Here is a 72,089-nt window from a genome sequence, read left to right on the forward strand (position 1 = left end):
TTCTGTTATAGTTCCTGCAGGACCAGTACATTCCATAGAGTACCTCAGAGTCCCTGGCCCTTGAACAAGTCATTCTGCTTTAGAAGATGATAACTGTTATATCTGCTAAATGACTTAAATGTAAATGTAAATGTTATACACACTACACAATTGCATTGTCATGCTGTTATAGTGGCTACAGCTTTGGGCTACATAACTGCTGGCTTGCATATCTTTATAAAAGCCAAGATTCAACATGCGAGATAAAAGGGGAATATATCATAGGATGACTACTTTGTCTATTTGTAGATTGACAAGATTGTGTAATTGTGTCGCTGTGAAAAGACAACCAACAATCTGCATCCAATAATCAGGGCAATCAACATTGTCTAAAAGGAAATGATCAGATTAATCGTAGATATACATTTAAAAAAATTGGGAAGAAACAGCACAACTAGGGAAACAGACTACATACAGGCCATATCCAGTCCTCCACTGCTTTCTACTCTGTCCTGTGTCATCTGCGTAAATAGCCAACAGGCCAATCGGCCAGACCTTCAAACATTCCGAGCCTGTCGGTTCATGACCTTTCCCTGGGGATCACCATGGAGACGCTGTTGTCAAAGCGGCTGGTGGGCTGGCTGGCCTACGCTCACGCAGCAATAACAGTGTTTGCGTCCCAAATGGCATGAGGTTCCTATTTAGTACACTACTTTTGACCAAAACCATATGGACCCTGGTCAAAAGTAGTGCACCATAAAGGGAATAGGGGGCCATTTGGGACGCACAGAATGACTCAGCTCTGGGCTCTGAAGCTTTGGCTTGACAGCCTTTTGGCAGGAAGGCTGCTTGCAGTTGATATTTAGGTTGTTGTTCAGTGTTCTTTCACAGATAAAACACGTTTTCGGACTGAAACGTCTGTTGTGCATGGCTGCTAGCTAGAACTAGGACATGCTGCATGTGAAAGATTAAATAAAGAAAAACTGTATTATCGTAATATCACATGATGCGACTATATCAAAGTGGGTTCTGGACCGTTTCTTCACTTTTATACTTTGGCTTCCAGCAATGGTTTACAATTATTTGCTTGTTTTTTTCCCTGCATGTTCCAACGTTATCAGATACTTTGGAAGGCTGTTGTGGAGGTTAAACATTGGACTCCCTTACTCCTCCTCCTCCATCTCTCCACATTCCTCCTCCCCTCCCCCTCCCTCCCCTAGCCATGTTTATTTACCTCCCCACAATGCATTGGGAGCTAGAGGACAGAGCAGCAGCAGGGTGTCCTGAGCCAAATGGATAATTGAAAATGTGTTGACATTAGACTGGTTATCAATCACTCAGGCTGAACTGAAACTACAGCTAAGACAAGTAGGGGAAATGCAGGTTTGGGGAGTAACTGATTACATGTAATTTGACTACATTTGTAATTTACGTTACCAGCTAAAATATTATAATCAGATTACAGATACTTTTTAAAGACTAGATGATTATTTATTGGATTACTTTTAAATTCAGAAAGAATGTTTGCGAAAAAATACATTGGCACCTTTTCTCAATGACATTCAATTCAGCATTGAAAAAAGGCGCAAGTTTAACCTGTCTGGGAACGGGATTCCGCTGTTCCGCGAGCAGAACCACTTGCCAACAGCCAGTGAAATTGCAGGGTGCCAAATTCAAACAACAGAAATCTCATAATTCAAATTTCTTAAACATACAAGTATTAGACACCATTTTAAAGATACATTTCTCGTTAATCCAACCACAGTGTCCGATTTCAAAAATGCTTTTCGGCAAAAGCACAACATATCATTATGTTAGGTCAGCAGCTAGTCACAGAAAGCATACAGCCATTTTCCAACCAAAGATAGGAGTCACAAAAAGCAGAAATAGAGATAAAATTAATCACTAACCTTTGATGATCTTCATCAGATGACACTCCCGGGACAACATGTTACACAATATATGCATGTTTTGTTCGATCAAGTTCATATTTATATCCAAAAACCTCAGTTTACATTTGGCTTTGCCTCCAAAACATCCCATGAATTTGCACAGAACCACATCAATTTACAGAAATACTCATAATAAACTTTGATAAAAGATACAAGTATTATGCACAGAATTATAGATATACTTCTCCTTACTGCAACCGCTTTGTCAGATTTCAAAATAGCTTTACGCAAAAAGCAAACCATGCAATAGTCTGAGTATGGCGCTCAGAGACCAAAACAAGCAAAACAGATACCCGCCATGTTGTGGTGTCAACAGAGGTCAGAAATAGCATTATAAATATTCACTTACCTTTGATGATCTTCATGGGAATGCACTCCCAGGAATCCCAGTTCCACAATAAATGTTTGTTTAGTTCAATGAAGTCCATCATTTATGTACAAATACCTCCTTGTTGTTCGCGCCTTGAGTTCACAAATCCAATTCATGACGCGCGATCACTAGGTCCAGACGAAAAGTCAAAAAGTTCTGTTACAGTCCATAGAAACATGTCAAACAAAGTATAGAATCAATCTTTAGGGTGTTTTTAACATCTTCAATAATGTTTCAACTGAAGAATTCCTTTGTCTGTAGAATTGCAGTGGAACGCAGGTCACTCTCACGTGAACGTGCGTGATCAACTCATGCCACTCTGCCAGACACCTGACTCAGAGCTCGCCTTCCCTCATTCTCCACAGTAGAAGCATCAAACAAGGTTCTAAAGACTGTTGACATCCAGTGGAAGCCTTAGGAAGTACAATATGACCCCATAGACACTGTATATTTGATAGGCAATGACTTGAAAAACTACAAACCTCAGATTTCCCACTTCCTGCTTGGATTCTTTCTCAGATTTTCGCCGGCCATATGAGTTCTGTTATACTCACAGACATCATTCAAACTTCAGAGTGTTTTCTATCCAAATATACTAATACTATGCATATCTTAGCTTCTGGGACTGAGTAGCAGGAATTTTACTCAGGCCACGCTTTTCATCCGAAAGTGAAAATGCTAGCCCAAACAGGTTAAGTTTGTTTCAACTGAGCGCGTCTGACCACAAATCAGAAACCACTACGATGACACACCAAATGTGTTTGATGGATCCGTTTTGTTTTATTCTAATCCAAAAGTAACTGAAGGTAATCAGATTACGTTACTGAGTTTGGGTAATCCAAAACTTACATCACTGATTACAATTTTGGACAGGTAATTGTAACAGATTAGATTTAGAAAGTAATCGACCCAAGCCTTGGGAAATGCATGTAGCTAACTACATACAGCATGTGTAGACTAGCTTTATGTAGAAAAAAACACTTGTTTTCTGGTTTCTTGAAAACTTATTGAAAGTTAAATAATGAATGTCTTCTTTACAATGCATGTTGAAATTGATTCACTTTTGGAAGTTATTCTTGCCATGTGAATGTTAGTTGTCTAGAAATATCTACAAGGGTCACCAGTGGAAAGTAATGTCAGATGTCTGTATTTGATTTAATTCAGTTAAAATCCCAGTGAAAGTGACTGGTTTGACATACAGTAGCCTACATCAAACTCATTTCAACTTTTGCAAAGATAATCATAGTTACAGTGCAGAAATACACTGACCCAGGTTCATGTTTGTTTTTAAAAGAGCCCAAAGTACAATGTCATCCTCTGCAGCCTGAGGGAACCTTTAAAAACAACACTGTACACTTCCTGTCTGATTGGGCCTGGTGTGTGTGTGTGTGTGTGTGTGTGTGTGTGTGTGTGTGTGTGTGTGTGTGTGTGTGTGTGTGTGTGTGTGTGTGTGTGTGTGTGTGTGTGTGTGTGTGTGTGTGTGTGTGTGTGTGTGTGTGTGTGTGTGTGTGTGTGTGTGTGAGTGTGTGAGTGAGCCTGGGCCCCAGAGGAAGCAGCAGTATTAATAGCTGTGTTCTTCACCATCAAGCTCCACCACAACAGCAGCAGCAATCAGACCTGGGTTCAAATAGTATTTGAAATCATACAAATTTGAACGTTTACTTGAGCCTGACTGGAGTGCCAGATGGTGGGTTTTGGACTTTTGGGACTGTTCGATTGGTTACATTGCACCAGAAAAACTCAATCAAGTAGAGCTAAAGTATTTAAAAGAAAACAAATTCAATTTGAACCCATGTCTAACGGCAATAACACAAGGTCCTAGTGGACTTAGCTTACTCTCATGTTAATTGTGGAACAAACAAAAAACTGTAGGGATATTTTCCTAGGCATGTTGTGGTATCATTTAGCAATATTCTGATTACCGCGTTATTTTTGATTGTGGAGTGGGTGCACTAAGGACAGGGACCCCATACAGTTTAGAAAAGTATGGCCTACTTGCCTTTAACAATAGCCTAATTGCAGAGTTATAGTATAGGCCTGTAACTTGTGCAACCCACACAATGTGCAGTGGGTCTTTAAAACCATACAGAGGACAGGAGTAGCCTACACTTCATTTGGGATCTCATGGACCAAGGAGAACCACTTCAGAGACATTTGAAAAAATGTACAATATATTTTTGTTGTTGTTATTATCACAACAGCAATCATAAGTCCTCCATTCATTGCATACATCTTGATAATGATTGAATTTCATATCTTATAAAGGGAGATTGATGATATTTCTATTTCCTGGTGAATTTGAAATGTTCTGGTCTTTGAGAGAGTCTGTCTGGCTACTAAAATATACCCTTTCACTCTATTAGAAAATATTTCTTCATTATTAAAGATACAACAAATAATAAACCACCAAATATAAAAAGCAGAGACCACCTGGTCCTCCTGAGCCACCATACAATGGTATGAGAGCCCCCAACTAGAAAAACAAGGAATCTAGGAAATAGAGATAGAAAGAGGGAGCATCTCATGTTGCTTGGCATGAAGCACTATGCAGGGCTCTGGGGTTGGAGGGGTGGGGGAGGGGCAGGGTGCGCTCTTTCTCTCTCTCTCTTGCTCTCTCTCTACACAACAATAAAGAGGAAGCAGGGGGAACACAAATAAAGACATGGCCCAATGGCTCTCTCACTGCAGCTCAAGGAAACATGGCAGGGTGAGAGAAGTGGGAGGGGAGAAAAAGAGGGAGAGGGAGAAGGGGGGTAAGGGAGGGAGAGAAGGAGGGAAGGGAGAAAAGGAGGGAGGGGGAGAAGGAAGGGTAGAGAAGGAAAGAAGGGAGGAGAAGGGAAAAAAGGAGGACGAGAAGGAGACCAGCTCACAGCAGGTGTGCACCAGCAGGCAGGCAGTCTTCTATTCTAGAACGGCTCAATGCTGCCTGCTTCCTTCCTTCAGCCCTCATGAGCACACACAGATATATGAGAGCTCAATGATTCTTCTATATGGGGCATTTCAGTGGCGATTGGTGCTGTTTAAGATGAGGGAGGAGGATTACATTTTTAAACATGGTCTTATTTTTATTACAGCATATTGGATGACTGTCATTCATATTCCATTCACCCAGTTAAATGTAACATTGGTAGGTTTAGGCTACTACACGATACAAGCGTTTTTCCTCTACCCATCATGAGGTTGCTACAACCTAGCCTACGAATGAATGTTTACAACGTAGGTTCACAGGTCGAGGGAATTTTGAGTAATCAAGGTGACAGACAGTGACACATGCAATACCGCCTTGCACACTCTTGCCTGCATCGAGCTGATCTAGGGCAGCGTTTCCCAAAGTCGGCCCTGGGGGCCTCCACTGGGTGCACGTTTTGGTTTTTACCCTAACACTTCACAGCTGATTCAAATAATCAGCTCACCATCAAGCTTTGATGATTTGAATCAGATGTGTTATGCTAGGGCAAAAACCAAAACGTACACCCACAAGGTGCCCCAGGACCGACTTTGGGAAACTCTGATCTAGGGTGTAATCATGAGTCAAACAGTTGCAAACAAGAGTTTTTATTGTACAAATTCAGGTATGTTTTTCCCCGTTTCGTTCCATTTGCTTCCGTTTAAGAAACGTTTTGCAACAGAATCGGCACAATGAATACACCCCTGATCAAACACAATTCACTTTCATGCACAAACAATTCCTTCTCGCATCTATCTATGCACTCTACTCCTCTCACCTTTTCCCTTTACTTGGGTACTTCAGTGCTCAACACATCAGCTGTCTATGAACAGGCAAAAAAAAAACATTTTCAAGCCAAAGCTATCTTGACTGCTTACTGCTACACAAAGCCTACAACGTTGTCACGTCATAGTTAACATAGCTACTAGCAAGGGAGCAACTTTTGTTTTAGAAGTGGGGGAGAAGTTTAAAAAAGATATACTCTTTTTTTTATTCAGTAGGATAAACACTCCAAACAGCCTAACCATCGTCTCGGAGGTGTCCGCATGGTCCTAAGGCACACTGCTGCCCAGTTTTGTATCACATTCCAATGATAAAACTAGGGGGGACAAAAATGCTATTTCAGAATGTGGGGTGGACATGTCCCCCCATTGAAAGTTGCCCCCCTGGCTACGAGACCTAAAGCATTAGTAAACCCACTACAATCATGCAGCACAGTGGAATCAGCAGCAATCAGTTTAGCAGTTACACTTGCATGCCACAGTGGCAATACATTTATAAAAACCAAAAGATTACATTGACTTGGAAGAGTTCCCGTGTTGGATAGCCATAGTCAGCTGGCTAACATACACTAGCATTCCTCTCTGTTTGAGCCAGGTGTTTGCGTAGGTTAAACCAACTAGCTGCATTTGACACTAGCTAAGTAAGTGAAAGTAAAAAACAATATACTAAGAAATAGAGCTAGCACTCTCTCTCTCGCTCTTGCTTCTCCTTAATTTAGGAATAAATGAATTTGTTCAAATCAATCAATCAATCAATCAAATGTATTTATAAAGCACTTTTTACATCAGCCAATGTCATAAAGTGGTATGCAGAAACCCAGCCTAAAACTCCAAACTGTTCAACTATTGTCTTTCTCTCTCTTTGAATCAACTACTCACCACATTTTATACACTGCAGTGCTATCTAGCTGTAGCTTATGCTTTCAGTACTAGATTCAAATCAAAATCAAATCAAACTTTATTTGCCACATGCGCCGAATACAACAATTGTAAACTTTACCATGAAATGCTTACTTACAAGCCCTTAACAGTGCAGTTCAAGAAGAAGAAAATATTTAACATGTAGGCTAAAATAAAAAGTAATAATAAAAAGTAACACAACAAGAATATGAATAACGAGGCTATATACAGGGGGCACCGGTACCGAGTCAGTGTGCAGGGGTACAGGCTAGTTGAGGTAATCTGTACATGAAGGGGGGGTCAATGTAAATTGATGGCGATTTTTATGAATTGTTCAACAGTCTAATGGCTTGGGGGTAAAAGATGTTGAAGAGCCTTTTGGTCCGAGACTTGGCGCTCCGGTACTGCTTGCTGTGTGGTTGCAGAGAAAACAGTCTATAACTTGGGTGACTGGAGTCTCTGACAATTTTATGGGCTTTCCTCTGACACTGCCTATTATATAGGTCCTGGATGGCAGGAAGCTTGGCCCCAGTGATGTACTGGGCTGTTCGCACTACCCTCTGTAGCGCCTTATGGTCAGATGCCGAGCAGTTGCCATACCAGGCGGTGATGCAACCGGTCAGGATGCTCTCGATGGTGCTGCTGTAGAACCTTTTGAAGATCTGGGGACCCATGTCTCCTGAGGGGGAAAAGGTTTTTCCCTCTTCACGAATGTCTTGGTATGTTTGGACCATGATAGTTCGTTAGTGATGTGGACACCAAGGTACTTGAAACGCTGGACCCGCTCCACTACAGCCTCGTCGATGTTATTGGAGGTCTGTTCGGCCTGCCTTTTCCTGTAGTCCTTGATCCGCTCCTTCGTCTTGCTCACATTGAGGGAGAGATTGTTTCTCTGACCTCCTCCCTATAGGGCGTCTCATCGTTGTCAGTGATCAGGCCTACCACTGTTGTGTCGTCAGCAAACTTAATGATGGTGTTGGAGTCATGATTGGCCACGCAGTCATGGGTGAACAGGGAGTCCAGCAGGGGACTAAGTACACACCCATGTGGAGCCCCAATGTTAAGGATCAGCGAGGCAGACGTGTTGTTGCCTACTCTTACCACCTGGGGGCGGCCCCTTCAGGAAGTCCAGGATCCAGTTGTAGAGGGAGGTGTTTAGTCCTTAGCTTAGTGATGAGCTTTGTGGGCACTATGATGTTGAACGCTGAGCTTTAGCCAATGAACAGCATTCTCACATAGGTGTTCCTTTAGTCCAGTTGAGAAAGGGCAGCGTGGAGTGTGGTTGAGATTGATTGCGTCATCTGTGGATCTGTTGGGGCGGTATGCGAATTGGAGTGGGTCTAGAGTTTCCGGGAGGATGCTGTTGATGTGAGCCATGACCAGCCTTTCAAAGCACTTCATGGCTACCGACGTGAGTGCCAGGGGGTGGTGATCATTTAGACAGGTTACCTTCACTTCCTTGGGCACAGGGACTATGGTGGTCTGCTTGAAACATGTAGGTATTACAGACTCGGTCAGGGAGAGGTTGAAAATGTCAGTGAAGACACTTGACAATTGGTCCGCGCATGCTTTGAGTACACGTCCTGGTAATCTGTCTGGCCCAGCAGCTTTGTGAATATTGACCTGTTTAAAGGATTTGTTCACATCGGCTACCGAGAGCGTTATCACACAGTCATCCAGAACAGCTGGTGCTCTCGTGCATGCTTCAGTGTTGCTTGCCTCAAAGCGAGCATAAAGGGCATTTAGCTCGTCTGGTAGGCTCGCATCACTGGGCAACTCACGTCTGGGTTTCCCTTTGTAGTCCGTAATAGTTTTCAAGCCACATCTGACGAGCGTCAGAGCCGGTGAAGTAGGATTCAATCGTAATCTTGTATTGAGGCTTTGCTTGTTTGATGGTTCGTTTAAGGCGATAGCAGGATTTCTTATCAGCGTCCAGATTAGTCACCCGCTCCTTGAAAGTGGCAGCTTTAGCCTTTAGCTCAATGCGGAAGTTGCCTGTAATCTATGGCTTCTTGGTGGGATTTGTATGTACAGTCACTGTGGGGACGACATCATCGATGCACTTATTGATAAAGCCGATGACTGAGGTGGTGTATTCCTCAATGGCATTGGATGAATCCCGGAACATATTCCAGTCTGTGCTAACAAAACAGTCCTGTAGTGCAGCATCCGCATCATCTGACCACTTCTGTAATTGAGCGAATCACTGGTACTTCCTGCTTTAGTTTTTTCTTGTAAGCAGGAATCAGGAGGATATAATTATGGTCAGATTTGCCAAATGGTGGGCGGGGGAGAGCTTTGTACGCATCTCTGTGTGTGGAGTAAAGGTGGTCTAGGATTTTTTCCCCCCCCTGGTTGCACATGTGATATGAGGACACGTAAATATTTGGTAAAACTGATTTACGTTTGCCTGCATTAAAGTCCCCCGCCACTAGGAGCGCCGCCTCTGTGTGAGCATTTTCTTCTTTGCTTATGGCCTTATAGAGTTGGTTTTGAGCGGTTGTAGTGCCAGGTTCGCTTTGTAGTGGTAAATAGACGGCTACGAATAATACAGATGAGAACTCTCTTGGTAGATAGTGTGGTCGACAGCTTATCATAAGGTAATCTACCTCAGTCAAGCAATACCTCGAGACTTCTTTAATATTAGACATCGCGCACCAGCTGTTATTGACAAAAAGACCCCCACCCCCACCCCTCATCTTACCAGAAGAGAGGTTCTGTTCTGCTGGTGAATGGAAAATCCCGCCAGCTCTATATTGTCCGTTTCTTCGTTCAGCCACGTCTCTGTGAAACAATAAGCTGTTACTGTTTTTAATGTCCCATTGGTAGGATAATCTTAATAATAGGTCATCAATTTTATTTTCCAACGATTGCACGTTAGCAAGGAGAATGGAAGGCATTGGGAGTTTACTCGCTCGCCTGCAGATTCTCAGAAGGATCCCCGATCTGCATTCACTTTTCCGGCGTCTTTTCATCACGCAAAAGGTGTGGATCTGGTCCGGTTCCAGTGAAAGCAGGATATCCTTCTCGTCAGACTCTTTAAAGGAAAAAGTCCAGGGTGATTAATTGCTTTTCTGATGTCCAAAAGTTATTTTCGATCATAGGAGACGGTTGCAGCAACATTATATTCACAATAAGTTAAAAAATAAGTTACACAAAAACGTGTTTTTTAATTGCACAATTGGTTGGGAGAATGTAAAATGTCAGCCATGTTCTTCGGCGTCATCTTTTCATTCTCTGAACCTTTGATTGGATGGACAACATGTCAATTCATGCTGCAAAAGCACTGATAGGTTGGAGGACTCCCTCCGGAAGTGGTCATAACCATGAGCCTTTGAGGTCTTGTATTGAAGCCAATGTACCCAGAGGACAGAAGCTAGCTGTCCTCCGGCTACACTATGGTGGTACCCTACAGAGTCCTGCTGAGGCTACTGTAGACCTTCATTGCAAAACATTGTGTTTTAATCAATATATTTAGTATAGTCTAATCTAAAAATTAGAACTTTTTAAATGTTTCACTATTTTTATTTTTCATGAAATTCACTGAGGAGGATGGTCCTCCTCTGAGGACTGGTGCATTTCTCTGTCTTTATATGTCTATATCATTTTCGTGGACACTCAAGCTACTGTATGTATGTTGCTTGACACTGATAGGAAATCACATGGGACTAAGCAATTCTGTTGACTCTTGTTGCAGAGGTGCTGTGCTGTTCTCACCCTGCCTGCTCCTCTCATCCTCTCTCTCCCTCCCTCCAACCTCCATGTACTTTCACTCTATCTTACATGGCATGAACAGGGCTATACTCCATACATGTGCCACTGCCACCCCTGGTACGAGCTCAGCAAAAGGGACACAAAAAGACCATAGAGACTCAAATTTGAATTGATGTTCAACAACTCAGACTCGCATCACATGTGGCAAGTACTACAGACTATCACAAACTACAAAGGCAAATCAAGCTGTGTGGTGCCCACTGAATTCTCCCTCCCAGACGAGCTTAACACATTCTATGCTCGCTTTGAGGCAGACAATACCGAGCCATCCAGGAAGACTCTTGCCGTTTCGAGATGACTAGGTGCTTTTGCGCTCAGAGGCTGACAGGAAAACTCACAAAAGAGGGAATACTCACAAAGCCTCCAGCCCAGATAGCATCCCTGGCCGTGTCCTCAGAGTGTGTGCTGACTAGCTGGCAGACGTCTTCTCAAACATATTTAACCTGTCCCTGTCCCATGCTGTAGTCAAATCAAATCAAATCAAATGTTATTTGTCACATACACATGGTTAGCAGATGTTAATGTGAGGGTAGCGAAATGCTTGTGCTTCTAGTTCCGACAATGCAGTAATAACCAACGAGTAATCTAACCTAACAATTCCACAACAACTACCTTATACACACAAGTGTAAAGGGATAAAGAATATGTACATAAAGATATATGAATGAGTGATGGTACAGAACGGCATAGGCAAGATGCAGTAGATGGTATCAAGTACAGTATATACATATGAGATGAATAATGTAGGGTATGTAAACATTATATTACGTGGCATTGTTTAAAGTGGCTAGTGATACATTTTTTACATACATTTTCCATTATTAAAGTGGCTGGAGTTGAGTCAGTATGTTGGCAGCAGCCACTCAATGTTAGTGGTGGCTGTTTAACAGTCTGATGTCCTTGAGATAGAAGCTGTTTTTCAGTTTCTCGGTCCCTGCTTTGATGCACCTGTACTGACCTCGCCTTCTGGATGATAGCGGGGTGAACAGACAGTGGCTCGGGTGGTTGTTGTCCTTGATGATCTTTAAGGCCTTCCTGTGAAATTGGGTGGTGTAGGTGTCCTGGAGGGCAGAGAGTTTGCCCCTGGTGATGTGTTGTGCAGACCTCACTACCCTCTGGAGAGCCTTACGGTTGTGGGCGGAGCAGTAGCCGTACCAGAAATGTCTGCTCTCTCCACTACTGTCCCATTGATGTGGATAGGGGGGTGCTCCCTCTGCTGTTTCCTGAAGTCCACGATCATCTCCTTTGTTTTGTTGACATTGAGTGTGAGGTTATTTTCCCGACACCACACTCCGAGGGCCCTCACCTCCTCCCTGTAGGTCGTCTCGTCGTTGTTGGTAATCAAGCCTACCACTGTTGTGTCGTCCGCAAACTTGATGATTGAGTTGGAGCCGTGCATGGCCACGCAGTCGTGGGTGAACAGCGAGTACAGGAGAGGGCTCAGAACGCACCCTTGTGGGGCCCCAGTGTTGAGGATCAGCGGGGTGGAGATGTTGTTACCTACCCTCACCACCTGGGGGCGGCCCGTCAGGAAGTCCAATACTCAGTTGCACAGGGCGGGGTCGAGACCCAGGGTCTCGAGCTTGATGACGAGTTTGGAGGGTACTATGGTGTTAAATGCTGAGCTGTAGTCGATGAACAGCATTCTCACATAGGTCTTCCTCTGGTCGAGATGGGTTAGGGCCGTGTGCAGTGTGGTTGCGATTGCGTCATCTGTGGACCTATTGGGACGGTAAGCAAATTGGAGTAGGTCTAGGGTGTCAGGTAGGGTGGAGGTGATATGGTCCTTGACTAGTCTCTCAAAGCACTTCATGATGACGGAAGTGAGTGCTACGGGGCGGTAGTCGTTTAGCTCAGTTACCTTAGCTTTCTTGGGAACAGGAACAATGGTGGCCCTCTTGAAGCATGTGGGAACAGCAGACAGGGATAAGGATTGATTGAATGAATATGTCCGTAAACACACCAGTCAGCTGGTCTGCACATGCTCTGAGGACGCGGCTGGGGATGCCGTCTGGGCCTGCAGCCTTGCGAGGGTTAACACGTTTAAATGTTTTACTCACGTCGGCTGCAGTGAAGGAGAGTACGCAGGTTTTGGTAGCGTGTCAGTGGCACTGTATTTTCAGTGGCCGTGTCAGTGGCACTGTATTGTCCTCAAAGCGAGCAAAGAAGTTGTTTAGTCTGTCTGAGAGCAAGACATTGTGGTCCGCGACGGGGCTGGTTTACTTTTTGTAATCTGTGGTTGACTGTAGACCCTGCCACATACCTCTTGTGTTTGAGCCGTTGAATTGCAACTCTACTTGTCTCTATACTGACGCTTAGCTTGTTTGATTGCCTTGCGGAGAGAAAAGCTACACTGTTTGTATTCGTTCATGTTTCCGGTCACCTTGCCCTAGTTAAAAGTAGTGGTTCGCACTTTCAGTTTCACGCGAATGCTGCCATCAATCCATGGTTTCTGGTTTGGGAATGTTTTAATAGTTGCTGTGGGTACGACATCACCAATGCACTTGCTAATGAACCCGCTCAGCGAATCAGCGTATTCGTCAATGTTGTTGTTGGACGCAATGCGGAACATATCCCAATCCACGTGATCGAAGCAATCTTGAAGCGTGAAATCAGATTGGTCGGACCAGCGTTGAACAGACCTGAGAGCGGAGCTTCCTGTTTTAGTCTCTGTCTGTAGGCTGGGAGCAACAAAATGGAGTCGTGGTCAGCTTTTCCGAAAGGAGGGCGGGGGAAGGCCTTATATGCGTCGCGGAAGTTAGAATAACAATGATCCAGGGTTTTCCAGGGTAGCACAATCGATATGCTGATAGAATTTAGGGAGTCTTATTTTCAGATTTGCCTTGTTAAAATCCCCAGCTACAATGAATGCAGCCTCAGGATATGTGGTTTCCAGTTTACATAGAGTAAAATAAAGTTAGTTCAGGGCCATCGATGTGTCTACTTGGGAGGGAATATATGAGGCTGTGATTATAATCGAAGAGAATTCTCTTGGTAGATAATGCGGTCGACATTTGATTGTGAGGAATTCCAAGTCAGGTGAACAGAAGGAATTGAGTTCTTGTATGTTGTTATGATCACACCACGTCTCGTTAATCATAAGTCATATCCCCCCGCCCCTGTTCTTACCAGAAAGTTGCTTGTTTCTGTCGGCGCGATGCGTGGAGAAACCAGCTGGCTGTACCGATTCCGATAGCGTGTCTTGAGTGAGCCATGTTTCCGTGAAGCAAAGAACGCTACAGTCTCTGATGTCTCTCTGGAATGCTACCCTTGCTCGGATTTCAGTGTGCTAGTCACATTGGAGCCACTCCAATTTACCTACCACTCCAACAGATCCACGGAAGATGCCATTTTCATTGCTATTCACACGGTCATAACACATCTGGAGGAACATATTCTGTGTGAGAATGCTGTTCATTGACTACAGTTCAGCATTCAAAACTATTGTTCCCTCCAAGCCCAGAGGCCTGGGTCTGGACACAACCCTCTGCAACTGGATCCTGGACTTCCTGACTGGCAGACCACTGGCTGTAAGGATTTACAACAACACGTCCTCCGCACTGACTCTTAACACAGGGCCCCCCAAGGGGTGTGTCCTGAAGTCCTCTGCTGTACACCCTGTTCATCCACGACTGTGTGGCTTTGCATGACACCTACTCCATCATCAAATGTGTAGGCCTGATAACCAAATATGATGAGTTAGCCTATAGGGAAGAGGTAAGTGAACTGGCATTGCAAAACAAAATTCATTGTTGATTTCAGGAAGCAAAGGAGGGAACATGCCCCGATCCACATCAACAGGTCTTAAGTTCCTCGGCATCCACATCACAGAGGATTTGTCATTGACCAACAACACCACCACTCTTGTCAAGAGGTTACAACAGCGTCTCTACTTCCTACATGCTGACCACACATACATGTTATACAATCATTGCATCCACACTGCTAGTGTCAGTGTAGCCAGGCCCTAAAATAAAACTTGGATCTATTTGTGACACTTGACAAGCTGCAAGTCCTGCCTCTCCCATCTCCTCATTGGTTTTTAGGAGCAGATACCCACGTGGGTGATTGAACGATGAACTGAGGTCCACACTCGTCCAGTTGGTAGTGGTAATGCACCTTAAAGTTAGTTGCCAACTGTCATATAAACTCCAAAGAAGAAGAAGCATGAAGGAGGAGAGATTACTAGAAACAAACTCGGTTTACCAAGGACAAATTAGCTAGCAACAGCAAGCTAGCTAGCTAAATTGCCACAAATGTTTAATGCTTTTCGACCTGTCCCTAAATGAATATAGTTGGTTCAGAGCCCCGGGTCCTCCCCAAATACACTCTAATACACGTGTAAATATTGGACTATAAATTGAGCTTTCCTTTATTATACTTATGCTAAAATGTATTATTCTTTTCCACTGCCATGCCCTTTATGTTCGTATTCTTATATTTTATTGTTTCTTATTGTTGTTGCATTGTTGAGAAGGAACCTGCAATTAAGCATTTCGTTGGATGGTGTGTACCATAAAACTCTCCACTTCTCTCTTACTGTTGGTGTTATGGAGGAAGACCATGAGCAGCTGACTTGATATTGCCAACTAGCATGGTAGAGGAACTGTACAAGGATTTTCTGGACAAGGAGATGTCATTAGGCTACTATAACATATCAGTCTGACAATATTTTGAGAGAGAGGGAGGGCGCCGGAGAGCGCAAGAGAGGGAGAGTGCGGGAGAGAGACTCTGTCACTAGTACCTTCTTGACACTATGTACTGCTGAAAAGCATACAGAGTGACAACAGTCTTCCCAGTTACTGTAGTTCACAAGGCTGGACACTTTCAGGCAGCTCTCTCCAAGAGACAGAGAGAGGTTGGGGCCACTCCAGCCACCAACCTCCCAAACATGACCAGACAGCGAGCAAATAAAACGGGTGGAGTCTGGAAAAACAACATTCCATGAATGCTAACAATAGCATGGTGCTTGGACTGGACCTTATGCTCTCAGCTAAAGTCCAACCACTAGAGTTCAGATAACAGAGAGAGCCAGAGAGAGAGAGGGAGAGAGAGACAGGGAGAGGTTGTGGAGTCTACTCACAAACCAAGTATTCACAAAATGGGACAAACACCAAACTGAGACTGCATGCAGAATTATGCAAATGTATCCCCAGAGTACAATGTAAAACACGAAATAATACATGCAGACCAGAATTAGGACTATTCCAGCTAATTATCAAAATCCAGAAAATAGCAAATAAATTCTTCAACCATCTAAAAGAAAGCGATTCCCAAACCTTCCATAACAAAGCCATCACCTACAGAGAGATGAACCTGGAGAAGAGTCCCCTCAGCCAGCTGGTCCTAGGGCTCTGTTCACAAACACAAACAGACCCCACAGAGCCCCATGACATCAACAAAGTGGGACCCAACCAAATCATGAAAAAATGTAAAGATAATTACTTGACACATGAAAAAGAATCAACCAAAACACAGAGCAAACTGGAATGTTATTTTGCCTTTAACAGAGAGTACACAGTGGCAGAATACCTGACCACTGTGACTGACCCTAAACAGAGAGTACACAGTGGCAGAATACCTGACCACTGTGACTGACCCTAAACAGAGAGTACACAGTGGCAGAATACCTGACCACTGTGACTGGCCCTAAACAGAGAGTACACAGTGGCAGAATACCTGACCACTGTGACTGACCCTAAACAGAGAGTACACCGTGGCAGAATACCTGACCACTGTGACTGACCCTAAACAGAGAGTACACAGTGGCAGAATACCTGACCACTGTGACTGACCCTAAACAGAGAGTACACAGTGGCAGAATCCCTGACCACTGTGACTGACCCTAAACAGAGAGTACACAGTGGCAGAATACCTGACCACTGTGACTGACCCTAAACAGAGAGTACACAGTGGCAGAATACCTGACCACTGTGACTGACCCTAAACAGAGAGTACACAGTGGCAGAATACCTGACCACTGTGACTGACCCGAAACAGAGAGTAGACAGTGGCAGAATACCTGACCACTGTGACTGACCCAAAACAGAGAGTACACAGTGGCAGAATACCTGACCACTGTGACTGACCCTAAACAGAGAGTACACAGTGGCAGAATACCTGACCACTGTGACTGACCCTAAACAGTGAGTACACAGTGGCAGAATACCTGACCACTGTGACTGACCCTAAACAGAGAGTACACAGTGGCAGAATACCTGACCACTGTGACTGACCCTAAACAGAGAGTACACAGTGGCAGAATACCTGACCACTGTGACTGACCCTAAACAGAGAGTACACAGTGGCAGAATACCTGACCACTGTGACTGACCCTAAACAGAGAGTACACAGTGGCAGAATACCTGACCACTGTGACTGACCCAAAACAGAGAGTACACAGTGGCAGAATACCTGACCACTGTGACTGACCCAAAACAGAGAGTACACAGTGGCAGAATACCTGACCACTGTGACTGACCCAAACTTAAGGAAGTACAGACTCAGTGAGCATGGCCTTGCTCTCGAGAGAGGCCGCCATAGGCAGATCTGGCTCTCAAGAGAAGACTGGCTATGTGCCTACTGCCCACAAAATGAGGTGGAAACCAAGCTGCTCCTCCTCTCACACCCTGATCTGTTTCACTTGTCTTGTGATTGTCTCCACCCCCTCCAGGTGTCGCTTATTATTCCCGCTGTATATATCCCTGTGTTTCCTGTCTCTCTGTGTCAGTCCGTCTTGTATGTTTTTGAAGTCAACCAGCGTTTTCTCCGTACTCCTGCTTCTATTCTCCCTTGCTAGTGCTAGTCCTCCCGGTTTTTGACCCTTGCCTGTTTTCTGGACTCCGTACCCCGCCTGCCTGACCATTCTGCCTGCCCTGACCTTGAGCCTGTCTGCCACTCTGTACTTCTTGGACTCTGAACTGGTTTTGACCTTTTGCCTGTCCACGACCATTCTCTTGCCTACCACTTTTGGATTATTAATAAATATCAAGACTCAAAACATCTGCCTCCCGTGTCTGCATCTGGGTCTCGCTTTGTGCCCTTATATCTCCTAACCTCCTGCCAAATGGAGGACCATATTAGAGACACATATGTCCCTCAGATTACACAGACCCACAAAGAATTTGCAAACAAATTCAATAAATAAACCCCCATATATATTAGGTGAAATACTACAGTGTCACCACAGCAGCAAAATGTGTGACCTGTTGCCACAAGATAAGTCAAGCACAAACACCATTGTAAATGCAACCTACATTTTTCTGTTTATTTATTTTCCTTTTCTACTTCAAGTAGTTGCACATTGCTACAACACTGTATAATATAACATTTGAAATGTCTACATTCCTTTAAAACTTTTGTTTTAAGTGTAGTTTTACTGTTAATTTCTGATTGTTTTTTTTCCTGTTTATTGTCTATTTCACTTGATTTGGCAATATAACATGTGTTTCCAATGCCAATAAAGCCCATGTAATTGTATTGAGAGAGTGTATCACAGGATTAAAGTCTGCTCGTCTGCTGTGTTTTTGGCAAATCGGACCTATCAAAGACTCCAGTCACCTAAGTCATAGACTGTTCTCTCTGCTACCACACGGCAATCAGTACTGGAGCGCCAAGTCTAGGTCCAAAAGACTTCTTAACAGCTTCCACCCCCAAGCCATAAGACTGCTGAACAACTAATCAAATGACCATCAGACTATTTGCATTGACACCCCCATTTGTTTTTATACTGCTGCTACTCTCTGTTTATTATCTATGCATAGTCACTTTACCCCTACATACATATATAAATGACCTGGACTAACCTGTGCCCCTGCACATTGACTCGGTACCAGTACCCCCTGTTTATAGCCTTCTTATTGTTATTTTATTGTGTTAATTAATTTGTATTTATTTTTATTTAACTTTAGTTTATTTAGTAAATATTTTCTTAACTCTATTATCTTAACTGCATTGTAGTGCATTTTGCGTGTAACAATTTTCTACTGGGGATAATAATGGAACACTTAACTACAGGCTGATGTTGGTAGGCCAGGCCTAGTGAAGGCAGGGTGGAGGGCCATCCAATCCTAAAAGGCCACTATGCAGGGGGCTAATGACAGACAAATGGAGTCATTGAATCACAACCACCACTGACCAGGAGACACAGGAATCTACTGAGAGGGGATGGTGGCCATTCCCCTCACTTACTCACTCACACACACATGCATGGAAACACACACACATTTAGTAAAACAACATTATGCCCCAATCCCTGTTTAATTAACTAGGCAAGTCAGTTAAGAAGACATTCTTATTTACAATGACGGGCTCGGAACAGTGGGTTAACTGCCTTGTTCAGGGGCAGAACGACAGATTTTTCCCTTGTCAGCTCAGAGATTTGATCTAGCAACCTTTCAGTTACTGGCCCAACGCTCTAACCACTAGACTACCTGCTGTTACCTGGTGCAGCAGGTGGGTTGCACCTCCCCCAGGTGGGATGGGACGGAGAGGAGTGTGTGTATTTGTGCATATGTTTGTGAAGGGGATTTGTCCTGTGGAGGTGATAGGGGGAAGGGGTTAGTGTGGTGTGTTAACATCTAAACAGCACAGCTGTAAAAACTATGCATATCATCTACTTGAGAGAGAGAGAGACTTAGCTCTGGCATCTTCCCCAATATTTGGAACCAAGGACTGATCACCCCAATCCACAAAAGTGGAGACAAATTTGACCCCAATAACTACCGTGAAATATGTGTCAACAGTAACCTTGGGAAAATCCTCTGCATTATTATTAACAGCAGACTCGTACATTTCCTCAATGAAAACAATGTACAGAGCAAATGTCAAATGGGCTTTTTACCAAATTACCGTACAACAGACCATGTATTCACCCTGCACACCCTAATTGACAACCAAACAAAACAAAACAAAGGCAAAGTCTTCTCATGCTTTGTTGATTTCAAAAAAGCCTTCGACTCAATCTGGCATGAGGGTCTGCTATACAAACTGATGGAAAGTGGCGTTGGGGGTAAAACATATGACATTATAAAATCCATGTACACAAACAACAAGTGTGCGGTTAAAATTGGCAGAAAACACACACATTTCTTCACACAGGGTCGTGGGGTTAGACATGGATGCAGCTTCAGCCCCACCCTCTTCAACATATATATCAACGAATTGGCGCGGGCACTAGAAAAGTCTGCAGCACCCGACCTCCCCCTGCTAGAATCCGAAGTCAAATGTCTGCTGTTTGCTGATGATCTGGTGCTTCTGTCACCAACCAAGGAGGGCCTACAGCAGCACCTAGATCTTATGCACAGATTCTGTCAGACCTGGGTCCTGACAGTAAATCTCAGTAAGACCAAAATAATGGTGTTCCAAAAAAGGTCCAGTCACCAGGACCACAAATACAAATTCCATCTAGACACTGTTGCCCTAGAGCACACAAAAAACTATACATACCTTGGCCTAAACATCAGCGCCACAGGTAACTTCCACAAAGCTGTGAACGATCTGAGAGACAAGGCAAGAAGGGCATTCTATGCCATCAAAAGAAACATAAATTTCAACATACCAATTAGGATTTGGCTAAAAATACTTGAATCAGTCATAGAGCCCATTGCCATTTATGGTTGTGAGGTCTGGGGTCCGCTCACCAACCAAGACTTCACAAAATGGGACAAACACCAAATTGAGACTCTGCATGCAGAATTCTGCAAAAATATCCTCTGTGTACAACGTAGAACACCAAATAATGCATGCAGAGCAGAATTAGGCCGATACCCACTAATTATCAAAATCCAGAAAAGAGACGTTAAATTCTACAACCACCTAAAAGGAAGCGATTCACAAACCTTCCATAACAAAGCCATCACCTACAGAGAGATGAACCTGGAGAAGAGTCCCCTAAGCAAACTGGTCCTGGGGCTCTGTTCACAAACACAAACACACCCTACAGAGCCCCAGGACAACAGCATAATTAGACCCAACCAAATCATGAGAAAACAAAAAGATAATTACTTAACACATTGGAAAGAATTAACAAAAAAACAGAGCAAACTAGAATGCTATCTGGCCCTACACAGAGAGTAAGTACACAGCGGCAGAATACCTGACCACTGTGACTGACCCAAAATTAAGGAAAGCTTTGACTATGTACAGACTCAGTGAGCATAGCCTTGCTATTGAGAAAGGCCGCCGTAGGCAGACATGGCTCTCAAGAGAAAGGCTATGTGCTCACTGCCCACAAAATGAGGTGGAAACTGAGCTGCACTTCCTAACCTCCTGCCCAATGTATGACCATATTAGAGAGACATATTTCCCCCAGATTACACAGATCCACAAAGAATTCGAAAACAAATCCAATTTTGAAAAACTCCCATATCTACTGGGTGAAATTCCACTGTGTGCCATCACAGCAGCAAGATTTGTGACCTGTTGCCACGAGAAAAGGGCAACCAGTGAAGAACAAACACCATTGTAAATACAACCCATATTTATGCTTATTTATTTTATCTTGTGTCCTTTAACTATTTGTACATAGTATATATATATATACATATATATAATATGACATTTGTAATGTCTTTACTGTTTTGAAACTTCTGTATGTGTAATGTTTACTGTTAATTTTTGTTGTTTTTCACTTTATATATTCACTTTGTATGTTGTCTACCTCACTTGCTTTGGCAATGTTAACACATGTTTCCCATGCCAATAAAGCCCTTGAATTGAATTGAATTGAGAGAGAGAGAGAGAGAGAGAGAGAGAGAGAGAGAGAGAGAGAGAGAGAGAGAGAGAGAGAGAGAGAGAGAGAGAGAGAGAGAACATTCACACCACTAGTCACAGCTTCCCATAACTAGCTGTGACTATACTCTCTGGCTGACTGCTGGCTCCTCATTTCCTACATAGTGCTCAACTTGGATCCTAATAAATCAAATCAAACTAAGATGCCATGTATTCTGCCACTACATGGATAAAAGCACACATTTTATTTCAATGACCTTTTTTAACAAGTATTTTTCCTTTCTGCCTCTCTCTTTGCATAAGGGCAAGTCTACGGCTGCTTTTCTTCCCAAATAGCACCCTATTCCATATGGGCCCTGGTCAAAAGTAGTGCAATATGTAGAGAATAGGGTGCCACTTGGGACACTACCGTAGCGTAGCGTAGGAGCAGTAGCCTGAGTAGTCTATTGTGATTGGCCTTGCATGTGGTACTTTGGGTGTGCAAGCAATAATTGCTTTGGCTAAAACGACATTAATCGTGTTTTGACGACATATAATGCCATTGAAAAGCTCATTGGAATATGAATACAAAAGAAGATTATGTGAACAGGGGGATGTGTGGGCCCGGATAGACAGAGGTGGGGGGGGATAGGGAAGAGCATGTGTCTGTGGCATAGAGATGACTAGAATGCAGTGAGTAATGTGAAATCTGGAGAATATGGTGAGAGAAGAATATATAGAGAACGACAGAGAGAGAGGGTGGAGGGAGAGAGAGAGAAAGGGAGAGAGAGAGAGGGAAGGTGATAGAGATAGGAAGGGGACAGAGAGGGAAGGCAAGGGAGATAGGGGGAGGGATAGAGACAAGAGGATGAAGAGAGAGGGAAGGCAAGAGAGATAGGGAGGGGAGAGGGTGGGAAGGTGAGGGACATAGGGGGAGGGATAGAGACAAGAGGAAGAAGAGAGAGGGAAGGCAAGAGAGATAGGGAGGGGAGAGGGTGGGAAGGCAAGGGAGATAGGTGGGAGGGATAGAGACAAGAGGAAGAAGAGAGAGGGAAGGCAAGAGAGATAGGGAGGGAAGAGGGTGGGAAGACGAGGGAGATAGGGTGGGGGGTGATATAATGAGTACAGTGCCTTATCTGTACTTAAAAGTAATTCCTCTTTTTGTTCTAGCAGAGTAATATAAACATATTCTATACATCCTTGTTTTTGCATGTAGATAATCTATCATTAACTCCATCTCAGATAAGAAACACATTTATGGGTCATTTCTTAAATGGTCACTTCTTAGCTGCAATTCACCTATAGGCATTGCGAGAATCCTTAATTTTAAAAGTATATAGAAAATATGTTACAATCTGATGTATTCGAAATAGACATGAGAAAGACTTTCACAATTTTCACAAGTCATATTATAAACCTAAAATAACGTGAATTGTCTGAATGTAAGATTTTGAGCTTCTTGATATTTCAGTCTCTTTGCTCTGATTGGATCCACTAGAATCCTCAGAAGACAAGACAAGGCCAAATGAATAAGAGTTTAAATGTACCAGGTTATTACGCCATGCAGCCCAGGCAGGTTCGAGCAGTACATGCTGATCCACACTTGACTTGACACCATTCAGCCAATCAACAGGGAACTGGAGGACAAACGTTTCTCCCCTCAACACCTGTGAAAAGACACTAAACTCAGGCCAAAGGCCCCCAATTTGTAGGTCCTATTATAAAACGCACATTGAACTTAAGCCAATACAACACTGGGGTCAATGCATGATCAAAAACAAACAAGGTTTCATTCAAAAAGCCTGCCTCCAACTCCGTATTTGGACATAGCTTAGCAAATCAAATCAAATGTCATTTTTCACATGCTACGTAACACATGCATTTGGATTTGATTCAGCATATCAAGTGCAGCTATATTAGTAGATTGACAGTGTAACAGGCCCTATGTCAGTGCAAGACCTTGCAGATCCGGCCAAAGACCGCAGGGTGTCTGACTGAGTCGGGGGATGGGGTGGGGCATTCATTTGCATTGTAAATAATGACAATGTCAGTTTAGAAGAGGGCACTCCCTTTAAATCTACTGAGCTAGTTATGTTGCACCCAAACAGACAGATCAGAGTAGACCATCCTCCTTAGTGTCGTCTCCTCAACCCCGGAACAGAACAGAGCACAATGGCCTAGCTGCTGAATAGACAGAGAGGCTGGGAGTCTGGCCGACTCTGGGGCCCAAGAATAGGACACATTCTTCAGCACAAAAGGGTGTGTGTGTGTGTGTGCGTGTGTGTGTGTGTTTCAACATCAGTGGATGCCATGTCTCTGCAGAGAGGTCTTGACTCTTTGGACTCTCCACTGTGATATAAGAGAAGTAAGTTATGATGAGGGGACTACGAGCATCAATCGCTCTGTGAACAGAGGGAGAGAGAGAGAGAGAGAGAGAGGGTGAAGGAGACCGAGAGGAGAGAATGAGCACCCAGCCATTGTGCCTGTAAATTAGACAGTCACTCTCTACTTCTATGGTTTCTGTTCAACCATCGTCTTCGATGGTTTTTGTTTCTGTTCAACCATGGTGTGCTGAGCTGAATGAGGTGTCATGTCATTAGCACCAGTTTCATGCCAGCAGGCTCTCTCTCTCTGGGGGGGGTTGCTGTTCACATGCATATGTATCACCAGGCCCTGTCTCTCTGCAACAACACATTTGCATAGAACGCACCAGAGCCTACCGTTGTCTGTCTCTAATAGCCAGCTCTGATTGATTCTGTGACTGTAATCTGAAATGAATAGTGAAATGAATCAGTAATTTGTCATTCATATTGTATTTCGAAAACATACTGTAGGCCTCAATGAAACCGGACTCTAATTTGTAACATAGAGAATGTTGTAAAACATGAAATACTTGTCTAGTATATAGGCTATTTGTTGATGAAAGTATTATGCATATGATAATGATTATTGTTGACATACATACCAGTGTCATGTAGCCTCCCCGAGGAGGCTACAAAATATATGAGGCCACATCAAATGCGTGTTATACAAAGGAGTCGTAGGCTACCTAACGCCAACATTTAAGAACATGTCAGGAGCAGTTCATGAATTGTCCAACGTGCGCTAAATCTGTACTAGGGTCACAAACCGAGCCAATCGGAACAAAGGATACAGAGACGACAGTAGCTCCACCTCTCCCTCTTTCCTTCTCGGCTGGTTGGTTTATACATGTATATAATCCCGGAGCTGACCCAGAAAAGTAACTCTGGTGACGGATTCTCGCTCGCCCCACAGTGCACTAGAGAGCACCGATCGTTTTAATTCGATGAAATACATGTATTTGGCGCATCGCCTTTGGAAGTAAAGACGGAGATCCAATAGCAGAAAGAGAACGAGAGAACTTCAGAGCAGGGCCATTTAGCTGGTAAGTGTTGTCTTGTGAGGGGGGCATTCGTTGCAGAGAGAGAGACTGTCCTATTACTGAGGGGAAGGTAGGAGAACCATTGTTCGTTTTATTTACGGTTTCTTACATGACCGATTGTTCATATGCCGGCTATAGTGCATAGTGATACTGTATGATAAATTACTAAACGATTGAACTGTATATATTGCCAGACCGAGTTTATTTAAACCGGATTATTATTTTTGTTGTAATGTGGTATCAAAAGTATTTACTGTTCAATGAAATCTGGCCCCTATGCAAATACCTAGAATACACGGGTAAACTGAAGCGTAAAAATTTAGATATAGTGTGTAATAATTCAGCTACAAAAACATATCTTGATCATTCTTTGTTGCTCCCCTTTTAGCCTTTTGCAAAATGTGACATAGACGGAATGACTGTTAAAATGCCTAAACGTTCACGCTTGCATAGCCCAAACACAATTGTATGGATTTTGTTCCGCTGTTGACCATACATACATACATAGCCTGTTGACCATTCTCTCTAAATGATTGTCGGTTTAGAAACAATGTTGCATCGGATCGTAGTTTTTATTTATTTGTATAGATAAAGCACAAAGAGGTTTGAACGGAAACCCGAGCGCCAGGGGCACTGGAGTTCATTTCTGGGGGAAAGAGAAGAAAGAAACACGACATGCTTTGTTTTCAAGCAGACAGTGAAAAGACAGAGCCACACTCCTATGGTATCCAATGGATCAACCATCATATTGTGTTTATGCGGTGATAGAGACATGTACGTTATTAAGAATGTCATTAATAGTTTTACCTTGCGTAATTGTGGGTGGGGAAATTATGCGTTGTTGTGCCATTTTAACTGTTACAGAGATGGCACAAATACAGATTCCGTTTTGAATTAATAAATCGTAGGGTGTTTGTCTTTAATTTTTATTTCCATTGTATTGTTCCTATAAGCACAGATCGTAATGACCATCTTGTCCATTTATCACTGCTTGTGCCTAACGAAATGTTTGTAAACGTTGGTTTCCTTTCGCGCGGATGCTCTCGCTATGCTATCATTGTGCATGTAGTACCTTATTTATTACTATGTATCTACCGATTAAAATTCGACATGCGCTCTTCTGCGTCCGTTCAACGACAAAGGTATGACTGGTATTTCCGATCGTGTAATAGGCTACATACTGGCAGCGGATACAGGCATTAGGCTATGCGTAATGTTGCTGTGGTCGAAATGATGGTTAAACAATCGAAAGTGTAAATGGCCCCCAAACGTCATCTGAATAGATTACTGACTCAACACTGTTTGAATCACTCATAGTACACTGTCTATCTCTATGGAGATGTTAAAAGTCATGGCATGAGGTGGTGGGAATTTTATGTTCTCCGGGAGCTGTGTCTCTCAGATTGATCTGATGAACTAGGCAGACACCTAGTCAGTTGTACAACTGAATGCATTCAACCGAAATGTGTCTTCCACATTTAACCCAACCCCTCTGAATCAGAAAGATCCAGGGTTGCCTTAATTGAGGTCATCAGTGCCCCGGGAGCAGTTGTTGTTGGGGGTTAACTGCTTTGTTCATGGGAAGAATGGAAGATTTTTCCACCTTGTTGGCTCACGGATTCGAACCATCAACCTTTCAGTTACTGCCCCAGTGCTCTTAACCGTTGTATGTTTATCAATGCTTCCCAAACCTCTCTTTGAAAAACGCCAATCAATCCTCTTTTCATCTATTCGACTACTAGCACGCCTGATTATTTCGCAACTTAAAGGCTCTGGACTGAAGCACCGCTAACAACAACATTGCTCCTCCTCCTCCGCAGGGTGACAGTAAAGGTTTCCTTGTAAATGTTCTTATACAGAGTCATCATCATAACTAACATAAACATTGTCCTTCCTTCTGCAGGGTGATAGAGAAACCATGGCAGACCACATGATGATGCCCATGTCCCACGGCCCTGCGACGGCCCTCCATGGCTACAGGATGGGGGGAATGGGTGGCCCTCCACAGCACGCCGTGCCGCAACCCGGCCTCCGCACCCTTCCCAACGGCCAGGTCATGCACTACGGCCGGGTGCCGCAGACCTCCATGGAGGCCGCCATGAGGCAGCGGCCCGGTCTGGGGATGGTGGGGCCGCCTGGGATGAGCGGTCAGGTGAATGGCCAGGTCAACGGAGCACAGATGGGAGGACACCATCACCAGATGAACCAGATGATGTATAACCAACAGCATCAACAACAACAGCCACATCAACAACAGCAGCACCACCACATGCAGCAGCAGCACCCCCAGTCTCAACCCCAGCACCCCCAGCAACAGTACCACCCCAGTGGGCTCACCTCCCAGCAGCTCATGGCCTCCATGCACCTCCAGAAACTCAACACCCAGTACCACGGACATCCACTGGGGCCGGTCCAGGGCCATCACCTGGCCAACGGGGCCCAGTACAGAGTAGGGCCAGGCCAGCTGGCCAGCATGCAGCACATGGGTCAGGGTGGGCCAGGTATGGTGCTGGGACATAATATGGACATAGACCTGATAGATGAGGAGGTTCTGACAGCGCTGGTGTTGGAGCTGGGTCTGGACCGGGTTCAGGAGCTCCCAGAACTGTTCCTGTGTCAGAACGAGTTTGACTTCATCCCTGACTTTGTTAATATGAAACAGCAGCCGAGCACTGTGAGCTGCTGAGAGATACACAACAGTCAGACGAAGAAAGACGCTGTAAAAACAGGCCGGCGCCCAGAGAAAGACTGAACCACAGACTAGACTAGCCACAGTAGCACACACAAGAGGAGACACGCAGACTATTGTTTCAGTTCTCTCTGTGTGAGTTTAGGCTATCTATCTGTGACCATGTATAGTAGATCTACAGAACACACTGACCTACCTGTGAATAGTAGGCCTACCTGTTGGTTTAAGATGAATTGTAAGGACAGAAAGAGAGGAGAGGAAACGAAAGCTTCCTCTGCATCAGGCTGACCAGCATCAGTGTCGGTGAGAGCTGAGCTCAGTCAGCCCGGCCACAGGGTGGCGCTCACTCTGGCGCAGTGGCCTCTGTCGATTCTGTACTGCCTTCCGTCCTGCCTCTGGGCTGCCACCCATGCCCTAGTGTCAACATGTGTGCTGAGGCCTGAGGGATGAATGTAGACTCATTCAGCAGGACAGGAAGACGAGACAGACAAGCTGAGACAATACAAAGACTAGCTTCACCTGAGACTACTAGATTTGATCTATGGCTTTTAGAAATGTATTTATTTATGAATTTACCCAACCAAGTAGCTAGCGGACATTTGACAAATTGAGTTGGTCGTCTGATTATGAATTGGGTTATTGGGGGGGAAAGAGTTGTTCAAAACTTTATTGTGTGTATGTTGAAGGCTGGTTCTTCAAAACAGGCTTGGAGGATTCCTTCCTCATTACCTTACCATTTCCTTTAGTAAGAGCCTGAGAGAGAATGGGCCAATGGGGTTAGATTTTCTTGGGTGGTGGGGGTTTATTAGTCTCTGATTGGTTAGGAATTAACTGTGTTACCCTGGCAATCTGGTTCCTCTCCCTGACATAATCTGATCACATAATCAGAACAACATTATAATTATCATTAAAACGTATATTTCCTTGAATCTTAAATGTCCGCAGTTTCTCTATTTCCTACTGCTGAATTAAATCTGATCAAATCACTGGCGAAGTAGTGCTGCACATACAGAGTAGCATCTCTATAGCAAGAGAACAGAGAACACACCCTGCATGTCTTAAAATATTCATCTGAACACTGAGGGCCAGCGTCTACCTTCAAACAGTTAGATGCTCTCGTTCAGTAGAGTCTCAATGACTACTTTACACTGTACTTCTACTGGTGGACCTTGCGGCAAGGGAATACACTGAGTAGTATTTATGGAAGAACACACATAACATAACAGCGGGCTATTTACTCTACATCCGGTATCTGTGAGTGTGGCACAGAAGGTAAGGCAGGGGGAAACCAGAAGCTCTCTCAGTCGCAGGTCATTCTGAGTCATAGAACTCACTTTAGACTTTGAACAGCACTGGCAGTTAAAAGACGTAAACACAACGTGTTGTATTGTGAGAAGTACAGTAACCTAGTGCTCTATCTGGGGTGAATCCTAACTTCCACCAAATTTGTACTTAGTCGTGCATGGATATCAATGGGTGACCAAGTGAACATTTGACTTTAGTAGGAGTTAGGATTTGCCCTTTTGTGAACATCTTGAGTGTGTAAGCCTGCCAGGTAATTCTTGAGAGTAGTGACTGGGTTTGGTCCTCTAACCTAACCTTGGCCAATGTGCTGACTGGGTATGTAGGCTAGGACAGTGGAGGCTGCTTCAACTGCCTTGAACTGTGGACAGCGTTCATTAGTCCATTCTGTGGACACAGCATAGTGCTAGGCACTACTCCAGCAGTACTTGGTTGGTTTAATCATTGTTTAAAGCTGCCTCTCTTTACCTGTGGAATTGATTTCATTACCAAAGGTCCAAACCCAACAGTGCAGAGCAACACACACACAGACATGCACACATACACGCCCGCACACATGCACGCCCTCACACACAGGTTGGTTGCTGTTTCCATAGATTAGCTTACTCAACTGGTTCTTTCCTGATTAGATTTAAATCACTCGTTCACACACGCTTGTCTTAATTGAGGTCATCCAGCATCACAGCCCCAATAACTTGGTAATTAGAAAACTTGGCACTCAAAGGTAGTGTGCACTATATTAGGGAACAGGGTGCCGTTTTGGAAGTACCCTTGGTAATTAGAAAACGTTCTATTTCTGTGGTGGTGCAGTGTTTTCCCCCAATGCCCACTGTGCATAATGAGGTTTTGGCAAGGTTACTGCTTTGCTCCAGTGACTAGTACGAGAACTTCCTGTCCTGTTCTGTTGAGCTATTTGTGGAGATGTCAGAACAGAGAGGTTGGAGGAGCAGTGAGGTTGAAGAGAGGATTGGGGGAAGGGGAAAGCTTCCCTCTGTAATGCATTGTGGTAATCTGTTCCAATACCAGAGCTACACTCACTGGTGTCTCAGCTCTTTTTCTAGCCTGGAATCTAAAGGGAATATCGCTCTATTTCACTATAGCTTCACTTCACTGTACTTCACTTCACTATTAGCACAAAGTGCAAATATTCAGTTTGGATTCCAGGCTACTCTTAACCCTGTCTCACCCCCGGAGACCTGCCATTTTGCAGAGCTCTGAGCCCAAACATACAATGGACAACAGAAAGTACACTCATCATTGCAAAGGCCGAAACCCCAACCATATCGGGTCATTTCTTGTGGTCGGGTTATCTGTTACCAGTCTATTTATGTATAACTTGGACTTAGATCTGGGACCAGGCTATTTAGGGCAGTTTCACAACCCCTTATGAAAAAATGATCTATTACAATCTGAAAATAATATTTGTCTTTGTCTTTTAAGCCTTAGAGAGGGTGTAGCCTCTCAAAGTCATTTGATTACAGCTATATCAATAATATTTCAGACTTCTAATGTATGGTGTCTTTGTACTGTAGAATGTAGGTAAAGTTGACATAATTAAGGTACTTTTCAAAAAACATTGTCAGATGTAATTGTTGAATGGCTGATGGCTGATGTTGATGTGTTGAATGACAAGAGATGAGGGTTTATCATCCATTTTGACAATTGGGAGTGTTGATATAAATAGGTTGCATGGTAAAACCAGATTTAATGCTGGGCTAACCATTAAGTGCAGCATTCAGTCTGGATTACCCAGGCTAACAAACAGTTTCATTATATCAAGGGTTTGGGTACAGGACAGGCCTGAAGCTTTAAGACCTAGTAGATTGCATGTGAACATTGTGAAAAGAGATGTAATGTCACCACTTTTCCACACATCCGCTGAGAATGTACAGCAGAACGGAATGCATTGTGGGAAGTGAAGTCTTAAAATGGTGGATACATTTGTGAGATTGTATTGTAAAATCCTTGTTCCAAATTACACCACTTCATTTGGGGTTAACCCCCCACCTCCCAACTCCCAAAGTTTTTTTTAATGTTATTGATTCTATTTTAAGAAAATGTATTTATTTTCAACAACAATAAAATATTTATTTAAAGAACTGGCCAGAGTATGGAGAGTTTTCTAACATGTTTCTGTATCTGCATCGCTCTATGATATCCTTTGAATACCCCATGCATCCTTTGAATACCCCATGCATCCTTTGAATACCTCATGCATCCTTTGAATACCCCATGCATCCTTTGAATACCCCATGCATCCTTTGAATACCTCATGCATCCTTTGAATACCTCATGCATCCTTTGAATACCTCATGCATCCTTTGAATACCCCATGCATCCTTTGAATACCTCATGCATCCTTTGAATACCCCATGCATCCTTTGAATACCCCATGCATCCTTTGAATACCTCATGCATCCTTTGAATACCCCATACATCCTTTGAATACCCCATGCATCCTTTGAATACCCCATGCATCCTTTGAATACCCCATGCATCCTTTGAATACCTCATGCATCCTTTGAATACCTCATGCATCCTTTGAATACCCCATGCATCCTTTGAATACCTCATGCATCCTTTGAATACCCCATGCATCCTTTGAATACCCCATGCATCCTTTGAATACCTCATGCATCCTTTGAATACCTCATGCATCCTTTGAATACCTCATGCATCCTTTGAATACCCCATGCATCCTTTGAATACCTCATGCATCCTTTGAATACCTCATGCATCCTTTGAATACCTCATGCATCCTTTGAATACCCCATACATCCTTTGAATACCTCATGCATCCTTTGAATACCTCATGCATCCTTTGAATACCTCATGCATCCTTTGAATACCTCATGCATCCTTTGAATACCCCATGCATCCTTTGAATACCTCATGTGTGACTTTGTATTGAAACCTCAACTACTTCTGACAACTATACAATGAGTCTGACAATACTTCTGCTCCGGTACAGTGAGACATCTCAGTAGTGTTCATGTATGGGCTCTACAGCTGCAGTGGCGTGTATTCATGGATGCCAAGGGAAGCCGGGCTTCCCTAAATATGTGTTTTCATTATTTTACGTCAATTCTCAAGTGGCAGAATCTCACTGGAGAAATCATCCGAGCGAGGTAAACAACGACCCCCTTTCTTGGTATGTTGTAGCGCGTGTATCTGATGCTGTTTGGAACAAAAGAGTATGACATGTAGCATTTGGCCTCCCTTGATAAAAAATAATAATTAGCCAATCAGCATTGAGCTGGGCTCAACTGCTGGTTGACCTGGCGCAGCAAAATGCCCCCAATGGAGGCCAGTTTGGATTTAGCTTCACACCAATCAAATCATATCCCAAGCAAAATATCATGATTGTCAGAAAAATGTGTCTGTTTCTGGTCTGCGTGTGTTGATGTCCTGCAGTAGCTAGCTTGCAAAATTGACGATTTCCTTAGCCAATGATGGAGATGGGGATTTGGACTTTTGTTTTTGAGTTCATTCTCTGTACAGACTAATAATAATGATGGTAATTCTGATCTAGTCATAAATTAATATGTTTTGCCAGTGGCCTGAGACGATTGAAGTTCAATATGTAGCCTAGATGTAGCCTAGTACACTCAGGAAGTTAGGCTAGGAGGCATTTTAGCTAGGTAGCCTATGACAATAAAAACTATAAGGGTACTGTATGACAGAGACATAGACCGTTTTGCCAACATGAAAGAGAGGAGGATGGCATTGGTGTTCAACTAGTCTACAAGTAGGGGGAGTCAACTTAAAAAAAAAAATTGTGCACACACAGACAGAATCAGTACCATGGACAGCCACATGATATTTAGCAACATTGATTTCACTAAATCGTTTTTGGTATCTTTAAGTTTGTTTTCAGTGTATTAAACTAAGCATATACAGCCTTGTTGATTTGATGATGTTTAAGTTGAAATGGTGCTGGAATAGCGGGGGCAGTGCTCCGGTTGTCTTTATTCTGACTTACAGTAACGGCCGTGGTTCTAAATCAGTAGTTGCTTAGTAACTAACTTGCTTGGCCTAATAACACCCATGCCAATATATCCTCCAAACACTTGCTTTTCGGGCATGATCACTTAATTATACAATGGGTGGGTCTAATCCTGAATGCTGATTGGTTAAAACAATATTCAAGACGGTGTCTATTCCACAGGTTACTACCGGCTAAATCTATGACGTTAAAATGCCTATTTACTCTGTTCCATCAATCCACTGTCTCATCAGCCCAGCCAGGCAATTTATAAACTTGATTTCCACTATAAAAAGCATCTAAACACATTAGTATAAAGGATTTTGGTAGACAGACCCCCCTACGGGTCTGATCACAGTAACGCAGTGCAGTCAACCAGGACCTGATGCAGCTGCCGAAGTCGCGTCGTCGTCTGATGGGTCAGTTGCTGCTGCCGAAGTAGCGGTGGCATCGGACGGGCCTGTAGTAGCAAACACCAGCTTCTCAGGCATTATCTCATAATAACTGGACTTCACCCAACAGATTTTGCTCTCCAATTTTGGATGAAACAAACGTATGAGTAGTTTAATTTATTCCGCCACGGTGTGATTGTCATGGCCTTGAATATTACGGTGGCGTTTGAACGAACGGTTATAGAGCAAGCATTGCAATTATCACAACAGTTTTAACTGACTTGGCTTGGCTTCAGTAATTGTACCCATGCACCGCTACTGTAGAACTGTCTCAATGGATATGGATGGATAGTAAACTATCATTAGATGACAGCGTTATAATAAACAGGTTTGACAGGTAGTTGTAGTTTATGTCTAGCACCAATACAAAGCAACAGTACAAGTTGAGGCTCATACAGAGTTGCCTGATGAGACTATGTCTACAGGACTAGCCAAGGTGATAATCCACAGGCAGGACAGGGGCAGACGATATGCTAATCTGGTCATAACTGAGGTTCACCTTGACCTATAATCATATTGTATAACTACCTCTCTGGGGGCCTAGTCCACTCCTAGTGAAGGCTATTCCAAACCGCGGGCTGTCGTACTGTAGCTGTACTAAGGACTGGGTTGAAATCAGAGTCTCTTTACCTGTTTTCTGTCCCTGATCTTCATTTATTATGTTTTAATGTACAATGCCTTGACTTAACTAGTTTGAAAGCCCTTATATCAGTAATTCAAGTCAGGTGTTGAATACCTGTCTGTCTGTCTGTCTGTCTGTCTGTCTGTCTGTCTGTCTGTCTGTCTGTCTGTCTGTCTGTCTGTCTGTCTGTCCAACACACCCCTCATAAGCTCCTCCTGGGTAACCATTCCTATTGTCACTAGAACAGATGTTGACAGTTTTACTGTGATACACCACAGTCTAACTCTCTTTAAACTACCCTCAGGCTAGTGTAGTCATTCTAGGAAGGAGGACTCACTGCAGCGATGATATCTGTATGTGCTCATGTTAGGCTTTTCTCTGAAATTACCTTGTTGGCTGTTTGACACTCCCTGTCTCAGAAATGACACTCCCTCCTTTCGCTCACGTCTGTCTGTCTGTTTCTCCCTCTGTAACAAACAACACTATTGGTTATTGACTCTCCCCCTTGTCTCACCTCCCTTGCCACTCCCTACCTACTCCCTCCCATGTTTGTTTCTCCTGTGAAGTGAACTACGCTGCTAGCTGTTGACTGTTGACGCTCCCTGTCGCTCTCTCCTCATGATGAGTCACCACACACACTTCTGTATTTGGCTCACTGATTAGATAAGGCCCTGCTAAAGGTGACTGACTGGCATACTGGCTGGTTGGCTGGGGCGATCTCACAGACAGGCTGCACTGATAACAGGCTCATTCTCATACACAGTTTACTCAACCTAGATGTTCTCTCATTCAGAATGAGGCTTCAGGTCAACGTGGATCTACAGCCAGGGCCTTTAAATTCACAATGGCTTTTTATCAGGGAAACGTAACTATTAATACAGCAACATGTTGGTGCTTCTGTCACCCATGTGTCGACTCTAACGATTGTCTTCTGAATAGCTTGAAACCACACAACCTTCCCCATAATATGGCTAGTGCATCTGAAACGCCGTTACCCGCTCTACTCCTTGTGAAGCATTGAAGTATTACCAAACTGAGAGAAGTCCAATGTTAGTCCTCGCCTAACACTCTTGCTTTTTCACTCTCGCTCTCTCTCTCTATCTCTCCTATTTTCTCTCTCCTACTCTATCCTCTAACCCCCCCCCTCTCTCTCTCTATCTCTCCTATTTTCTCTCTCCTACTCTATCCTCTAACCCCCCTCTCTCTCTTTTCTTGTTCAGCCAGGAATCACCACGGTTCACCAAACACCACCAGTATTTGGACCGAAGCCATCTCTCCAGTCTCTGTGATTTCTGTATGGCTGTCTGGATGTCACCAGTACCCTGCAACGGCTCTTAAATGCGTCAGACCCCCCCCTTTCTCACCCCCCTCACCTGTTTCTCCCCCTCCAATACCTTAGCCTGACTCCCATGGACGGCATACTGTGTCCTTGAGGACTCTCTCTCTCTGATAAAGGCCACCCCTTCCTATATTCTCTTTTCTTTCTGTCTGACTTTGTATCAGTGTCTGTCTGCCTGTCTGCCTCCCTGCCTGTCTGTCTGTTTGTGTCTGTCCGACTGCCTGCCTGCCTGTCTGTGTCTGTCTGCCTGTCTGTGTGTCTGTCTGTGTCTGTCTGTCTGTCTGTCTGTCTGTCTGTCTGTCTGTCTGTCTGTCTGTCTGTCTGTCCCTGTTCATCTGTCTTTCTACCTCTGTTTGCTTTTCAATGAGGACATATGGAATTGGAAATTCAGTTCACTTACTGAATTGAACGAAGTTGATACAAACGCTACAGCGATCTACTTCGTGTGGCTGACTGTCGCTTTCATTTTCATTCTACCACCTTCCCACCACTCAACCATACCAAATGAAACAGCTTCCAGGTTGACATAACTCATTAGACATATGTAACTGACTCACTGTTGAGTCAGTGTTTTCCAGGGTTGAGGCAGCCATGCTGACTGTGTGACACTAGCCTCTGTCTGATTAGTGATATGCTGATAGGCGGGGTCTCCAGACATGATAGGTGTGGTCACCAGACATTAGTGATGTATTGGCCAATAGTTTACCTAAATAAGACAAATAATTCCTTTTTGTATATCTTGTTTTATCCTGTATATATTCTTGTTTGACCTTTTTTCATTGCTCATCAGCCAACAGCACTGATGTAAATAAGACAAAAATATATATTTTAGGACATGAGTGTGCAAGGTGGTAGCCTTAACCAACAAATACTTCCAGGGGTCAATTCCAATCCATGTCAGTCAATTTAGGAACTAAACTGGAAGATCCTTACGTGACATCTCCAAGCACTCTCTCTTTTGAGGATTTGAGTAGGGATCAAAAACCCTTTTATCGAGTTGGCATGAAGAAGTGTTTCAGTCAGAGTAGAGACAGAGTGATGTACTAGCAGTCAGTCCTTCCCTGGTGAGAGGGCCTCATTGTCTTCCAGAGAGCCTTGTTTTACACACACGCACACATCAAAGTGTGAGCGCAGGCAGGCCCCAGGCAAGCAGGCCCCAGGCAGGCAGGCTCCAGGCAGGCAGGCCCCAGGCAGGCAGGCAGGCCCCAGGCAGGCAGGCAGGCCCCAGGCAGGCAGGCCCCAGGCAGGCAGGCCCCAGGCAGGCCCCAGGCAGGCAGGCAGGCCCCAGGCAGGCCCCAGGCAGGCAGGCAGGCAGGCCCCAGGCAGGCAGGCAGGCCCCAGGCAGGCAGGCAGGCCCCAGGCAGGCAGGCCCCAGGCAGGCAGGCCCCAGGCAGGCATGCAGGCCCCAGGCAGGCCCCAGGCAGGCAGGCAGGCAGGCCCCAGGCAGGCAGGCAGGCCCCAGGCAGGCAGGCCCCAGGCAGGCAGGCAGGCCCCAGGCAGGTCCCAGGCAGGCAGGCCTGGTGGGGCTCGACTGGAGCAAGAAAGAAAGGTAGAAGAACATGAGGAAATGAAAAGAAGATGCCCGTGACAAGAATAACGGTCTAAAAATACCATTGACTGTTTTTCTCCAAGGTCACCGTGTCATTTTTATTAGATTGGAACGTAGCAGTGTGTGTGTGTTTGTGTGTATACATGCAGCAGTCACAACCATCTTTCTCATGAACGTCACTTAAGCGTCACAAACAACCGTCTGTGGCATCACACTGTCAGCATGACCCCGCTCTTCCAACAGTCATTTTGATACTCGTTCAGATAACATACTGCATCTTATACCAAATAGTTAATATCAATGATCTCTTTACAGACATGGTAACCACTGAACTACAATGAGGTGGATTTCACAAGGACAGGTTAACAAGGTAAATGAGGCTGAGGAGTCTATTGACAATAGTTGCTTATCTGTAGAGATTTAAGTGATGATGTGATCATAAGAAATGGTTGACTGAGTAGCAATGGCTGCAGACGTATCACTGAAATGCAAAACATTTCATTGTTTATCAAAATGTTGCCTAGGCTATTGTATCTATGGTAACAGGACAAAGTGAGGATCAATGGCAATGGTAGAGAACAAGGAAGGACTTAGGATGGTCAAAGCAGGCCTTCTGAATCAATGTCTACAGCACAATGATTTGCTGTCCTTGATGAATTTGCTGTGAAAGAGTGCCCATGAGATTCCTGCCTCCCATTCACACTGCACTACCAATCTCTGGGACAGGCTTCCCAAGAGACACACACATAGAATCATAATGTACACTCAATGGACTGCAGGTAGAGCACTACACACCTCCCGACCGCGCAACACTGAGTCACACCCAGCCAATGGAAGAGGGGAATTTCCTGAGCAGTTTCTCTGTGTGGTGCAAGTGGCATGCTGACTCAGCCATGCAAATTCACTCATCTGGTGAGAGGAACAGACCAACTGGGAACCTACGTATGCCTCACAATATAGACTCCCCCTCTTTCTCTCTCGTTCTCTGTTTCTCTCTCTGTCCTCTTTTTCTCTTGTATTTTCTGTTTGTGTGTGTGTGTATATGTGTGTGTGCGTATATGTGTGTGTGTGTATATGTGTGTGTGTGTATATGTGTGTGTGTGTATATGTGTGTGTGCGTGGACTTGTTGAACTATTATTGTGGGGACCTGAAGTATCCACAAAAATAGTAGACAAACAAAAATTTCACCAACTGGGGCCATTTTTATTCCCCAAGAGGTCAAATACTATTTCTAGGGGGTTTAGGGTTAAGGTTAGAATTAGTGGTTAGGTTTGTAATTATGTTAAAGGTTAGGGTTAGGGGTTAGGGAAAATAGGATTTTGAATGGGACTGAATTGTGTGTCCCCACAAGGTTTTCTGAACAAGATTGGCCACATTAGAAGTTAAGATATCTTCCTGCTTTCTGTGTGAGGATGTGGTAACAGTGTACACAACAAACACACAGCCATAGCCCAAAGGCCCACTGTATTCACACACAGAAACACACTGTAAACACCATGACCCATACTGTATCAGCTATGCCTTGTAAAGACTGATCCCTGCCAGAAGCATTCCACTTTGGTGACAACAAGCATGGTGATCTGGTGACAACACAACAACACAACATGAGACATACCCTACAGTACGTGGGTTGGAGCTGAAGCAGTTTACAGAGTAACATGACTCAACTATCCCCAAACAGACAAACATGCTGATCAGTTAACATGAACACACTCGCATGGACACACACACACTCTTTTTTTTCCTTCTTTTTTTTTAACCTTAATTTATCTAGGTAAGTCCGTTCAGAACAAATTCTTATTTACAATGACACAATGACGGCCTACATCTCCCTGTAGATGACAGCAGTAAAAACGGATGAAAAATAGTGCAGATGTTTTTAAGTAAAGCAGAAAAGGAGAGAAAGAACAGGATATGTGGCGTAAACTCTGCACCATAAAAGGAAGTAGACAGTAAGTCCTGTTAAACACAAGAGAAGATCAAATCAAACTTTATTTGTCACCTGCGCCGAATACAACAATTGTAGACTTTACCGTGAAATGCTTACTTACAAGTCCTTAACCAAAAGTGCCTTTCAAGAAGAGTTTTACCAGATTTTTTTTACCAAGTAGATTCAAATAAAAAAGTAATAATAAAAAGTAACACAATAAGAATATCAATAATGAGGCTATATACAGGGGGCTCCGGTACCGAGTCAGTGTGCAGGGGTACAGGTTAGTTGAGGAGGAATAGCAATGCAGACGCTTGTTGGCGCGCGCCAGCACTGTGGGTGCAACTTGCACAGGTTAGCTGAGGTAATAAACAGCGAGTAGCAGCAGTATACAAAAGGGAGGTGGGGGGGGGGGGGTCAATGTAAACTGTCTGGTGGCGATTTTATTAATTGTCCAGCAGTCTTGTCACGCCCTGGCCATAGAGAGGCTTTTATTTTCTATTTTGGTTAGACCAGGTGTGACTAGGGTGGGCATTATATGTTCCTTTTTCTATGTTTTTGGATTTCTTTGTTGTTTGACCGGTGTGGTTCTCAATCAGAGGCAGCCGTCTATCGTTGTCTCTGATTGAGAAACATACTTAGGTAGCTTTTTCCCACTGGGTTTTTGTGGGTAGTTAATTGTTGTCGGTGATCAGGCCTACCACTGTTGTGTTGTCAGCAAACTTAATGAAGGTGTTGGAATCATGTTTGGCCACGCAGTCATAGGTGAACAGGGAATACAGGAGGGGACTAAGTACACACCCCTGTGGGGCCCCAGTGTTAAGAATCATAGTGGCAGACGTGTTGTTGCCTACTCTTACCGCCTGGGGGCGGCCAGTCAAGAAGTCCAGGATCCAGTTGCAGAGGGAGGTGTTTAGTCTCAGAGTCCTTAGCTTAGTGATGAGCTTTGTGGGCGCTATGGTGTTGAACGCTGAGCTGTAGTCAATTAACAGCATTCTCACATAGGGAGACAAACAGGCAGGCTATAGCAGCAGTTCGAATATAAGGCAGCTACAGACAGACAGACAGACTCCTAGCAACATGTAATATAAGCAGCCTCCACGCCCATCTCCCTCTCCTCATCTTTCCTCTGTTTCACCCCCCTTCATGACTAATCCTCAGACCTTTTATCACATGAATGAGTGGACATTACCTCCAAATGACAACAGAGAGGAAGGAGTGAGGGTTTAAACTAGATAGCTCAGCCACAAAGTCAAATAAAATAAGCTTTTTGGTCTTAATTTAATGTTAGGATTAGGCATAATATGGTTAAGGTTAGGGTTAGGTTTAAAATGGTAAGAAGAGAAATGGTAGAAATAGGCTGGGTTTATGACTTTGTAGCTTTGGTAATTAGTGATGGATGGATCTCTGCTGCCACCTGGTGTATGTGTTGTAGCTCCTGCAGAACTGTAATCCCTACTGCTCATCTCATTAGTGTATCTGAGGAACTAGAAATATGTTTTAGCTTCTAGAGAGAAAACTCAACACATTAGTCAGTGAGTGAGGGGGATGGGTTCTATTTCATTGGAAGGGTGGATTACGTCTATCGACATTCAGAAGGTTGGAGGTTGAACCTGGCCATTCATTCACATCAGTCTGCAGATGTTTGATCTGCACTCTGTACATTGGCACTGAGGGCAGCATGGGGGTCCAGGGTCTTGATTGAAATGTACACACACACACCCAGGCACAGGCACATGTGAAGACACCTGCAACTCAGCCTTGGGGACTAGCTGATGCAACCACCCAACACAGCTCTGCCGCTGGTACCTTTCATGGCTCCTGATCTGGACATGTGCCGGGGAACTCCAGGCAGGATCCATCTCTGCCCATCTCTGTCCCCAAGGCACAATCAAGACCCTGGACCCCCATGCTGCCCTTTTTTGTGACTCCTGTCTTTGGCTGGAAAAATGCCTGTGTTCTTTTGACTTGGCAGTGACCTAACATAATCATATGTTGTGCTTTCGCTGTAAAGCATTTCTGAAATTGGACACGATGGGAAGATTAACAAGAAGTTTATCTTTCATTTGCTTTATTGGACTTGTTAATGTGTGAAAGTTACATATTTCTAAAAAATATTTTTGCATTTCGCGTGCTGCCTTTTCAGCGGAATGTTGTCGAGGGGTTCCGCTAGCGGAACGCTTGCCCTAGAAAGGTTCAAACACGCATGTCAAATCCCTTTGTCATCCATCAGCATGGGAAAAGGTCTCAGAATTGAAAAGAGAGAAATGGTTGTTGACTTTCAGAATTCAGTGTCACGTCTTCCACCGATGGTTGCTCCTCTTCCTGTTCGGGCAGCACTTGCCGGTCATCGTCGCTGGTCTACTAGCTGCCACCGATCCCCTTTCTTTTTTGTTTGGTTTTGTCTGTCTTGTTCTCCACCTGTGTCTAGTTTAGGTTAATTGGTGGGGTATTTAATATTGCCCTACCCTCCAGGTTCTGTGTGGGATTGTTTGTGTAGCTGTCATTTCTTTGGGTTGCGTTTGGTTCGTTCAGTTGAACAGGTGTTTTTTCTGGACTGCATCCATGGAGGAATACAGCCGTGCTACACCGTCTGAGGACGGCCATGGATCTAGTGATGGAGAGAATGGAGAGATGGGAGAGGAGCGGCCTCCCTACCCCGTCTTCAGCCACTCTCCAGCCTGCACCACCACCTTCTCCGGTGGCGTCCGGCCCTAGCAGGATTCGGCTCGTGCTCCCAAGGGAGTACGATGGGACGGCTGCCGGGTGCAAGGGGATCCTGCTCCAGCTGGAGCTTTACCTGGCGACCGTTCACCCGACTCCCTCGGGAGAGGAGAGTGTCAACGTCCTCGTCTCCTGCCTTTCGGGCAAGGCCCTGGAGTGGGCCAACGCGGTCTGGGAGGGTCCAGACTCAGCGAGGGGCCATTACCATTACCATTACGGCTGTTTCATCTGAGGCAGGAGACGAGGAGCGCACAGTATTTTGTGCTGGAGTCCCAGACCCTGACCGCCGGCGCGGGGTGGAATGACAGGGCCCTGATGGACCACTATAGGTGTAGCCTGCGAGAGGACGTCCGCAGGGAGATAACTTGTCGAGATCAACTGATCAACATGTCCATCAGGCTGGACAACTTGCTGGCTGCTCGCAGGCGTCCAGACCGGGTTCTGTTCGTTCCACCTCCCAGCACTCCCGCTCCGACACCCATGGAGTTAGGTTGTGCTGCAGCTAGGGCGACTGGAGGAGGAGCCTCCACCTGCACCAGTTGTGGTCGGAGAGGGCACACTGCTGACCGGTGCTGGAGGAGCTGGTCTGGGAGTCGAGAGGGCAGGCACTGCTCAGACACCTCAAGTGAGTCAACACCAGGCTCACCCAGAGCTCCCTGTTGGTCATAAGTATGTGTTGATTTCCTTTCCTGAGTTTTCCCCTAATTACCAGCATAAGGCACTAGTAGATTCAGGCGCAGCGGGGAGTTTTATGGACTGCGGGTTCGCGCTTAAGTTAGGGATTCCCTTGGTTCAGATGGACCAACCCTTCCCTGTGCACGCCCTAGATAGTCGACCATTAGGGTCAGGGCTGGTCAGGGAGGCCACAGTTCCGCTGGACATGGTGACACAGGGGTGTCATGAGGAGAGGATTAGTCTCTTCCTCATTGATTCTCCTGTGTTTCCAGTGGTGCTGGGGATTTCCTGGTTGGCTTATCACAATCCCAACATTTCGTGGAAACAGGGGGCTCTTAAGGGGTGGTCAGAGGAGTGCTCAGGTAGGTGTGTGGGAGTTTCCATCGGTGCGATGATGGTGGAGAGTCCGGACCAAGTCTCCACCGTGTGCATTTCCCCCGAATATGCCGATTTGGTTATCGCTTTCTGTGAAAGGAGGGCGACCCAATTACCACCTCATCGAGAGGGGATTGTGCGATAAACCTCCAGGTGAACGCCACACTTCCCAGGAGTCACGTGTATCCCCTGTCACAGGAGGTGGTGATGGAGACATATGTCACCGAATCTCTGGGACAGGGGTACATTCGGCCCTCCACGTCACCCGCCTCCTCAAGTTTATTTTTTGTGAAGAAGAAAGAGGGAGGTCTGCGTCCATGCATTGACTATAGAGGTCTAAATTCCATCACAGTGGGGTTCAGTTAACCGCTACCTCTCATCGCCACAGCGATGGAGTCATTTCACGGAGAACTCTACTTCACAAAGCTTGATCTCAGGAGGCATATAACTTGGTGCGAATCCGGGAGGGAGATGAGTGGAAGATCGCTTTTAGTACCACATCTGGCCATTATGAGTACCTCGTCATGCCGTATGGGTTGAAAAATGCTCCAGCTGTTTTCCAATCCTTTGTAGACGAGATTCTCAGGGACCTGCACGGACAGGGTGTGGTGGTTTACACCGATGACATTCTGATCTATTCCACCACACGTGCTGCGCATGTGCTGCGCAAATCTACAATTTGACGCCACCTCCATGCCAATAGGCTATTTGGAAGGGTTGCCGGAAAAATGTAGTCTGAAGTTTGCTAAACAGCATTGGCACTTGGATTGGAACCTGTGCTGTGATCAGATTACATGAAAATAGAGTTATTTGGCCACGCACACCAGTGGTAGGTTTGGCTTCGAAAGGATGGGTATGCAGAAAATAACCTCATACCTATTGTAAAATATTTTGGTGGATCTTTGATGTTATTGGGCTATTTTGCTTCTACTGGTCCTGGGGCCTTCGCCTTTTCAAGGTCAATGGTATAATTAATTTAACCAAGTACCAGGTCATTTTAGCCAAAAACCAGGTTCAAATCAAATCAAATTTATTTATATAGCCCTTCTTACATCGGCTGATATCTCAAAGTGCTGTACAGAAACCCAGCCTAAAACCCCAAACAGCAAGCAATGCAGGTGTTGAAGCACGTTGGCTTGGAAAAACACCCTATAAAGGCCAAAACCTAGGAAGAAACCTAGAGAGGAACCAGGCACTGAGGGGTGGCCAGTCCTCTTCTGGCTGTGCCGGGTGGAGATTATATTAGAACATGGCCAAGATGTTTATACATAGCCTAACTATACAACGTGGATGAGCATCCACACTGGAGGAAAGTTTATTGTTCTGCAGTAGGCCTATATCTGTCAATCAATTGAGGGCCCAAATCAGCTCATCAACTCAAACAGGGAAACACCGTGACCTAGTATCGTTTTTCACACCTTTCATTGTGTGACAATGGATAGGCTAACGGGTAGCCTACAGAATGTAGCCTATTGGAATTTAATCAAATAACAAGGGGCCTATCGCAACCATCGATGGCACTAGATTATTGCTTGTTGATGTCTCTTTAAACCATCAATATACACTAAATTCACCCGCACAGCTGATCCCAATTGCCACCATTATTGGTCACCTCATTACAGCACCCAAAAAGAAGATGTCAGGTGTTACCTTAGTCCTGCTTCAAGACACGTTCGCCCTCTGGTTGGTATTGTAATCGCATCAATTTAGTCCTTTTTGAACAGACTAATGGTGATTTATCTATACTGAACAAAAATATAAACGTGTCATGCAACAATTTCTAAGATTTTATTGGAGTTACAGTTCATATAAGGAAATCAGTCAATTGAAACAAATTCATGAGGCTCTAATCTATGGATTTCACATGACTGGGAATACAGATATGCATCTGTTGGTCACAGATACCTTTAAAAAAGGTAGGGGTGTGGATAAAGAAAACAGTCCGTATCTGGTGTGATCACCATTTGCCTCATGCAGTGGGACACAGCTCCTTCACATAGAGTTGATCAGGCTGTTGATTGTGGCCTGTGGAATGTTGTCCCACTCTTCTTTAATGGCTGTGCGAAGTTACTGGATATTGGCGGGATCTTGAACACACTGTCGTACATGTTGATCCAGAGCATCCCAAACATGCACAATGGGCGACATTTCTGGTGAGTATGCAGGCCATGGAAGAACTGGGACATTTTCAGCTTCAGGAACAATGTACAGATCCTTGTTTCATGGGGCTGTGCATTCTCATGCGGAAACACGAGGTGATGATGGCGGATGAATGGCATGACAATGGGCCTCAGGAGCTTGTCACTGTACCCACTAAAGTCGGTTACGACTCCAAACTGCAGTCAGGTCAAGACCCTGGTGAGGATGACGAGCATGCAGCTGAGCTTCCCTGAGACAGTTTCTGACAGTTTGTGCAGAAATAGTTTGGTTGTGCAAATCCACAGTTTCACCTGCAGTCAGGGTGGCTCGTCTCAGACCATCCCACAGATGAAGAAGCCGGATGTGGAGGTCCTGGGCTGGCGTGGTTACACGTGGTCTGCGGTTGTAAGGCTGGTTGGTCTTACTGCCAAATTCTCTAAAATGATGTTGGAGGCAGCTTATGGTAGAGGAAATAACATTAAATTCTCTGGCAACAGCTCTGGTGGACATTCCTGAAGTCAGCATACCAATTGCACGCTTCGTGAAAACTTAAGACAACTGTTGCATCGCGTTGTGTGACAAAATTGCACATTTTAGTGGCCTTTTATTGTCCCCAGCACAAGGTGCACCTGTGTAATGATCATTCAGTTTAATCAGCTTCTTGATATGCCACACCTGTCAGTTGGATAGATTATCTTGGCAAAGGAGAAATGCTCCTTAACAGGGATGTAAACAAATTTGTGCACAACATTTTGAGAAATAAACTTTTTGTACATATGAAAAATTTAATGAACATGAAATTTGACAAGCATTCCGTACAATAGAAATTAAGTATTTCATCGTTTACCATGACAAATATACTCTGGCAATTTACCTGACACTTTGTATGAGTGGAAACTAAAGTTGGTGTAGATTATTGATATTATTTTATTTGTTTCCTGTGTTATCCAAAACTGTCTGGCTGGTCATTTATCAATATTAAAATATTCCTGGACTAAAATATTCCTATAAATATATCAAGTCAATCGGGAGGATTGAGTTATTTGTGCCAGAAGGGCGTGGGCCGGAATCGAAACCGTGGCGACAATGTAGGCCTATATGTGCGAGGTCATGCTGAAGGCAGTGGCCCCAACCACTAGACCTCCCCAGGTCACAATTTAACTTAATTTTGACCTTACCATACACTTAAATGTCATAGCCTTGTTGAGACCAATATCTATATGGTTACTAAGCTACATAAAACAACGGTTGTTGATGTGTATGGCTGCATTTCAGATACATTTTGGTAATATGACATAGGTCTGTGCTATCTGGGAACTTTGGACTTCCCTACCCCAGTGAAGTTGAAATGGTTAAGGTCAGGGTTAAGGTTAGGGTTAAGGTTAGGGTTAAGGTTAGGGTTAGGTTAGGGTTAAGGTTAGGGTTAGGTTAGGGTTAAGGTTAGGGTTAGGTTAGGGTTAAGGTTAGGGTTAGGTTAGGGTTAAGGTTAGGGTTAGGTTAGGGTTAGGTTAGGGTTAAGGTTAGGGTTAAGGTTAGGGTTAAGGTTAGGGTTAGGGTTAAGGTTAGGGTTAGGTTAGGGTTAGGTTAGGGTTAAGGTTAGGGTTAGGTTAGGGTTAAGGTTAGGGTTAGGTCAGGGTTAAGGTTAGGGTTAGGTCAGGGTTAAGGTTAGGGTTAGGTCAGGGTTAAGGTTAGGGTTAGGTCAGGGTTAAGGTTAGGGTTAGGTTAGGGTTAAGGTTAGGGTTAGGTTAGGGTTAGGTTAGGGTTAAGGTTAGGGTTAGGTTAGGGTTAAGGTTAGGGTTAAGGTTAGGGTTAGGTTAGGGTTAAGGTTAGGGTTAGGTTAGGGTAAGGGTAGGGATGTCCCAAGGAGCCCAGATAGCAATACCTAAAGGACCTAGGCCTGGCGTTTGAGAAAGTGAGAGATACAATTATTTGGACAGCAAGCCCTGATCCCAATGACTTGACTGTCCCCGCATGGAGAGAAGGGGAACTGCTCTTTTTAAGCGACTCACAAGGCTCATTTGAAATTCCTGATGCAGCAGACAAATTCTCAGAGACAAAAGAGTGATCAAGTTAAGATCCGACATCTATAATTTACCACAAAATCAAACATTTTGCAATGGCTGTATCAGTCTCCGGGATAGCCACCTATGGTTTGAATTGAAGATGGCAGTCCATAAGCGCAGATGAAGGATATCAAGGATCTGGAAAGATTATGTGTGAAGGAATGGTCTAAGATCCCTCCCAATGGGTTATCCAATCTTGTAAAACGTTTTAGAAAAAGACTCAGTGCCATTATACTCGTAAAGGGACGATGGCGGAGTATTGAAAATGGGTACCAATCATTTTGATATCTTTCTTTTTGCAAATTACTTGTTTAACAAAAATCTCTTTCAGTGAGCAATTGTATTAGTATAAAATAATATAATTTCCCAAGTTTTTGTAGCATACAATATAGCTCAGCATTTGTTGTTTATCTTTATCAATGGTGCCAATAATGTTGGACCTGACTGTATATCCTATGACCTATGACCCTGACCTCCTCTCGTAAACTCTACGTTGCATGACTCGCTGCCCAGGTGAGCCCTCTAGAAGAGCCTCTCCTCATTGGTGATCTCGTGACCGTTGATGGCACTCTCGGACTGCGTACCTGACAGGCCCAGAGGGTTGACCTCCAGTGGGGTTACACAGGGGTCATATATCTGTTGGTGGGAGAGGAAAATATCAAATGTACACTTTCCTAATAATGTACACCTTCCCTTTTGCCCTCAGAATAGCCTCAATTCTACAAGGTGTCAAAAGTGTTCCACAGGGATGCTGGCTCATGTTGACTTCAATGCTTCTCACAGTTGTGTCAAATTGGCTGGATGTCCTCTGGGTGGTGGACCGTTCTTGATACACACGGGAAACTGTTGAGTGTGTAAAACCCTGCATCGTTGCAGTTTTTGACACAAACCCTGTTTAAAGGCACTTAAATATTTTTTCTTGCCCATTCACCCTCTGAATGGCACACATACGCAATCCATGTCTCAATTGTCTGAATTGGGCTGAGCTGCTGGAGACACTGGTGGTGGTGGTCTGACTGGAGGTGGTCTGACTGGTGGTGGTCTGACTGGTGGTGGTCTGACTGGTGGTGGTCTGACTGGTGGTGGTCTGACTGGTGGTGGTCTGACTGGAGGTGGTCTGACTGGTGGTGGTCTAACTGGTGGTGGTCTGGGTGCTGGTGGTCTGACTAGTGATGGTCTGACTGGTGGTGGTCTGGGTGGTGGTGGTCTGACTGGTGGTGGTCTGACTGGAGGTGGTGGTCTGACTGGAGGTGGTGGTCTGACTGGTGGTGGTCTGACTGGTGATGGTCTGACTGGAGTGATGGTCTGGGTGGTGGTGGTCTGACTGGAGGTGGTCTGGTGGTGGGTGGTGGTCTGGGTGGTGGTGGTCTGACTGGTGGTGATGGTCTGACTGGTGATGGTGGTGGTGGTCTGACTGGATGGTGGTGGTGACTGACTGGTGATGGTCTGAATGGTGGTGGTCTGACTGGTGGTGATGGTCTGAATGGTGGTGGTCTGACTAATGGTGGTGGTGGTGATGGTCTGACTGACTAATGGTGGTGGTCTGACGAGTGGTGATGGTCTGAATGGTGGTGGTCTCACTAGTGGTGATGGTCTGACTAGTGATGGTCTGACTGGTGGTGGTCTGACTCGTGGTGGTGGTCTGACTAGTGGTGATGGTCTGAATGGTGATGGTCTGACTAGTGGTGATGGTCTGAATGGTGGTGGTCTGACTAGTGGTGATGGTCTGAATGGTGGTGGTCTGACTGGTGGTGGTGGTCTGACGAGTGGTGATGGTCTGAATGGTGGTGGTCTCACTAGTGGTGATGGTCTGACTAGTGGTCTGACTCGTGGTGGTGGTCTGACTAGTGGTGATGGTCTGAATGGTGATGGTCTGACTAGTGGTCTGACTAGTGGTGATGGTCTGACTAGTGGTCTGACTAGTGGTCTGACTAGTGGTGATGGTCTGACTAGTGGTCTGACTAGTGGTCTGGGCTTAGACGTCGCCGTAGGTGCTGACTCAATCCCAAATTTCATCACAGTCCACGTCCTTCCCTCTTGAACTCTGGGGGCAACTAAACATCATCGTTGGAAGTGAGGGAGGAGAAAAGGAGGAGGGCAGGGTATAACTGCTTGGCTATCGTATGTCTAAGGGCAAATAAGGCTCTACAAACCAAAATAAGTGCTTTATATAGGGTGTCATTCTGGACACAACCCAAGTCATAGACAGTGTAGCCAGTCTCAGAATAACAAGTCAGAACCAGATTGTGTGTAAAGGGTAAATGAACGGGGGTCCTCTATAAATCAAGTCATAAACGATCAAAATAGAAATCAATCAAACCCATCAGCCGTGGCCAGGGAGCAGCACTGACACAGAACTAATGATGACAAAGCTGATCTATGTGTTTCACTGTGATGTGGCTGGAGATGTCCCTAGACATGGATCTTGGGTCAGCTTTGCATTTTCCACACTACTGGTTAAGGTTAGGATTGGAGGAGGGGAAGCTGACCCTAGATGTGTACCCAGAGGAAACAATTCCTCTCTGGCCCAGTTTGACTTTCTACTTTGCCTTTCCTGATGTTGTTTGCCAGTAGTGGAAGCCCTATTGTTCTACATTCCATTTGATAGTCAGGAACATTTCATTCATTGCATTTAATCATCACTCTATATTTTGGGTACTGCTGTGACCATAGAAATAGAATGAACAGAACGGGCTTGGAACCTCTAACCCTGGCAATTTGACTGGTAAACTTATGGTCACTCACAACGTATGCCTGGTATTGTGATGCAATCATTTCCATGGTAATGTAGAATGTTCTTTCATATGATGTTAACTGTTGTTGCTCATGCAATATTATGTATTTTTTTGTAATGTCACAGCATATTAATGGGTACACATTGCTTTTACTTCGCAATAGTTGCCAGTCCACCCATTATGCCATCATTGACTTGAATGGGGACGGCAGTTGTATTCATTCTATTTCTATGGCTGTATCACCCTTCGCGAACCAGAATAGAATCCGCAATATCTCTTTAATCGCAGGTCCATGGCTCTTGACAGCACCATTACCTGTCATGATAATAGTATGCACACATAATCCTCTTCGTGTATGTAGAAACAGCAGCTCAATCCATCTATAAGGATGTCATTGAATATATTCAATACATTACCAAGCCACAAGATGCCAGTGTTGTTCTAAGCAGACAGTCTGGAGTTGTGCTCTGTCTCACTCTGTCTGACTCATATCCATGTCCCGAGGCTGAGGTCAACTCACAGCAACCTGCCCCGTGACCTCAGGCATGTACCTTACTGAGGTGGAGTTTCATCTCAGGTTTCAAGTTTCAAGTTTTTAATGTCACATGCACAATTACAACGAAATGACTTTCTTGCAAACGCAAAAATGCAATAATCAATAACAATGTAACACTAGAAAAAACACATGAGAAATAAGAAAAAATATGAAGAACACAATCAGGAAGTAAGTAAGCATACAATATACAGGGTCAGTTCCAATACCATATTTACAATGTGCAGGGATACTGGAGTGATGGAGATAGGTACAGTGCATTAGGAAAGTATTCAGACCCATTTACATTTAAGTCATTTAGCAGACGCTCTTATCCAGAGCGACTTACAAATTGGTGCATTCACCTTATGACATCCAGTGGAACAGCCACTTTACAATAGTGCATCTAAATCTTTTAAGGGGAGGGGGGGGTGAGAAGGATTACTTTATCCTATCCTAGGTATTCCTTAAAGAGGTGGGGTTTCAGGTGTCTCCGGAAGGTGGTGATTGACTCCGCTGTCCTGGCGTCGTGAGGGAGTTTGTTCCACCATTGGGGGCCAGAGCAGCGAACAGTTTTGACTGGGCTGAGCGGGAACTGTACTTCCTCAGTGGTAGGGAGGTGAGCAGGCCAGAGGTGGATGAACGCAGTGCCCTTGTTTGGGTGTAGGGCCTGATCAGAGCCTGGAGGTACTGAGGTGCCGTTCCCCTCACAGCTCCGTAGGCAAGCACCATGGTCTTGTAGCGGATGCGAGCTTCAACTGGAAGCCAGTGGAGAGAGCGGAGGAGCGGGGTGACGTGAGAGAACTTGGGAAGGTTGAACACCAGACGGGCTGTGGCGTTCTGGATGAGTTGTAGGGGTTTAATGGCACAGGCAGGGAGCCCAGCCAACAGCGAGTTGCAGTAATCCAGACGGGAGATGACAAGTGCCTGGATTAGGACCTGCGCCGCTTCCTGTGTAAGGCAGGGTCGTACTCTGCGGACCCCTTGACCTTTTCCACATTTTGTTATGTTGCAGCCTTTTACTAAAATGGATTCAATATTTTTTCCCCCTCATCGATCGAAACACAATATCCCATAATGACAAAGCAAAAACAGGTTTTTAGAATTTTTAACAAATGTATTTTTAAAAAGTATTCCGACCCTTTACTCAATACTTTGTTGAAGCACCTTTGGCAGCAATAACCAAATGAGTCTTCTTGGGTATGACGCTACAAGCTTTGCTCCGTTATCTTTCCCTCCATCCGGACTCGTCTCCCAGTCCCTGCCGCTGAAAAACATTCCTACAGTATGATGCTGCCACCACCATGCTTCACCGTATGGATGGTGCCAGGTTTCCTCCAGATGTGACGCTTGGCATTCAGGCCAAAGAGTTCAATCTCGGTTTCATCAGTCAAGAGAATCTTGTTTCTCATGGTCTGAGAGTCTTTAGGTTCCTTTTGGCAAACTCCAAGCAGGCTGTCATGTGCCTGATTGGTGGAGTGCTGCAGAGGTGGTTGTCCTTCTGGAAGGTTCTCCCATCTCCACAGAGGAACTTTAGAGTTCTTTTAGAGTGACCATCGGGTTCTTGGTCACCCCCCTGACCAAGGCCCTTCTCCACCGATTGCTCAGTTTGGCCGGGCGGCCAGCTCTAGGAAGAGTTTTGGTGGTTCCAAACTTCTTCCATTTAAGAATGACGGAGGCCACTATGTTCTTGGGGACCTTCAATGCTGCAGACATTTTTTGGTACCCTTCCCCAGATCTGTACCTCGACACAATCCTGTCTCGGAACTCTATGGACAATTCCTTCAACCTCATGGCTTGGTTTTTGCTCTGACATATACTGTTAATTGTGGAACCTCATATAGACAGGTGTGTTCCTTTAGAAATCATGTCCAATCAATTGAATTTACCACAGGTTGACTCCTTCAATCAAGTTGTAGAAACATCTCAATGGAATGGTCATTGGAAACAGGATGCACCTGAACTAAATTCCAAGTCTCATAGCAAAGGGTCTGAATACTTGTGAAAATGAGGTATTTATGTTATTTATTGTTAATACATTTGCCCCCCAAAAATTAAACCTGTTTTTGCTTTGCCATTATGGGGTATTGTGTGTAGATTGATGGGGAATTGTTTTATTTCATCCATTTTAGAATAAGGCTGTAGGGTAACAATGTGGGAAAAGTAAAGGGGTCTGAATACTTTCCGAATGCACTATATGTTATGTTATGTGTTATATTATGTTTTGTGTTGTGTTATGTGTTATATTATGATTTGATTTGATTATGTTATGTTATGTGTTGTGTTATGTGTTATATTATGTTTTGTGTTGTGTTATGTGTTATATTATGATTTGATTTGATTATGTTATGTTATGTGTTATGTTATGTGTTATATTATGTTTTGTGTTGTGTTATGTGTTATATTATGATTTGATTTTATTATGTTATGTTATGTGTTATGTTATGTGTTATATTATGTTTTGATTTGATTATGTTATGTTATGTGTTATGTTATGTGTTATGTTATGTTTTGTGTTGTGTTATGTGTTATATTATGATTTGATTTGATTATGTTATGTTATGTGTTATGTTATGTGTTATATTATGTTTTGTGTTGTGTTATGTGTTATATTATGATTTGATTTGATTATGTTATGTTATGTGTTATGTTATGTGTTATATTATGTTTTGTGTTGTGTTATGTGTTATATTATGATTTGATTTGATTATGTTATGTTATGTGTTGTGTTATGTGTTATATTATGTTTTGTGTTGTGTTATGTGTTATATTATGATTTGTGTTGTGTTATGTGTTATATTATGATTTGATTTGATTATGTTATGTTATGTGTTGTGTTATGTGTTATATTATGTTTTGTGTTGTGTTATGTGTTATATTATGATTTGATTTGATTATGTTATGTTATGTGTTGTGTTATGTGTTATATTATGTTTTGTGTTGTGTTATGTGTTATATTATGATTTGATTTGATTATGTTATGTTATGTGTTATATTACGTGTTATATTACGTGTTATGTGTTATATGTTATTATGTGTTGTGTTATATGTTATATTATGTGTTATGTGTTATGTGTTATAATATGTGTTAAGTTATGTGTTATATATTATGTGTTGTGTTATGTTATATGTTATGTGTTTATAATGTGTTGTTTTATGTTATATTATGTGTTATATTATGTGTTATGTGTTGTGTTGTGTTATGTTATGTTTTATATTATGTGTTATGTGTTTATATGTTATATTATGTGTTATATTATGTGTTATGTGTTATGTTATGTTTTATATTATGTGTTATGTGTGAGTGAGCCCTAGTCAGGCTATAGTTTGCGCAGAGGCTGGGCCTAGACAGGCTATAGATGGTACTGTAGATGAAGCTGGGTCTAGTCATGTTATGGATGGTTTGTGTAGCTGAGGCTGGCCCTAGTCAGGCTAAAGATGGTACTGTAGCTGAGGCTGGCCCAAGTCAGGCTATAGTTTGCGCAGAGGCTGGGCCTAGTCAGGCTATAGATGGTACTGTAGATGAAGCTGGGTTTAGTCATGTTATGGATGGTGGTGTAGATGAGGCTGGGCCTAGTCAAATCAAATCAAATGTATTTATATAGCCCTTTGTACATCAGCTGATATCTCAAAATGCTGTACAGAAACCCGGACTAGAATCCCAAATAGCAAGCAATGCAGGTATTGGAGCCCGTTGGCTAGGAAAACCTCCCTAGAAAGGCCAAAACCTAGGAAGAAACCTAGAGAGGAACCAGGCTATGAGGGGTGGCAAGTCCTCTTCTGGCTGAGCCGGGTAAAGATTATAACAGAACATGGCCAAGATGTTCAAATGTTCATAAATGACCAGCATGGTCAACTAATAGATATGGGACAGGTAGCACATCCGGTGAATAGGTCAGGATTCCATAGCCGCAGGCAGAACAGTTGAAACTGGAGCAGCAGCACAGCCAGGTGGACTGGGGACAGCAAGGAGGCTTCATGCCAGGTAGTCATGAGGCATGGTCCAAGGGCTCAGGTCCTCCGAGAGAGAGAAAGAAAGAGAGAAAGAGAGGATTAGAGAGAGCATACTTAAATTCACACAGGACACCGGATAAGACAGGAGAAGTACTCCAGATATAAAAAACTGACCCTAGCCCCCCGACACATGAACTACTGCAGCATAAATGCTGGAGGTTGAGACAGCAGGGGTCAGGAGACACTGTGGCCCCATCCGATGATACCCCCGGACAGGGCCAAACAAGAAGGATATAACCCCACCCACTTTGCCAAAGCACAGCCCCCACACCACTAGAGGGATATCTTCAACCACCAACTTACCATCCTGAGAAAAGGTATAGTCCACAAAGATCTCCGCCACGGCACAACCCAAGAGGGGGCGCCAACCCAGACAGGAAGATCACATCAGTGACTCACCCCACTCAAGTGACGCACCCCTCCTAGGGACGGCATGAAAGAGCACCAGTAAGCCAGTGACTCAGCCCCTGTAATAGGCTCAGAGGCAGAGAATCCCAGTGGAAAGAGGGGAACCGGCCAGGCAGAGACAGCAAGGGTGGTTCGTTGCTCCAGAGCCTTTCCGTTCACATTCACAATCCTGGGCCAGACTACACTCAATAATATGACCCACTGAAGAGATGAGTCTTCAGTAAAGACTTAAAGGTTGAGACCGAGTTTGCGTCTCTTACATGGGTAGGCAGACCATTCCATAAAAATTGAGCTCTATAGGAGAAAGCCCTGCTTCCAGCTGTTTGCTTAGAAATTCTAGGGACAATTAGGAGGCCTGTGTCTTGTGACCGTAGTGTACGTGTAGGTATGTACGGCAGGACATTATGTTTTCAAATGACATCCCCAACAGGTAAAATATATAGTGAAAACAATAGTGGTCCTAAAACAGAACCTTGAGGAACACCAAAATTTACAGTTGATTTGTCAGAGGACATGCCATTCACAGAGACAAACTGATATCTTTCCGACAGATAAGATCTAAACCAGGCCAGAACTTGTCCGTGTAGACCAATATGGGTTTCCAGTCTCTCCAAAAGAATGTGGTGATAGATGGTATCAAAAGCAGCACTAAGGTCTAGGAGCACAAAGACAGATGCAGAGCCTCGGTCTGATGCCATTAAAAGGTAATTTTTACCACCTTCACAAGTGCAGTCTCAGTGCTATGATGGGGTCTAAAACCAGACTGAAGCATTTTGTATACATTGTTTGTCTTCAGGAAGGCAGTGAGTTGCTGCGCAACAGCCTTTTCTAAAAATGTTGAGAGGAATGGAAGATTCGATATAGGCCGATAGTTTTGAAAATATTTTCTGGGTCAAGGTTTGGCTTTTTCAAGAGAGGCTTTATTACTGCCACTTTTAGTGAGTTAGTGAGTACACATCCGGTGGATAGAGAGCGGTTTATTATGTTCAACATAGGAGGGCCAAGCACAGGAAGCAGCTCTTTCAGTGGTTTAGTTGGAATAGGGTCCAGTATGTAGCTGGAAGGTTTAGAGGCCATGATTATTTTCATCATTGTGTCAAGAGATATAGTACTAAAACACTTGAGTGTCTCTCTTGATCCTAGGTCCTGGCAGAGTTGTGCAGACTCAGGACAACTGAGCTTTGAAGGAATACGCAGATTTGAAGAGGAGTCCGTAATTTGCTTTCTAATAATCCTGATCTTTTCCTCAAAGAAGTTCATTAATTTATTACTGCTGAAGTGAAAGCCATCCTCACTTGGGGAATGCTGCTTTTTAGTTCGCTTTTGCGACAGTATCAAAAATAAATTTAGGTTTGTTCTTATTTTCCTCAATTAAGTTGGAAAAATAGGATGATCGAGCAGCAGTAAGGGCTCTTCAATACTGCACGGCACTGTCTTTCCAAGCTAGTCGGAAGACTTCCAGTTTGGTGTGGTGCCATTTCCGTTCCAATTTTCTGGAAGCTTACTTCAGAGCTCGGGTATTTTCTACCAGGGAGCTAGTTTCTTATGGGAAATGTTTTTAGTTTTTAGGGGTGCAACTGCATCTAGGGTATTGCGCAAGGTTAAATTGAGTTCCTCAGTTAGGTGGTTAACTGATTTTTGTCCTCTGACGTCCTTGGGTAGGCAAAGGGAGTCTGGAAGGACATCGAGGAATCTTTGTGTTGTCTGAGAATTTATAGCACAACGTTTGATGCTCCTTGGTTTGGGTCTGAGCAGAATATTTGTTGCGATTGCAAACATAATAAAATGGTGGTCCAATAGTCCAGGATTATGAGGAAAAACATTAAGATCCACAACATTTATTCCATGGGACAAAACTAGGTCCAGAGTATGACTGTGACAGTGAGTAGGTCCAGAGACATTTTGGACAAAGGCCACTGAGTCGATGATGGCTCCGAAAGCCTTTTGGAGTGGGTCTGTGGACTTTTCCATGTGAATATTAAAGTCACCAAAAATGAGAATATTAATGAGAATATTATCTGCTATGACTACAAACTCAGTGAGGAACGCTGTATATGGCCCAGGAGGCCTGTAAACAGTAGCTATAAAAAGTGATTGAGTACGCTGCATAGATTTCATGACTAGAAGCTCAAAAGACGAAAACATATATTTTTTTTGTAAATTGAAATTTGCTATTGTAAATGTTAGCAACACCTCCGCCTTTGCGGGATGCACGGGGGATATGGTCACTAGTGTAACCAGGAGGTGAGGCCTCATTTAACACAGTAAATTCATCAGGCTTGAGCCATGTTTCAGTCAGGCCAATCACATCAAGATTATGATCAGTGATTAATTCATTGACTATAACTGCCTTTAAAGTGAGGGATCTAACATTAAGTAGCCCTATTTTGAGATGTGAGGAATCACGATCTCTTTCAATAATGGCAGGAATGGAGGAGGTCTTTATCCTAGTGAGATTGCTAAGGCGAACACCGCCATGTTTAGTTTTGCCCAACCTAGGTCGAGGCACAGACACGGTCTCAATGGGGATAGCTGAGCTGACTACACTGACTGTGCTAGTGGCAGCCTGGCCTGCACCCTGTTTCATTGTGGAGATAGAGTTAGAGCCCTGTCTATGTTGGTAGATAAGATGAGACCACCCCTCCAGCTAGGATGGAGTCTGTCACTTATGCTAGTCAAATTATGCTAGCGGATAAGGAGAGTATAGTGGGGAAATGTAAGACACTAGGGGTGTCATGTCTTTACTATCATTAAACTGAAGACTTATAGTTTTTATCAAAGATTCTCTGTAATTAGTATTATGCGATGAAACTGATTAATCATGTAACTGTAATTAACTAGGAAGTCAGGACACCAAGGAAAATATTCAGATTACAAAGTTATAATTTCCTAATATAACCTTTCAGATATTTTCATATCTGATCAATAGTCTTCTGATTAATTAATGATTTACTTTACCTCACGTTAGTCTCATTCCAAACATCGTAAATTGTTGGTTATCTGCACAAACCCAGTCTTCACTATGAGTCATCCATACATCAATTGTCTAAAAACATTTATTTATTAACTAACTAAACAATCACAGAAGTGCACACACAAACAAACACAGTAAATATTGTTACAATAAATGATAAGGGAATGTGCCCCAGTGGGCTAAACTGACATGGCGGCTTGTTAGACAAAATGGAAGTGGGGGTCGACTGAGAAGTCACTACAGAGTTAATAATTATAACAATTGAAATGCTAATCCTTTGCACATGAACGCTCACTCATTCGGGAACAATTGCAATCAATTTACAGTGGGGCAAAAAAGTATTTAGTCAGCCACCAATTGTGCAAGTTCTCCCACTTTAAAAGATAAGAGAGGCCTGTGATTTTCATCATAGGTACACTTCAACTATGACAGACAAAATTAGAAGAAAGAAAATCCAGAAAATCACATTGTAGGATTTTTTTATTAATTTATTTGCAAATTATGGTGGAAAATAAGTATTTGGTCAATCACAAAAGTTTATCTCAATACTTTGTTATATACCCTTTGTTGGCAATTACAGAGGTCAAACGAGGTCTTCACAAGGTTTTCACACACTGTTGCTGGTATTTTGGCCCATTCCTCCATGCAGATTTCCTCTAGAGTAGTGAATGTGTGAATGTGTCGGTGTAGGTGTAGGATAGTTGCCGATGAGCTGCCATGGGGCGGCTCTGACTCTCCTGCTCAAAGAAAGGGGACTTGTGTGAACTTAAGAACTGGAGGCCTGTGGTATTGCTCTGTGTGGATGACAAGATGTTTGCCAAGGTCCTGTAACAGACTGAAGTCCCATCTGGACTCTATAGTACACAAGGACCAAACATAATGACGCTCAATCATAGACAACTTGTTCTTAATCAGGTACATATTGGACTTGTCGAGATGTTCTAATGTGAACTTTGGACTGGTTTCTTTAGATCAAGAGAAGGCTTTTGACAGAGTGGACCATGAGTATCTGTTTGTGATGTCTGTTTTGGGGTTTGGGGAAATGTTTTTAACCCGTGTGAAGATGCTGTATGCTGGGGCGTCATGTGACGCCTCTCAAGGGAGAGGGGGGCTCAGTAGGCCAGTCTGGGTGAGATGGGGCATTAGACAAGGATGCCCTCTATCGGGGCAGTTATATTCACTAGCCATTGAGCCTTTTTTGAGCCTTTTTTGGGCCTTCTACACAGGAGACTGCAGGGAGTGTGCTGGACAGGCATGGGTGTGTGGACAGGCATAGCAGGGTCAGCGTATGCAGATTACGTTTCTGTGATGGTCAGGAATGGTCAGGATATGCAGTCACTAGAGACTAGTCTGAAGGTGTACAAGGGAGCTTCGTCAGCTCAGGTAAACTGGGGAAAGAGCAAAGCTCTGTTATAGGGGGATATAGTGCCCTTCCTTTGCTTCCAGGGGGATTGCAGTGGGGTTGTGAAGGGCTTAAAATGTTGGCGGTATACCTGGACTCAGAGAGATGGGTCAGGGAGAACTGGGAGGGGCTGTCACAGGCAGTGGTGTCAAGACTGGCCAGGTGGAGGTGGCTCCTGTCCCAAGTGTCATATAGAGGGAGGGTGATGATAATCAACAACCTGGTGGCATTTTCCCTGTGGCATAAACTGACTGTCCTCAACCCCCCGCTGGTCTGCTCTCAGACCTGCAACACAAGCTGGGAGACTTTTTCTGGTCAGTCCATCACTGGCTGAGGGAGGCAGTGTTGTACATGACCATCAGCGAAGGAGGACGGGGCCTAGTGGAACTGGAGAGCAGGGTGGCTGCATTCCGACTAAAGGCTAGTGCAGAGACTGCTGTACCATACTGATGTTGGCTGGAGGGAACCAGCATGCGTGCTGCTGAGGAGAGCTGGTGGATTAGGGTTGGACCGGCAGCTTTTCCTCATGAAGCTGGAGAGGCTGAGTACAGCAGGCCTCTCAGACTTTTACTTTGCAGTGCTGAGGGCCTGGCAGCTGCTAAGGCCCACACGAGAAGGGGGTGTGGAGCCTGGGCTGTGGGTATGGGAGGAGCCTATCTTCCACAACCCAGCCATCCCTTTGAGATCGGCTCAGTCGGCCACCCTGCAGAGGCAACTGATGGCAGGGGGTTTACAAAGGCTGGGTGACCTGCAACTGCTGGGAGAGGAGTGATCGAAAATCCAGGAAGTCCTGGCACAACAAACAGGAATAACGCCTCTTAGGCTGCTGGAGAGATTCCTGGAGGAGGTCCAGGAGGCACTGTCTGAGCCGGTAAGGGGAGTGTTTGAGCGGCCAAAGGGGGAGGGGCCACCAATGTTTCCGCCACTGCAGGTGACGGCAGAGACTAGGGACTGGCAAGGCTGTCTGGAGGACTTGTTAGATTTGAACTCTGAACCCGTGGGAGTTTCAGGAGGCGGGAGGTAAAGCCCTCTACAACCTCTGCATTAAGGTGAGGAACATTAGGAGCCTAGGCATATCAGTGGCAGGGGGTATGTGGGGCGGAGAGTATGGTGAGTTTTAGATGGAGGGTGCTCTACAAACCTCCAGTACCAAAGAGGTCAGGGGACCTCCAGTGGAGGGTTCTACATGGAGCCCTGGCCACTAACAGCTTGTTGGCATGGGTTGAACCAGGAGTCGGGCAGGGGTGTCCTTTCTGTGTTATGAAAGATGTGTTTTTCATGTGTTTTCTGTGTGCGCTAGGTTAATGCCATTAATGTCTCTGTTGGAATGTCTGTGTGAGAGGTTGGGGGTGGTTTTTACTGTTGGGATGTTTATAATGGGGTACAGGTATTCAAATAAGGAGAAGGCCAAATGTGTTTTGTTGAATTTTATTTGGCTAACAAGGAGTAACAGGGTCAAAGGTGGGGGGATAACATACCCTTTACTATTATTTAATGGGATGGTCTCTGCCCAACTTAGGGTGTAATTCGAGTTCCATAAAATGATAGTGTGGAGATGTTTCAGGAGATATGGTGTGTTGGGGGGGCTATCTGTATAGCTGGGGTAGATGTTTTGGATATACGGTTGTGAGGTTTTGGTTATTGTTGTTTTCTATCGTGGGGCAGAGGGCACGGTGAGTATGGTACATGTATACAGTACAGGACATATTTTGGTGTTTTATTTTAAGGGGTGGTGGTGAGGTTTTAATGAAATGAGAATGTTTCATTAAAGAAAGACAATGTCAGTCTCTCTCTCATTATCTCTCTCTATCATTATTTCTCTCTTTCATTATCTCGTTCTCTCATATTTTCGTTCTCTCCTTTCTATTGTACCTCTGTCATGTTCCACAGAAATGTGGCTGTCTGCCAGTAACTGTATGTGTGTAGTAGGAGTGTGTTTTTTAAATTTAAGGGGACTTTTTTTTTACAAGCTGAATTTCATTGATGAGTGAAGGAAGGAGCCACATCGTACATGTGTGTGCACACATAAGTATGTGTGTGCGTGCATGTGGGCATACATGAACGTGCATGTAAGCAAAAGAGAAAGAGAGAGCGAGAGAGAGAAAGAGAGAGAAAGAGGCTTATTTAGTATGGGACGGGTCTTCATCTAACAACAGGCAAGAACTAAACAGAACATTTCAGGAAGAGGCAGTTTCAGCCCATTTATGAATCCTTTCAGGCAATGTTCCCTGTTCAGAAATGCAAATTGAATCAATCTGAGTCTGACTTTTAAGACTTTCAAGTGGGCTTTAATTAGCAATTGAGGCACAGTGTTTTAATGAGAGAGGGGGTGGAGAGAGCGGGGGGGTGGAGGAGGGAGAGAGGGAGAGAGGGAGGAGAGATGGTGTTGTGATCATAGTCCTGTGGGAGATGAGTGAAGGACACACATCCAGAGCTGTGGACTTCTTAAAGCAGGAAGAAAACTCTGTCCTCCTTTCTTTCCCTCCTTCCATCTTGCCGTCTGTCCGTCTGTCCTTCACCTCTAAGTCCCACTGCTAATACCTTAAGAGCCAGACGTGGAATGTCATTGGCTCCCTCTGAAACACATACTGTTCCCTTTTTCTGTGAATTAGTAGAGTTTTTCTCCGACTATGGTTCAGTGTTTCTACATCCTAAATGATTTTGTTGTGTTGCTATACTGAAGTTGGTCTGCTCAGCCGCTGTCGGTTTCTCTCTCTCTCTCTCTCTCTCTCTCTCTCATCTTCCCCCTCTCTCCTTGTCTCCCACTCTCCATTTCTCCACCCCCCTCTCTCTCTCTCTCTCTCTCTCTCTCTCTTTCCCTCTTTCTCTCTTTCTCTCAGCTGTTCTAGCTATCCACATCATCCTCCTATAATTTTCTGGGCTAGAAGCTGACTGATCCTCCCCAACCCGTCGGGTTATTATTGTGTGATCGTGAGTACACAGTCTAGGATGATAAACGATCATTCTTCTCTACCCCTTTTTCATTTTCTTTTCATTTTCTCCTTCATTCATCTCTCTCTTCCTCTTTTCCCCTCATCCTTCTCTCTCTCTGTTCACTCCTCTCTCCCACTGCTCTACACCTTCTCCCGCTCCTCCCCCATCCCTACCTCTCTCACCTAACCCTCCCTCCCTCCTTCTTCCCCCTACCTCCCTACCTTTCTCCAATCCCAAGGTGGTGGTAAAGGGATGTCAGGGTGGTAGATGAGCTGGTGGTGTGCAAGGCACAGGGTAATGGACTGTGTGTGTGTGTGCGTGTATGTGTGGTTGTTTGTGCGTGTGTGTGTGTGTTTATGTGTGTGTGTGTTAGGTATAGGGTGATGGAGTGTGTGATGTCCGGTCTATCGCTGTCATTAATAACCTAGACAGGACCCGCTAGCACCTGGGAGCCCAGAGACACCCTGATCTCACACACACAACCAATACATATTCCACACACAACCCATTCACAACCTCATAGTATCCCATACATAACCTCCAGACTAGGGACAAGGGGCCAGGACTCAGGAGAATTCCCCAGACGAGACTACATTAACGGAGGCCATATTAAGGTTCCCTGCACCTTACACACACAAGTTGCAAATTAACTCATGATATCGGAAAGAAGGGAATATACGTTGCCGTTCACCTTTTTGCTCTTTACTTCAATTGCTGTTTCATCTGGCTTTGGACATTTTTACCGGAGTCTTGGTTTTGTCTTCGTCCAACGTTTTTCGTTAAGCTTTTCCCTACAGACATTTTTATCTGCTCCACCACACACCTGTCTGGTGAGGTTGAACGCCTCCTCTCCTACTCAGATTCTCCCAAGCGGGTGTGACACCTACTCCCATTACCTGCTGCACTGCTGCTTGGATCCCACCTTGTGATCTGCTCCCCGTCTGTCCTGGCCTCTCTCCCCCTGTCTAGTACAGGTACCCCCGCCACACTCCCCCACACTCCCGAAATTTCACTCACCTTCAGCACACACACCGCAGACTTTGGACTGATCTGAATTTTATGTAGCCTAATTAACTCGTGAAGCTTATTATGTGAGCTTTACTCAGAAATGCTTTAATGAAATAAACAGCAAGCCTCTGCTAGTTATCTTATCTCCTACTCTCTCTGGACTGGACTGATAGAGGGCTACTCTCTCACGTTATTTTGTTAGGGCGATTGTCTCTTTGAACTTTATGCTGCTTGCTCCATGACTCCTGCGCCCTTTGTTGACTATGAACTTGCTCGTTTACCCGACCGACCGTGGGACAGACAATGTTTATTCCCACACTCTCTTTTGCGACTCGTTTACATAGGATAGGAGGCCAAGAGTCTATTCTAATCACCTCTCGCCGAATTGTATTCATGTTACCTGATGAAATTGCTGTACAATATGATCTTGTTGCCATCTGACGCACATTCAATTGTCATAAAAATGTAATTGTCTCCCTGTCCTCTGCCGTGCCCTGATTCTATTCCTGCTGATTATACCTGGACATGTGCATCTACACCCTACCCGTTGTACTGTTGTTAGCCCCAATTCTGACTAATTTCTGCTCTCGTAAAAGTATGGGTTTTCCGCACATTAGCACTAAAAGCTTATTACCTAAAATGTATCAATTGAAAGTGTGAGTTCACAGATCCAATTAAGATGTGTTGGTCATTACTGAGACATGGTTAAGAAAGAGTGTTCTGAATAATGATGCTAACCTTTCTGGTTATTAACTTTATCAGTAAGACAAATCTTTCAATGTGGTGGAGTGGAAATCTTTACCAAGGAACACCTTCAGAGCTTGGTTGTCTCCACCAAGTGTAAGCTATTTGTTGACTGTTGCTGGGTGTATTCGTCCACCATCAGCACTGGACTGTACCCTACCTGCTCTAAGCTTTTTCCTGGATCTTACACTAAATTTGAATTTGTCCTGCTACGTACGTGACCTAAACTGGGATGTGTTTAAACCCCCACCGTAATGGCTTCTCATTTAAACAACCTGTCCTGATTTGTCATAGACGCTTGATGAAAAACTTTAATGAGCAAGCATTCCTGCATGACCTGGCCTCTGTAAAAATGGAATTGAATGAGCTTGATCCCCTCTGTCAAAGATGCTTGAACCTTCTTATTTAAAAAAAATATTTTCAAAGTGGTATTGTTAACAAGCACGCCCCATAAAGAAAATGAGAATTAAAAACAGGTTCAGCCCTTGGTTCGACTGTGATCTGGCAGAGTTACTCCACCTCAAGAACACCATTTGGCGAAAGGCTTGGCACACAAATACTCAGGCTGACAGGCTGTCGTTCAGGCAAGTAAAGGGGCTGAATCATTTTGCACGCCCAATTCTTCAGTTTTTGATTTGTTAAAAAAGTTTGAAATATCCAATAAATGTCGTTCCACTTCATAATTGTGTCCCACTTGTTGTTGATTCTTCACAAAAAAATACAGTTTTATATATTTATGTTTGAAGCCAGAAATGTGGCAAAAGGTCGCAAAGTTCAAGGGGGCCGAAAACTTTCGCAAGGCACTGTATATGCAGATGATACAACCTTATACTCAGCTGGCCCTTCTCCCGGATTTAGTGCCCTCCCACCCATGCTAGATTATGGAGATGTAATTTATAGATATGCAGTTAAGGGTGGTCTCGAGCAGCTAGATGTTATTTACAATTCGGCCATCAGCGCTCCTTATAATACACATCACTACACTCAATACTCCTCTTAAACTGACCATCTCAGTACAGCCGACGCAATTCCCACAGGTTGATGCTTATCTATAAAACCCTCTTAGGCCTCAAGCCTCCCTATCTGAGATACCTACTGCAACCCTCATCCTCCATATAAAACACCTGCTCTGCCAGTCACATTCTGTTAAAGGTCCTCTTTTCAGTTGGCTGCTGCTAGCGTCTGGAAGGAGCTACAAAAAACACTCAATCTGGACAGTTTTATCTCCATCTCTTCATTCAAACACTCAATCATGTACACTCTTACTGACAGTTGTGGCTGCTTTGTGTGATGTATTATTGTCTCTCCCTTGCTCTTTGTGCTGTTGTTTGTACCATGTTTGTGATGCTGCCATGTTGTGCTGCTACCATGCTGTATTATCATGTGTTGCTGACATGCTGTGTTATCTTAGGTATCTCTTTATGTTGTGTTGGGGTGTCTCTTGTCATGTGTGTCTTGTCCTACATTATATATTTTTTTATTCCAGCCCCCATTCCCGCAGGCCTTTTGCCTCTTGAATAGCCGTCGCTGTAAATAATAATTTGTTCTTAATTGACTTGCCTAGTTAAAGTGAGGTTACATTTTTTTACATTTTTTACATTTTTTATTAATTACATACTCCTTATGTCCTCTCTCGTCTCTCCTCGTATCCTTCTCAAAACCCATTGGATGAGAAAGCCAGAGTTCCCTACTCCTGATTGGTTTTGTGAAGGAGACGAGGAGAGAGAAGGAGGAGAGAGGGATGCGAGGAGTATGCATTGAGGGAATATAAGGAAAAGGGGAAAATCGCAGAAAAAATGTGAAACGCTTCAATAATCCAAACGATTGTTCTCTGGTGAATTTTAACATGACATAGCCTTTATTTATAGGCATTGAGCATTTTGAAAAAGAGAAAGTGAATCTATTGAATTAAGACAAACATTTGATTGATTTATAAGAATCAAACTGTCACACCCTGATCTGTTTCACCTGTCTTTGTGCTTGTCTCCACCCGCCCTCCAGGTGTCGCCCATCTTCCTCATTATCCCCAGTGTATTTATACCTGTGTTCTCTGTTTGTCTGTTGCCAGATCGTTTTGTTTCATGAAGCCTACCAGTGGTTTTTCCCATCTTCCTATCTGTCTCTAGTTCCTGTTTTCTAGCTTTGCCGGTTTTTGACCATTCTGCCTTCCCTGAGCCTACCTGTCGTTCTGTACCTTGTCACACCACCCTGGATTACTGACCTCTGCCTGCCTTGACCCTGAGTCTGCCTGTCGTTCTGTACCTTTCGGACTCTGCTCTGGACTACTGACTCTGCCTGCCCCCCTGTTTTTGCAATACACTTTTGTTACTTCGATACTGTCCGCATCTGAGTCTTCTCCTGAACCTTGACACAAACAGAATGTCTTACAAATAAAACCTTAGTGGGTTTTACAGGAAGGTCCTCCCTTTCACTTCCCAGACATTGAAAGATTGTCCTCCTCTGTGACCAGGTTAGACTCATCTGAAACCATCCTGTGTGAGAGGGAAAAGTTATCACTCTTTCTCAATGTCTTGAATTTTCTCTTTTTCCGTGAGCATTCCTGTGTCTTACTACTGTACTCTGCATAACTTCTTTATCAAGCTGCATGTTATAAACGTCTGACAACAAATTGATATTAACCTCAGTCTCTCTCTGATAGTGATTTCCTTTGATGCATCTGCTTTTATCGTTGGAATGTTTCAAACGCCATTCAGCACTCTGTGGACTCGGATGACCTCGGTTGTAACCGTCTCACACGCACAGACAGACAGACACACACACACACACACACACACACACACACGAGAGAGACTGTAACAGTCAGTCTCAGTGAACAGGACTCTGTGTCCTCTCACCACTCCCCCCCCAAAATAATTATTCTGGGACCAGTTTCAGTTCAGTTCTGAAAATATGTGGCAGGGAGAAACAGGGGAGAGGACTGCAGGAGCGACGTTGGAGAGGAGTAGAGAGAGAGAGTTGGAGGAGACTGGTGGAAAGAAGAGCGAAGGAAAGAGAAATAGAGAGCACATTTACCCACCTTCAGAGAGAGGCTCTCCAGGGTTCCTGATCTCTTATGGATGTTTTCAGGGCCTACCAGGAGTCCAACCAGGGGGAGTTTGAGCAACCAGATACCAGCCTTCAGAACACTGTGAACATGGCCAAGCTATCTATCCCTCACCAACAGGCAGGCAGGGGAGGTGGAGGGAGAGGGAGAGCAGGGGGAGATGGAGGGGAGAAAGACTGAGATTGATGAACGAGAGATAGAGGCGGGGCAGAGAGAATGAGGGAATGAGTGAATGAGAGCGAGGAAAAGAAAGACCGAGATGGAGAGAGGGGTGGGGAGAAGAACAAGGGGAGCTTTAGTGAATTAATGACTGTTCTCACAACTAGGCGACTCCTCTCCCCTCTCCTTTCCTCTCCTCGTTGCTTCAGATGGAGTAAGGGATGAAATAATAAATAAATACATGAATAAGTGAGGAGGAAAGGATGAGACGCTTCGTTCCAAAGGGAGGGGAGAGGGGGGAGGGGAGGACGAGCAAGACGGGAGGCAGGAGAGAGACGGGAGGCAGGAGAGAGACGGTAGGAGGAGGGGGAGGCAGGAGAGAGGCGGGAGGAGGGAGAGAGACGGGAGGAGGAGGGAGAGAGACGGGAGGAGGGAGGGAGAGAGACGGGAGGAGGGAGAGGGGGCTCAGCTCTCTGGTGATTTGATCCAACATCAAGCAGCTGGAGGAGCTGAAATATTTACGGATGACGCTGAGAAGGAAACACTGAATGCTAATACAGCCTCTCTCCCTCTCTGTCTCGCTCTCTCCCTCCCGCTTTCTCTCGCTCTCACTGTCTCTCTCTCTCTCTCAATAACTCTGTTTATCTCTCTCCCTCTCTCTCTCTGCTTCCTCTCTCCTTCTCTTTCTCTCCCTCTGTCTCGCCCCAGTGCACTTTTGTGACCTTCTCTCTCCTGTGACCTTGTGTGCCAGTGCCACGGCGGCGAGAGGGAGCAACCGCCAGCATGCTAACTAGAGAGAGGCCGGAATGGCTGGGGGGCTAGTGGGTTGGATGGATGGAGGGATAGCAGACACCACAGGGCAGTAGAGAGAAACCACAGGGTGGAGAAAGGGCACATACATGACTAGCCACTATGCCGGGGTATGTGGGTGTGGTGGACAGTGGGGCTTCTGAATTGGGGAAGCCAGAGGTGGATGATCCGTTCATGAAATAACACTATTCACAATGCGAATAGAACTGCATTATACAGTTAAAGGCCTGCATCTACTAGTCCAATTACAGCTGTGTCTGGCTGTACTTGTCGGAGACCTCTAATATGGCTCCTAGGGAGGGGACCCCGGGGACAGAAGAACAAGAGGATGGAGGAATAGAGGAGCAGGGCGCCACCAAGGAGCCCTGCGATATGATTGACGGGCAGGCTGGGTTGGCAACGTCTCACTGGGGTGTGCGAGTGTGTGCGTGTGTGTATGCGGTCCCCTGCCATATAATCGGAGCTCCATGTCCGGCTCCTAGCAGTCTGCCCAGGCAGGCTCACATCACCTCCCCCCTCCTCCCCCTCTCTCCCCTAGCCCAGGAATCCACTGCCTCCTACTGCCCACACTACCACTGCTACCACCTCCACCAAGGCATACAGAGCGATTGAGTGAGAGACGAGAGAGAGTGAAAGTGAGGGCAGCCGCAGTGCCAAACAACAGAACCCACACAATGGCGACTATATAATTCACATTTGATTGCCTTGCACTGTGGTGACTAAGCCTTTGTGAGTTCCATCCCCTTGTTAGACCTACTACACTTTTTCTTGGCTCCTTTAAAAGTGTAGGCTATGCTATGACTGGGTCGTTGGATGGACATGTTGGAGACAGACAGAACATCTCCAAGTGGTTTCTATGTCTATCTGGTCACTATAATCAGGGAAGAGGGAGAGCTCTGAGAAGGTCTGGAGCCTGGATGACTGACTGTATAGCTCCAGAGTGGTGGTCTTACCAGAGCTCCACACATCTCTAGGGGAGGGAGGGAGAGTGAGAGACAAATAAACAGAGAGGCTGAGAGAGTGAAAGAGACACAGAGAGAGAGACAGACAGAGAGACAGAGAGAGAAACAGAAACAGAGACACAGAGAGAGAGACAGAGACAGAGAGAGAGAGACAGAGACAGACAGAGAGACAGAGACAGAGAGAGAGACAGAGAGAGAGACAGAGAGAGAGACAGAGAGAGAGAGAGAGTGAGTGAGAGAGAGAGAGAGAGAGACAGAGAGACAGAGAGAGACAGAGAGAGAGAGAGAGAGAGAGAGAGAGAGAGAGAGAGAGACAGAGAGAGAGAGAGACAGAGAGAGAGACAGAGAGCGAGAGAGAGAGAGAGAGAGAGAGAGAGAGAGAGAGAGAGAGAGAGAGAGAGAGAGAGAGAGAGAGAGTGGAAAGAATCAACCAAAAAACAGCGCAAACTGGAATGCTATCTGGCACTAAATAGAGAGTACACAGTGGCAGAACACCTGACCACCGTGACTGACCTAAAATGAAGGAAAGCTTTTTCTATGTACAGACTCAGTGAGCATATCCTTACTATTGAGAGGCCGCCATAGCCAATAATATAATATTTGAAATGTCTATATATATATTATTTTAACTTTTGTGTGTTATGTTTACTAGTATATCCCTTGTTAATTTCCCTTTTGTTTATTGTCTATTCCATGTTCTTTAGCAATGTAGACATATGTTTCCCATGCAGAGAGAGGGAGAGACGCTGGGAGATGAGAAGCAAGTACAGGGACTGCACATTTAATGAACAACGGACATGAAACAGGACAAGGACAGCATCTGGACAGGGGAAAAATAACGATGTCAATGCTGACAAGGGGATGATACAGAGGAACAGACAGATACAGTGGCTCGCGAAAGTATTCACCCCCTTGGCATTTCTCCTATTTTATTGCCTTACAACCTGGAATTAAAAAATATTTTGGGGGGATTTGTATCATTCGATTTACACAACATGCCTACCACTTTGAAGATGCAAAATATATTTTTTTATTGTGAAACAAACAAGATATAAGACAAAAAAACAGAAATCTTGAGCGTGCATAACTGTCCCCCCACTTGGCACATTCAGCCCCTGGGATTTTTGCCCATTCTTCAAGGCAAAACTGCTACAGCTCCTTCAAGTTGGATGGGTTACACTTTAAGTCTCACTTGGATTGAGGTCTGGGCTTTGACTAGGCCATTCCAAGACATTTAAATGTTTCCCCTTAAACCACTCGAGTGTTGCTTCAGCAGCATGCTTATGGTCATTGTCCTGCTGGAAGGGGGTGGGCTTTGTATGCGTCGCGGGAGTTAGAGTAGCAATGATCCAGAATGCTACCAGCTTGAGTCGCGCATTCCATATGCTGATCAAATTTAGGGAGCCTTGTTTTCAGATTAGCCTTGTTAAAATACCCAGCTACATTGAATGCAGCCTCAGGATATATGGTTTCCAGTTTACATAGAGTCCAGTGAAGTTCTTTCAGGGCCGTCGAGGCGTTGGCTTGTGGGGGATATTGTCACGAACCATAACAAAAGGGAGACAACGTGGAGATAAGGAGTAACAAAAAATATGTTTTATTAAATAAAGTAAACTAAGTACAATATACAATGGTGTGTGTAATCAGTAGTGTAAATGTGTGTTTTGCATGCGTGAATGTGATAATGCAGGGTGTTGAATGGTGCCAAAGCAAACAATCAAAAACCACCAAGATACACAACAAAATCTATAAAGGTGTCTGCATGGAGAGAGTCTCCTCCATCAATGGGGAAGTGGTGTATTTATCCTGGGACACACTGGGCCCAGGTGTTTCCCATGTAGGTGACGACCCTCCCAACTCCGCCCACTGGCATCCTAATAAGGAAACAAGAACAAAGAGTGAATACGGCAGACAGAGTGGGAGGGTCATCACAATATACACAGCTGTGATTATAATCGAAGATAATTATCTTCGTAGATAATGCGGTTGGCACTTGATTGTAAGGAATTCTAGGTCAGGTAAATAAAAGGACTTGAGTTTTTTATTATTTATTTATTTTTAACCTTTATTTTACTAGGCAAGTCAGTTAAGAACAAATTCTTATTTTCAATGACGGCCTAGGAACAGTGGGTTAACTGCCTGTTCAGGGGCAGAACGACCTTGTCAGCTCGGGGATTCGAACTTGCAACCTTTCGGTTACTAGTCCAACGCTCGAACCACTAGGCTACCCTGCCGCCCCACGGTAGCCTAGTGTGTTGTTATGATTACACAACAAATTGTTAATCATAAGGCATACAACCCCGCACTTCTTCTTACCAGAGAGATGTTTGTTTCTGTCGGCGCGATGCGTAAAGAAACCGGGTGGCTGTACCGACTCTGATAACATATCCTGAGTGAGCCATGTTTCTGTGAAACAGAGAATGTTACAATCTCTGATGTCTCTCTGGGAGGCAACCCCTGCTCGAATATCGTCTACCTTGTTGTGAAGAGACTGGACATTGGCGGGAACGGTGAGCGATGTGCACGTCTACGGAGCCTGACCAGGAGGCCACTCTGTCTGCCCCTTCTGCGGCGCCGTTGTTTTGGATCGGATACTGGGATTAAATCCATGGTCCTGGGTGGTGGTCCAAACAGAGGATCCTCTTAGGGAAAGTCCTATTCCTGGTCGTAATGTTGGTAAGTTGACACTGCTCTTATATCCAGTCGTTCTTCCTGTCTGCATGTAATAAGACTCTTAATTAAGACCATCTCTGTAAAAATAACCTCACACTCAACGTTAACAAAACAAAGGAGATGATCATGGACTTCAGGAAACAGCAGAGGGAGCACCCCCCTATCCACATCGATGGGACAGTAGTGGAGAAGGTGGGAAGTTTTAAGTTCCTTGGCTAACACATCAAGGACAATCTGAAATCCACCCACACAGACAGCATGGTGAAGAAGGAGAAACAGTGCCTCTTCAACCTCAGGAGGCTGAAGAAATGTGGTTTGTTACCGAAAACACTCACAAACCTTTACATATGCACCATTGAGAGCATTCTGTATCACAGCCTGGTACCCACAACAGTAAGACTCTCCAGAGGGTAGTGCGGTCTGCACAACACATCAGCAGGGGCAAACTACCTGCCCTCCAGGACGCCTACAGCACCCAATGTCACACGAAGGCCAAAAAGATGATCAAGGACAACAACCACCCGAGCCACTGCCTGTTCACCCCGCTATCATCCAGAAGGCGAGGTCAGTACAGGTGCATTAAAGCTGGACTGAGAGACTGAAAAACAGCCATCTCAAGGACATCAGACTGTTAAACAGCCATCACTAACATTGAGTGGCTGCTGCCAACATAATGACTGATCTCTAGCCACTTTAATAATGAAAGAATTGATGTAATAAATGTATCACTAGCCACTTTAAACAATGCCACTTTATATCATGTTTACATAACCTACATTACTCATCTCATATGTATATACTGTACTTTATACCATCTACTGCATCTTGCCTATGCCGTTCTATACCATCACTCATTCATATATTTTTATCTACATATTCTTATTCATCCCTTTACACTTGTGTGTATAAGGTAATAGTTGTGAAATTGTTAAATTACTTGTTAGATATTACTGCACTGCCGGAACTAGAAGCACAAGAATTTTGCTACACTCACATTAATGACATCTG

The 72,089-nt window shown here is 44.5% G+C and overlaps 1 protein-coding gene across 1 annotated transcript; it reads left to right on the top strand.

Annotated features, from left to right (window-relative positions):
• Positions 1–24,620: 24,620 nt before the first annotated feature.
• Positions 24,621–30,907, top strand: LOC118399486 (cbp/p300-interacting transactivator 3-like). The gene is made up of 2 exons (XM_035795605.1): positions 24,621–24,820; positions 26,721–30,907. The coding sequence occupies exon 2, from the start codon at positions 26,736–26,738 to the stop codon at positions 27,501–27,503; it is 768 nt and encodes a 255-aa protein (XP_035651498.1). The 5' UTR covers positions 24,621–24,820; positions 26,721–26,735; the 3' UTR covers positions 27,504–30,907.
• The last annotated feature ends 41,182 nt before the right edge of the window (positions 30,908–72,089 follow it).

The sequence above is a fragment of the Oncorhynchus keta genome, chromosome 20, assembly GCF_023373465.1.
Source record: "Oncorhynchus keta strain PuntledgeMale-10-30-2019 chromosome 20, Oket_V2, whole genome shotgun sequence".
Classification (NCBI taxonomy): Eukaryota; Metazoa; Chordata; class Actinopteri; order Salmoniformes; family Salmonidae; genus Oncorhynchus; species Oncorhynchus keta.

What these genes read in the sequence shown, in the direction of transcription:
- LOC118399486 (XM_035795605.1), top strand. Translation starts at nt 26,736, where the DNA reads ATGGCAGACCACATGATGATGCCCATGTCCCACGGCCCTGCGACGGCC.